This window comes from Beta vulgaris, chromosome 2, assembly GCF_026745355.1.
Source record: "Beta vulgaris subsp. vulgaris cultivar EL10 chromosome 2, EL10.2, whole genome shotgun sequence".
NCBI lineage: Eukaryota > Viridiplantae > Streptophyta > Magnoliopsida > Caryophyllales > Amaranthaceae > Beta > Beta vulgaris.
Window position 1 is genome coordinate 41,929,057 of NC_079203.1, and position 72,089 is coordinate 42,001,145.

A 72,089-nucleotide genomic window follows, 5' to 3' on the forward strand; every position below is an offset into this window, starting at 1 on the left:
AAAAAGAAAAGTCAAATTAAACTCTAACAACAAACTCTAAATTCTAACAGCTAAACTCTAAACTCTATTTACTAAAAAGGGCCATATATGTTGAGAATAACTTGAAGAAAGAGAATATATGAAACAGAATGGAGAACTAGATAGAGAAACATGAACCATTTTACATGCTCTAACGAAAGATAAAAGATACATACAAAACAAGATCAAGGTAGCTCATCATGCATGATGCGAGAGAGAACCTCCTGAGGCTGCTAGCTAATGACTACCAAGGGCCAACTGGAAGACTAAATATTAAAAGCACTCAATGCAACTCATGCAAGAAGCACAATCAACAATCACACTATCATTAGATATCGGTAGGACTCAAGGAATATTCCATTGTGCTATTATTGGCTCCATAGTTGGTTTTACTTTGTTTATTTAACTAATTTTCTCTATAGAAGGTTTTACATTTCTAGCACACAACACATATTTATTTCATTTCTCTCAAAAAAATATTTAATTCATTAAATTTAAGAGTGCAATATATCGATAAAGATAATATGCAATATTAAAAAATGTAACCTACCAAATATCAAAAGCCACCTATTATTTAATGAGGTTATTACGACACATTGCCATGTATTAAATGATGGAGAAATTATATACTTTGTATATAGGGTTAGGTTTTGTAACAACCTTTTTTATGATGAGAATCATTAAAAATAAGCAAAAACGTCGTAAAATGAGCAGAAAAAAAGAAGCAAAAGCATAAATAAGTAGCAAACATTAAATGAGCAAAAACTTAAAATGTGCAAAAATGTAAAATGAAAAAAAACGTAAAATAAGCATAAAAAGTTTAATGAGCAAAAATATAAAATGAGCGGAACATAAAATGAGCATAAACATTGCGAAATGAGCATAAGAATATTAAATGAACAAAATCATAAAATAAGCAAAACATAAAATTTTAATATGAAGTTAATTCTAGAACAGCCAATCGAGACGTTCTTACATATATGGTGTATAATTTATACCATATTATTTTGAACTCTACTTTTAACTCCAAAATGTATAATTACAAATTTAAAGAAGTCAATATTGAAAGTTGAGGGATGTTTTTCTCTCAATTCATTCTTCTTTCTTAGCAATTGACATGGTATCAGAGCATGTTTCGATCCAATTCCTGCTATATTTCTTCGAAAATTATTCTTTTTCAATCTCAAAATTCTGATAAGTTTGTTCTTCACAAGCGTCAATTTGACCAAAAATGGTGGAGATTTCTCAGAATTCTGGCGAATAAAGTAATGGAGATCAGAATAATTCTTCTACTGGATTCAACAATGTTAGATTTGCTTATGATGATCCTCTTTTCATTTCAACCTCTAATTACTCCCTTCGTCACAAAATAGTCTAAAAATTATCTTTTTATATTTGTCTCAAATTGCTTTGAACACTTACATTTTTTACATGATTCCACTATTAATATATTATTTCTTTTACAGTTTTTAGATCCACACTCTGTCTTTATCAATAAAAAATTACCCAACATTTTCTCCTCTCCAATAAAGAAAATATCTCACCAACTTTTATCACATCTACTTTTTTTTAATAAAATAACACTTGATAACATACCACGACTTATCACCTCAAATTACATATCCCAAAAAGTATTACGATCATATTGGGACGGTCGGATGGAGTGTTAAGTTTCTATGACTTGTTATTCAAAACAAATTAAAAAGTGGTGAGACTATTTCGTAAATCACCATCACAGTTTACTCATCAATGCTTTAGGGATTAGAGGGTAAATCCTTTTAATCTTCCAACGATCTGAAATTGTTATAACACACACACATACAATGATACAACTAAAGCTAGTTCCCTATTTAGGAAAAGAAAGATGTCATGGAAGAGAGGTAGGAACATGATGGCCTTAGTCCCCACCTTCCATATTATCTTTGGGATGAAAAAGATACAAAATAGTGGTTAAGTGATGACAATATGATCATCAAAAAACAAATAATTCCCCCACAAAAGTGGTCCATACAACCCACAAACTTTGTGTGCATCTTCCTATAATTTTATTTAAATGCATAGAGTTCCACACTTTGAACGTCATGTAAAGGAGACATTTGCGAGCTACAATCGATGGTACCCACTTTTAGAATCTTTTTAGTTGCTAAAAGAATCTCCTATTTGAATCTTTTGTACATAGATCTACCTACATCACAATATTATTTGTTTTTATATTTTTTTTAGACTAATGAGATTAAAACCTAACTTATGTGTCCCACCAAAAGAGTTTATTTTCCTTGCATCACTCAAAGTCCAAAAGTTTTGGTAAAGTCTCTTTATTTATTTTTCTTTGTTAATAATTCCTCTCTTTTTATCATAGTATGAAGTCATCCGATTCTTTGGCTTCTTTATTGGAGGTTTCCACTTTGCATTTTTGCACTTTGCTTACAATAATTCCCTCCTCATCCTTCTCCTCCTCTCCTTTCTTCCTTTCTTTCTAAACCAAGTCTTATATCAAATGATGTATGGTTAAATTGATCGACTGTAATGATATTTTGGCTCATATTTGGTTTCACATGCAGCACAACTTTTTAGTGAAATGGTTTCACTGCAAGATTTAGAGGGGCACTATGTTGAGCGATTTTTCTGTCGATATCTAGCATATTTTGATCGATATGATCAAGCGAATAAATTTACGTCCGTGTCTCCATAAAATTTTGTGTCAAACAATGATATGAAATCGATTGTGCAACAGTATTAGATCTCATGAATAATCGAGATTTTTTCATTAGAGACTCTCCATTCTATAAAGAACTACTCACTTGCCTTTTACCCAATTTCCAATATACGACTTTAGCGATTAATATCTTTAATCATACGATATTTTTATAAACTATAAAAAAAATGGTAATTTAAAAATATACATCGAGAAATTCTAACTTCTGACATGCATTATGTTTATCATTTGTATAAATTACAACACATGATTAAAGTTTTGTAACTTTGACCACATAACTAGTAAATTAGTACCCATCTATTTTTTATCCTTCTCACTTTACTCTACGCGTCTCCCAATGCACATCTTTGAACTTAAATATCTTTCATTATATATTAGTTAAAATTATAACGTTTGAATATTAATAAAATACTAATTGAGACGAATCAAACAAGACCTCACATGACTATATTTTTTTTCTTATAAATTGAAAAATATTGAAAATATTCTCTCTAAGTATCAATAGTGTCAAGATTACAAATGAAAAAGATATAAAAAAAATAGAGGGAGTAGTTTTCACGGAATAGAGGGAATATCAATTCTAGTTTAATAGTATTTGTTAGCATAAAGTTTTATTGTATATTTTCTTATGCCTTTTAATTTTATATTTAAAATAATCTTTGAAACATGTTGTAAAAAATCTCAATACTTCCCTTGTCTGTGATTGATCATCTCAAATCAACTTTGAGTCATCTTTGACGTCAATCTTACTTTGACCATTTAAATATAATCTAATTGTTACAATTACCACAATTATGTTCCCAAAAATTTCTAATAATTTCTATATAAATCTAAAAACCAAAATTACATATATTTAAATTGGCTATCAACAAAAAAAAAATGTATATTTAAATTGGTCTAGTTTATAAATGTAAATTCTTCTTTTCATTTAGGATAAAATAGTATAAATAAATCAAACAACTAAAAGAATACATATTATTGAATCTCTAGTTTTCTAGTTCTTGCATTAGACAATTTAGATGAGTCGGACAACTATTAGCTAAAAACAAGAAAACTTGAATTGAAGTTACATTGAGTATCCCTTAAAATTAAAGCAAAATATGCAAAACATCGATGAATGATGTAATTACTAATTAGATCAAATGGCTCAACATGGGTTTGGCTTCCTTAAAGTAAAGAGAAGGTATTGGGTCAAACGTGTCCGACCATAATATTTGGTCGGACGATTTTCAGTTGGTTTCAAAAAAAATTCATTTGGTTTCAATTTTTGTTCAGAAGACCAAATGAAAGAAAAACAACACAAGCTGAAAGAATTTACACATCAACTGAAAGAACATAGAAGACCAAATGAAAGAAAAACAACACAACCTGAAAGAATTTACACACCAACTGAAAGAATACAATAATCAACTGAAAAAAAAACACACCAATCTCATTCGCTGTTGAGTTTATTCCATTTTCAACAATGAATAATTCCTGAGTTTATTCCATCTTCCTCACTAGAAACCTGCAAAAAAAGAATCCTCATAAACCCCATCATCATCTACTTTCTCGCTGTTATCTTCCAAATCACTATCTTTTCTCTCCATCAGTATATATGCGATATATTTGGATGAAAATCAAGTGCCCAATCGAGCTTTATTACTAAAAGGAACATAAATTTGAGTTGAGTTTCATTTAGTAGACTATCGTTCGAAGTTGTTGCTGCAGTTTGTCGGTCGTTGTCGCTGCGCCGTTCTCGCAGCTTCCCCCGACGAACATATTGGGTCAGACGGTCTGACCCAATACTTTCACTAAAGTAAATTAGTATAGTAACCGTACATACCGCAAGAAACATAGAAAATCTCCTCCTTTTTTTTAGTGTTTTTGCTCTACGAAAGAGTTTTTTTGTCAGAAATAATATTTCAAAAGTTTCATTTTGTGATAAACAACCTTATAATTTTTTTTTGTGAGAAGCGACCTTTTAATGCGATTTTCTTGTCAGATCAGACCCTTCGACCATTTTTTGGCATTGACTTGATTTTTCCGGCGAAAACTTGAATTTTCCGGCGAAGACTTTTTTTTTACCCTCCTTTTTCCCCCTCCAATTTCTTCCTCCCAACCCCACCCCAACCTCCAGCCTCACCCCCATTCTCCATCCTCACCCTCTTGCCTTCTCCTTCGCACAAGAAGCCACTACACCGGCAATGGCTGGAAGCCTAGGGCAGAGCCCCCTATTTCAAACCTAAAGAAACCATTCTCTCTCTCCTCTCTTTCAAAATGTCATCCCCCATTTAAATATCCTGTGAACTTGTCATTTCATCTCTTTCTCTAATCTCACCATGGTTGCACAAAAAATTCTACTTGTTGCCATTAATCAGTAAGGAACCATGGCCCTCCAATATTGTTAACCTAAGAAAGCTGCTCCCCTTCTCCCAAGCTTGTTGCCATTAACAGTAAGAATGGAGACATAAAATAGAGGCGACAAATTTGGAAGAGAAGGAAAGAGGATGAGCATCAGTGGCAGTGTTAATTGGCCGTGTTTAGTGGCAGCGTTCAGGTTGGGTGGAGGAGAGAGAGAAGAGAAGGCGAGAGATGATGCGTGAGAGAATGAGGGGTAAGGGAAGGAAGTGAAAGAGAGGAGAGAGAATGGTTTGAAATAAGACATTGGAGGAGAGAGGGAAGGGGGTAAAAAAATCTTTGCCTAAAAAATTAAATCAAGTCAATGCCGAAAAATGGTCGAAGTTTGATCTGACAAGAAAATCACATTTAAAGGTTGTTTGTCAAAAAAAAATATAATAAGGTTGTTTCTCACAAAATGATACTTTTAAAAGATTGTTTCTGACAAAAAACTCTTTATGAACATACCCTTTTAGTTTGTTTATGACTTTCGAAATGAAACTACCTTGAATTCCAACATGCAAGTAAAATAGTGATGGCAATTGTCGCTTGATACCAATACGAACAGACAAACATTTTACATGGCATATCTTCCTTTTCCATGGAGATCGATGAAGTAGCTTTACTTGAAGACTTGCGACGGTGTTTGTAAATTTTTTCCTTTGGTGTCATAGTTTGTAATTTGAAGTTTAATTTATGCAAATTCCCCCAATTGTAAGAAAAAAAAGAAACTACTTTATATATTAGTAAAACTTGTGACCTTAATGTAGACAAGGCTTGGTTCTCTTGAATTGAAATAGTGGAAGTTCAGTTCACTTCATACAAAATCAGTTTAATTATTTTGCTCTCACAGTTTTTATTTAGTTTAGTTTAGCAATTCAGACAAATTAAATTATGTTCAGTCCAAGAGAACATAGGCTTATTGACGTTCACCCACAATAACTTCCGAGTAATATCGAGATATTGTAGCAATCAAAACGAAAGATAACATACAGTCTATAAACGTATACTCTTCACTTTACAAAATAAATTCAGTACAGATCAAGTCCAACTAAAAGTAAAAATAAAGTAAAATCAAAATCGATCAGATCCAATTAATTTATTATCGTAGTTGTTACATACATAATTGGAAATTTAAGATATGTATACTTTGTTATACTTTGTTAATGTAAAAGATTAATCGGGCAGTCCCCTCCTCCCACTAAACCAACCCACTATTGTCTATTGATGATCCCTTTCCTTTCTCGATTAAGTTATAAATCCTTAAACCTAGTTTCTTTCTACCGGCCACACATCGCGCGCAGATAATTATTAACAATGAGCTACGGCCAATGGTTTTCCAAATCATGCGCTCCTTTTTTTGCTAATTAAGTAGGGCGATATGTTATACACGATGTTGCCATTAACTGGAATAAGGAATCATATTGCATCACCATCAAGATTCTGCATATGCAACTCTTAATATTATTTAGTAATAAATTTCAGTATATGGTAATAATATAGTACAACACCCATGACAAATTATCAAAGTTGATGACATAATACACGTCAAAAATTTACATGTTATGTCATATTATTTATAAAAATTATTAAAAAAGACGGTCTAATTTTAATATTAAAGTAGACCTAGTTACTAAATGAATAAAATTAGTCACTGAAAGAAATTAACCAAGTTACTATTGGAAAAATTCTATTTTTAATATTGGATCCACCATTTCCTAATTTTAATTTAAAAGTAGAGCGGTCTCTTACAAGACAAACTCTATTATTTAATGCATTTTAAAAAAATTGAAAGTTAGTATTGAGAGGTGAAGAAAATTTATTGGAAAAAAACATATATTTGAAAATTGAGTTGTGCTTCACTATTTTTATAGACATTGAGATGAGGCATTTTTTACAAAATTATATAAATTCTTTGTTTATTATTACTATCATATATTATCACCTATCATATCTATCATCAAAGTGGAATTTTAACTCAAAGCAAAAAGAATGCTTAAAAACCATTTAGAATCAAACAGAATTTAATCTCCACCAACCTAAAAAGGTCCACTTCTGCACTATTTTTCCATCAACTTGGGACGTAGTTGCTGACTTCATTCTAATTTTTATAAAGAGGGATAGGAAGCCAGTTCATGTGCACATATGTAATCATTACAGATTTAGATTGCTATCGTATTTTAGAGAGTTTAAATGCTAGTATTTTTTTTTTTGGGCAGAAGAATAGATATTTTAAATGCTACTTGATTCACATACTCTTTAGCATAATGTTGTACGGATAATTGGAGATATATAGTGCTATATGTCTAATGTTTTTAGGTATAATACATTGATAGAATAAAAAAAGTTATATGTTAACATAAATATCTTTTGTTTAAAAGTTTTTCGTCCACTTCGCATGAAGATTAAAATAACAAAGTAATAATTAGGGTAATTATTCAATATATACTTTTAAGAGGTGACTTACATTTAACGAAATTCTTCTAACGTTATATGCGGGTGACTGTTTTGATAACAAACTTGTTAACGCTTATAATATAAGGGTGACTGTTTTTTAATCATTATGACTAGTTGTCAAAGTTGCTAGGTCAAATTTGTGTTATCATCTCATTACTTTGTGTGAACAATTGACGTGGGACGGTTGGCAGAAAAGTTCGATAAGGAAGCGCGACGAAAAGCCTGAACTGATTTGCGCTAATTGGGCCGACGGAGTCCGATTGCCTATTGTGATACTTTTTCGGAAGCGGAACGGCCCAACGAGTCAAACTCACAGCGCTGTGACCTATAAGCTTTTTAGGCCATCCGAGTTCGTTTAAGGTCCGAAATCAGCTTTTTAATTATTTTCGAATTTCATTATTTCATTAATTACGTATTAGGGTTTTGTTTTACGTATTTAAACATTATTAGGTCAATGTTTGGAGGCAATTTTTTGGACTTTTAATAATATCACAGAGTTTATACTCTTTTCTGGTGGATTCCGGAGTTTTACAGATTTATCGCTTGTAAATCTGTGTGTTCTTGATTCGAGATTAGCGATTGCTTTTCTCCATTAATTCCGACTGCGTCAACAATATATAGTCCCTACAACACCGAGGCGCCTGTTTAAGACCATAAAGAGATTTGCGAAGACGACAGACCATGTTAGGATGAGAGGATTCAAAACCAGGAGGGAGTTTCATGTAGACTTCCTAATCTAAGTCGCCATGAAAAAAGCGTTGTGAACATCCATTTGGTGAAGCTCTCAATTTTTAGCAGCTGCAATAGCAAGAAAGGCCCGAACAGTTATCATTTTGGCAACGGGAGCAAAGGTCTCAGTATAATCAATGCCCTCCTTTTGATGATTGCCAAGAACCACCAAACGGGATTTCTGACGATCAAGATTACTGGCAGAGTCAAACTTGTTCCGATACACCCACTAACTCCCTAGAGCACGCTTGCCCGGAGGCAAGACTTCCATAGTCCAAGTACCATTCTCCTCTAAAGCACGAATTTCATCATTCATAGATTTGCACCAACCTGCATCATGCATAGCCTCTTTGAAAGACTTGGGCTCCGAGAGAGAAGTAAGAGTAGCAATAAACTTTCTATATATCACAGAAAAACTTTGACAGTTAATGTAATGTGCAATAGGATAGGATTTACCTGAGGAATGTAGTGGAGCAGATGTAGAAGGAGAAGGACTGTCTACCTGAATGGTGTTTGTTACATAATCACGCAAGAGAATGGAGGGGATTTTGGTGCGCTGACCACGACCCAAATCAGAGGGGACAGTGGACGGGCCATCAGCGGATGAAGGAGGGGAGTCCGTGGCTGGAAGTGAAATGGGCTAAGAGGAAGAAGAGGCCAAGTCAGCGGACTGGATAGAGGAAGAGAGAGGACCGGAAGAAATATCCGGGTGGGCCTGGGCGTCGGTAGAGGCTGTTTGGGACGGGTTTGAGAAAGAAGGAGATGCGAGTGTAGTGGAGAGGAAGTGACGTCCAGTAATAGCAGATGGAATTTGGGCTGGGTTAGTGGAGATAGGTGGTCCAGTAGGTGAGGAAATTAAAGGGACGTGAGGTCCAGGAGAGGCGGGGGATTGGGTACGGTGATGCTGGGCCTGAGGTGAAGGGACACGGGGTCCAGGAGTATTTGAGAGAGGGAGGTTTGAGGGAGAAGGCGCGGGTTGGGCCTGATTTTGGGGGACGTGAGGTCTAGTGGAAGAGGATGGCATAGCATACTCAGCAAAGTCAAAGTGAATATCGTCATAGTGAGGAACAATGGTGGAAGGATCAATATTGGTGTCTTCGGGATCACAAAAGGGAAAAGTTTCCTCAAAAAATTTAACATCACGAGAGACAAAAAAAAATTCTTTAGAGTCAAGATCAAATAACTTCCAACCCTTTTATCATTATGAGCAAAACATAAGGAACCAAAGACTTTGATGGCAGCATAGGAGGGTGTGTGACCAAAGAGAAGTTCATAGGGAGTTTTGTTATTGAGTAAGGGAGTGGGAGTGCGATTAACAAGATGAGCAGCAGTAAGAACACTTTCACTCCAAAAATATATAGGAAGATTAGCATGAAAGCGAAGAGCTCTACCCACATTCATAATATGTTGATGTTTACGCTCAACCCTCCCATTTTGTTGTGGAGTAACAACACAAGATGTTTGAAAAAGAATCCCAATGGCAGTAAAATAATCATGAAGACAATGGAATTCAATGCCGTTATCACTTTGCACAATTTTAATGGATTGAGAAAACTGACGATCAATCATAGCAATGAAGGCCATAAACATGGAAAAAAGCTCAGTTTTGTCAATTAATAAATAAACCCAAACAGCACGAGAAAAATCATCCACCAAAGTTAAGAAATAACGAGTACCACAAGAGAAAACGTGTTTATAAGGTCCCCACAAATCACAATGTACTTTTTCAAAAATTCTACTAGCCTTATGATCACTAATGGGAAATTTAGAGCGAGGATGTTTAGCACGAAAGCACACCTCAGAACCCTTATTCAGACTACCCTGCATATGAAGAACAGGAGGAAGCAATTTTCAAACTTTCTCGGAGGGGTGACCCATGCGATGATGCCATAAAGCCAAGGTAGGAGTAGCTTCTCCAACCGAAACATGATGTACAGAAGTCCCACCACCAAAGTAGTACAGTGCATCCCGTCTAACAGCCATTCCAATCAAATTCCTCAACTGGTCCTATGAAGCAACACTCATAGATTTAGATTGAGAACATGTAGCAAGGGAAGTGGTAAGTTGTTGAATACGGGGTCCATTAGCCATAGCAAACCGGGATTGAAGAGAATCCCATAGGCGTTTAGCATCACGATATTTAGAAAGTGTACCTTTAATCTCCTGGGAGATAGTATTCATGATCCAAGAGATGAGCATAGCTTGGATGGTACTCCAATCAGAAGAAGTGCATGGAGGCGTGGGAGAAGTAATCGGACCATCAAGGAAAACGTATTTGCGGCGAGCCTCGAGAGCCATTTGCATATCCGACGCCCATTGATCATAATTATCCGTCGTGAGACGAGTTAGAGTAATAAAATCTCCCGGTCGATCTTGAGGACCAAGGAAGAAAGGAGAAGTGGGAGATATGGTGAGAGGCGGCGGTGGTGGTGACTTTTTAGAAGGTTCATCATCACCGGCCATGGTGATGGAAGTTTCGTGTTTAGAGTATGCGGCACTAGCCTGATACCATGTCAAAGTTGCTAGGTCAAATTTGTGTTATCTTCTCATTACTTTGTGTGCATAATATATAGTCCCTAGAGTTTAGGAAACTCAAGGATACCCATTACAAGGAAATTATCAATTCAAATAATTGTTTCCTAAGATATAGATTACATATATCTCAATACTAGTTAACATTTTGTAAAGGTGACACGGTATAATTTATTATATCGTTAAGGGTTAACATATCCGATCCATATCATTCTGAATAACCTTATAATCTTAATATTAATAATCACATATAGTTAAACAAAGCTTTTGTAAAGCAGCCTCCATCAAGTCATAATTTAAGTTCCCTACATTGTCTCTTTATATAACTGAGTAGTTCATTCAAGTTTTGAGCCAATATCTTTTTTAAAAGATTGATGCCTTAGAAACCAAGGTCATCCAATAACCCTTTGATGCTAATATATTACTACACTATATATATGTGTATACATAATAATAATAGTAATACATGAAGATGATAATGTAATTAACCAACTGATTAAAGGAATCAAATGACATCACCTTGAAATCCTGCATATATCACCCAAAGAAAAATGATAACTTAATTGAAAAGAGGAAAGTTTATAAGCATTAGGTACTAAACAGTGTACTTAAATACTAAATGATCAACGTTGATAAATCCACTTTGCTCTCTTTTCCCATCAACTTGGCACGGAACTGCTGACTTCACACTAGTTTTATAACTAGTTAGGAAGCAAAAGAGGAAGCCAGATCATGTACACTGGCATAATCATTACATGTTGACACTATTATAACACATGATTTGGATTTTAAGGAATAGGATTAGTGTATATCTCAGCTAATTTTGTTCATAAAGCCATTGTCGAATTGTGTAAGCATACGCAGTGGAAAACATATATATCACCTCTATCTGTCTATCATGTTATGTGGTTCCTATATATTATACCTCCATTCCCTTGGACAATCTAAAAGTATCGAATCTATTATTTAATCTAATCGGTTGGAAACTGTTAGAAACAAGAGTAATCGCAATGACAGAAAAGATGAATTTCAAGACTGTGCTGTGGTAGGAGACCACTAACTTAAAAGCAATTACGGCCCGACAAAGATGGTTATCGATCTTAGCCGGAATGCTCCCCAAGGTTAACACAGTAGCTGAGTATGCCACCACTAGCAAACTGAGCTTTGGAGAAAAACACGAAAACCCAGGAAGAGAGAAGAGAAGGAAGAAGAGAGTGTTTATTTTGTGTGTGTTTAACTGATCAGAAGGCGCCAATTTTGTAGGGAAAAATCAGGCCAAAAACGGATAGCAATAAATGGGCGGATTATTAGGGATTTGCCATGAATACTGCAACAGTCAAAATGTTACAGAATTCCAACAATCACACACGCGCAGCTCCCAAGTCCAAAACTTTAGTTAAGTTAAGTCCCCAAAGCCCTAGTCGAGTAGCGCGCGCATGTGATAGCAAGCCCAAACCAAACATGACATCCAACCACAAAAGCATCTCTAGAACCAATTCAATAGAAAGAAGGAGGGAATATAAAAACAAGGAGAAATTCCCTCCCACAAGTAATGTGGGACAAACAACAAAATGAGCCAAGGCTTTTCCAAGCCTTAACTCCAACAGAAACCAACCAATAAAATGAATTATCTATGGCACTATGATAGAGTGATAGAGTGATAGAGTGATAGAGTGATAGGTCCAAGTCCAGTCCATAAAACTCTCCAAACAATTATTGTTGCATTCGTAGAGCTCAACTCTGAATCCATTGGTTAAATTGAAACAACAACCCATTCCCCAACTGGTATAATCACTTAAAATGGTAAGTTAACACCAAACTGGATACATTAATACACCTAATAAATAACTCTTCAAAAAATAATCCCTCAGTCCCATAATGTAGTGCTAGTTTGTTTTCACTGTCTCCAAAATATACCTTTAACCTTCAATATCTTCAATTTCGTATTAATAAAAATTATAAGAATTTGATATTATGAAATACACGTTGAGACGAACCTAACAAATTTTTGTACATATTAATGAGAATATTTGGTCAAAAATTTTAAAGCTTGATATCAAGAGAGAAAAATAATTACTTAATAATGGGACGGAGAGAGTAGCGTATAATAGTTATATAAGCCACAATAAGGTCAAAAAGACCTACTAGCAATAAGGCTATGTTCTGTACAACTTATTTTAGAAATAATAAGATAAGATCAAATAAAATCAAATAAGATAAGATCATTTATCTTCACTTGTTTCAAAAAATAAAATAAATCATATAAAATAAGATCAAATAAAATAAACAATATAAGTTGAATCAAACAAACCATAACTCATACCTAATTGCACGATCGATATTATTTTACACATACTCATATTGTTCTCGATTAAAACTAACCTAATTTGACTTGAATTGACAAAACATATGTAACTTGTGTCAACTAACTGATTTCTCAAGAGATACTTAAATAACAAAATATGTCCATCACTCAACTTGACCATGGCCCAACTTAAATTGAGACAGAACCAAATAAGTCATCACCTAAAACAGAAGTTGAACTGACCAGCCCATCTGCCATCTCTAGCTTAAAGTACTTACTATGTTGATTACGTTATTCTCTCATTATAATCATGAGATTACAAGATGATTCCTCCAATCCTACGGCAAGAATTTCTATTCTTTAAATATACAGGGTTGAACACGTTCATTAGCTCTACAAATCCAGAGGTTACTCGTACACCGGCAATTTTATGTAAAAGGCAGAGTTTGGTTTTTTTTGGAGGTGATCGTGGAAAAGTTGACAGACCATGGAATTAGAAGGAAAGTCTAGGAACAAAGAACTCCATCGACCTTTTTAAAGATCATTTGAAAAAAAAAAAGAGGAAAGTGTATTGAGTTTGGAGTTAGCAAACTATACTCTCCAGAATCAACAGCTGAGCAAGTATGCTCACCAGAATCATTTCAACAGCTAAATTACAAAGGCATGTACATAAAAGGAGAACCAAATCAAAAGCTGAAGTCCATTCTCTTTTTTATTGGTTAGCTAAAAAAATCAGTAAGGCTGGCGTTGTCAAAGAAGACAACATCAGCGGACGGATGTTTCGATCTGAATCTGTCATCGAAACACTCATGTTAACTGTATTGAGATTTGTATAACTGAAATACCCCACCCCAAACAAAAAAATTAATTCCTGGTAGAAGTAGTACCACCCCAATGCATGAACTTCTTAACTTCATCATATAAAACAAGAATGGCAGCAGCACCAGTACTTCTGAACATATTCGAAACAGCCCCTCTGTAAAACGAGGTTAGCCCCTCTGTCCTATATATTGTCTTCCAGCAATCAAGGGTCTTTATGTACATTGGCTCCTTGAGGCCAGATTGCATCATCATACGCCTTCGAACAGTATCAAATGGATAAGACAACAACCCAGCAGAGGTGGTCACTGCCTGTGCCGCCAACCAGCGTTTCCACAATGCCAACTCTACAGCTTCTTTAGTAAGAATTTCTTTAGCAGTATCAAATCCACCAAAGTATACGCCACGATGAATGACCATTCCATGTAAAGAAGCAGGGAGTCCCCGGTAAAGTCCCCGAATCCCTTCGGCCCTGCATATCGTACTCAAGAAATGGTAAATTCCCCGAAATTGACGAGCATCTGCTTTCCCAATATCCGCAGCTAATCGTGTGTGAGCAATATCCAGTGGATAAACAATTATCAATGTCGTGCAACCAGCTGCTGCCCCTGCAAAAAAGTTGGCAGCTGCACCAGACATTATGGGTGGGCCATCATCGTCATTTTTTAGTACGTCCCGGTAAAGATCCTGTAACAAGAAACTGACCAGATGAAAATCTGCCCACATAATTTTGTATCCCCCCCGTCCCAGATGACTTGCCACAAGTTTCTTTTTCGGTGGTCCCAATTTATTTGCCATATACCCTACCTACCCACCCACTTCTTTCTCTCTGTTTCTTACACTTCCTAAAGATGGTTTGTGGCATTTAATTTAGGATGGAAGGACTTCAGAAAGTATCTAGGATGAATGACATGATCGTGCTTCTCTCCTATTCCCGACTGATTATAAATAAGATGGCATATTTTTGAACCTCCCCAAACCTTGCCTTTGGTAGAGTCCAAACCGATATTACATAAACATAGATAGTAATACACCTTGTACAAGTAATGCATTCGCTTGAGAACAAGGTCATTGAATATAAGAGGATCCTACAACTACGAATTGCAGTATGTTCCTCCCAAATTAGTCAGCAAGGTGTAATATGTGATTGCTTAAGATACAGCTAGCAGTCAAGGCTGATCATTCGTGTAGATGTAAAAAGAAAAAATTTGAGCAGTTATCATCCAACCAAAGCACATAAGAGAACTCTCCAATTATCCACAGGCCACAGCAAACACCAAAAAGGTTGTTCTGGTCTGGAAATTCAGGTGGAGTCACTTCCACAGTTAATGTTCTATCTTCCCCTACAGCAAATTGATCTCAACATGAGAGCTTGTGAGGCCCGGAGACCATCAACAAGTGAATTCCAAATTCAAAGAGGCCAGAGTTGCAAATCACAAGCATAGTTCTTAGAGCAACTCCAATCCAGATGCCACCAAATCTAATGCAAATAATAAATTATATGGTCCAGAGGTAACCTTTACCAGCCATCTCCATGTTGGTCTTTAATATATCGTCTAGCACCTTTACAACATCACAATGTTGCTTGGTATTCAATGAAAACTTTGGAACAATCAGCATAGAATCCTAGGTTAGAATCTAGAAACAGCAGATATTCCTAAACAAGTTAATGTTGTGATGCCAAATAGAAAGACAACAAGTATAAATTAATACTAATAATTTTCTTTCATTCGTTAGTCAGGACGTCCTCTTTTCCAGACAAAGTCATGGTTTTCCTGCACCTTAATCATGCATACAACCTGGAAATTATTGAGCGATGATGAATCCATGTCATACCTTCTTTGCTTGGACTGAAAACCCACTCTTACAAACATACTCAGCACAAGTAGAACTAAAAGTCACTGATGGGGAGGAAATCACAATTGCAAGGTAAAAAACCTTCTCGACCTCTATCCACCTTAAAGGTAAGGCTTGTATCTTATGCTGACAGTTAAGAGCTATGAGTTCCTCGAGCAATTAGGTAGTAGCTAACAAAGAGACGAGTTCCCAGATCCCAATAATACCAACTGCAGGTGTCAATGGTTCAGAAAATGGGTAACCATTTCACGCAAATTAACAATATCCCAAAAAAGGATCAAGACAGAAACCCCAGCCTCCCATCTCCAAATATCTATTACTGACAGCGATCCTCCATTCCATCTCACCTTTTTATTCACAAAGTAAGAAAGCCCACTTTGAAGGCATTAGAATCAAGCCTAAAACTAGAGGCAAGCTATGAGGTACTAAAAATCACCCCCCCCCCCCAATCTCACTATGATTGTTCTGATTGAACCTTCTGTCAAATATATTAAAAACATTTACCGTAATATATGTCTAGTGTTAAAATCAGCTAGATCCCAAATGACACATATGACCTCCTCAAATAATACTCTCCGAAAACTATTTTTAAGATAACAGTTTATTTCCAATCACCTTTATCTCATAACCTTGCTCTTGACTATGTAGTTTTATGTCTTGAATCTGTTATGAAGTATAATTGAAGCATTAATAACAAGATTGACAGTAACAAATAGAGCTATCAAGAAGGTACCACACCAAATTGAATTCAAATGCTCCTTGACAACATTACATCAAAGACAACTAACCAGAAAATGAGATCGGTTGCATAAACCAAGAAATGATCTCTTGTGGTCATCTACAAACGCCCTCTTGCTCCACTTATTTCAATATATTGTTAAATGCTTCTGCAAATCAATTTTCTTCATATCACACCCAAGTCATCTTTGGTTTCCCTTGCCTTCTTCTAAAACCCCCATGATGCAACTCTCTCAATTTCTTACCAGTATTCTAGTCGATGTTGCACATGTCCACTACAATGTAAATTGTTCTCCCTTATCTCATCCTTAATATTTGCAACTCCAACCTTACCTCACAATATCTTCATTCTAAATTATATCCTTTAAAGTATTATCAGTTTACAACACATCCATCTCAGCTACACCGATTGTCTTAATATCATCCTTCCTAAATGCCCAACATTCCAACCTAACGCTTCTGTAATAATTATCCTTTGCAACTTACAATCATATTAGAATGGAATAACAATTTTTAATGCTTTGGATATCGTAGCTCGAAAATGCGGTAACGGTAATTGTAGCCTCTCGGGAGAATCACTAACTGCATCTTTGATGCACTACTAGTACATCCGAGAATTCTTAATTGGCTAGTTGTAAATAGCCCCGGATGTACACCAAGGTATTAACAGAGATTTGAAAATAGTGCAGAACATAATAAGAATGTGATACACACGAGATAGAAAAAATGACAGTGAAGGGGTCACCCACTTACCTACTCATAACGGTCAAAGCGAGCCCCTTCATTTGATTCTGAATTAAAGAATTAATCCAATCCCCTAAGAAGGATTCGAACCTACGTCCAATGAGTTAACAGCCGACCGCTCTACCAATGAGCTACTGATACCGCCAAATATCGACTCAGACAATGAATAACCCTTAACTCACATAAAACTCGTTTTATACACCTTTACAATGCGGGTATATCAATTCGGTAGATTTGAAAACCTTTACAATGAGGGTGAAATGATACGATGCGGTCTTGTTTTGACACCATGCTACAAATGAGCTAAAAGGCCGCATAAACTTTAAGCAACATGGCTCAAACTAAAACGGTTTACATGAATGTAAATTCAATTGAAATAAACCTATTAGGACAAAAAAGAGCATGTAGGTCAAAATGGGCCAAATTAGGACCTTTGAGCTAAAATTTTATTTAGATCAAAGTGGTAGTCCACCTGTCAAACATTCATTTCAATTTTCTAACTCATTCTCTCTTTAGCTCATTAACCCTCAAAATCCTTGCTAGCTCATCCATACTCTCTAGGAAAACACTAGTAGCCTTACTAATAGGAAGTGTCAATTGTCAACCCAGGACTATCACAGGGAAAGGTGAGGGAGAGAGAGAGAGAGAGAGAGAGAGAGAGAGAACATTTGGAGATACTAGTAGGTCATTTGCTTTGTCAGTAACAACTTTAGCTTAACTTTTAAGATTATTGCCTTTGTTTATGTATGGGCCGAAAACAAAAGGAGGAGATTTTGAGCATATTAATGTGAAATCATTGAAAATAACCAAACTTTAGTCAATAGTGCAAGTTGTGGCCTTTCTAATTTGTCGTTGGCTGAGAAAGTGAGGTGATAAATGGGCTGGAAAAGTGAGGCTGTCAGAGAGGGACTTCTTGAGTGGAAAATGATAAGCATTAAGCAAAGGTGGACAGTGAGGAATTTTGATAGCTAAGGTAGCATGAGGTCAGGAGGCTTTGAGTTAAAGTCCTTAGGAAGAAGACTTTGATTAAGAAAGCAGGGAAATTCAGATACCTTTTAGCAAATCTTTACTATCCCAGTATCCTTTGATTTGGTTTCATTCCATTTCTAAAACAATGCTTAAATCTACACATTATTAAAGTCTAGTGAGAGCATGAGACCTAACCACAGCAAATATGGCACTTGCATATGCTTCCTGCTATTATCAGCATTTGCTCCACATAAAGCATTGTACACAACATCAATGCAAAAGCTGGGTTTGTTGCTAAAATGGTATCACATCAAATATTTTACCAAAGATCTCCTACTTAAATGTTCTAAACCTTATGGATCAAACTTAACTCAAACCTACCTGACCCAACAATTGCAAGTTGTTTGAGTTCAATTGACATCAGATTTTGGTTGAATTATGTTGCTCATAACCCACTCTTGTCATAGTGATGTTGGTCTGTTTCCAAATAAGGTCAATTTCAGCATGTCTAGAAAAACCCTTGAGATGTTCCTGACTACACAACTTCATCTCTTGCGAAAAAACAGCAATATATTAGTATACTTTTGATGGCATACGCCAAAGCTTGATTTAAAGGGATATATATTGTTCTGCTCAAACTCTCTAGCCTGAACTATCATTTTGTTAATCCACCTTTAAATACTTTTCCAATTTCAAAGGCTTTTAGAACCTGCTTCAAACATAAAACTATTTTGTCTACCATATGTCTTCTTCACCCAAACAAACCATACAGCAAAACTTTCACACCAGTAAACAATAGCGATTTCTTCATGTGCATAATTATGAGGTTCAATAGGTTTTAAGGACAAGGAAACTGAGATTGTTGACGACTGAAACTAAAAGAACAAGAGGGACATATGTCCCTTCGTAATCTCTTTATCTTCCTTTCATGAATTGGGCTGACTGGGGGCAGGAATCTATAGTCAAAACCAAATGCATATTTACCTTTCTCAGATCACTTGTGAGCTGTAAATGCACTTTCATCAGTCAAATGCCAACCCCAGGGCACTTTCAATAGCCAAACGATATGTATTCCTTGAAATTCTGGAAACGTATCTTCCCCCTTTTCAAAAGCAGGTATGGAAGATAAAATGAAAAAAAATCAAATCGCAGTTTTCACTTTTCAGCCACTTAAATGACATAATTTAAAAACAAAACTCAAAATGCACAAGATAGTGTGCACAGTCACCTCTGTGTCAAATGTTGTAAGAACATTTGACACCCAATAATGAACTCTCTCAAACGATTAGGCTATAGTGCGTCAAAGACTGCTAGCCTCGTATGCTCCACAAGCAAATTAAATCCAAAAGCATAAGAAAACCGCACAAAAGGCTTCATAGATTAACGTACAAATTTCATAGTTGTTGATGTGGATGGTGCAAATGCAAATATTTGTTTCAGAAAAAAGGTATGAAAATAATACATATAAAATGAGGACAAAGAGTCCTTGTATAGCTAGAGAAAGACATATAAAGATAATTTCCAAAAGGTCTCTAAGGCATGAAACATGACTACATGAGTGATGCAAATATATATATATATATACACACACATATATATATCGCACAATGGCAGCAGCTGGATACACTTTTCGGATCTTAAAACCATGACATTTGAAATAAACCAGGCTCTATTACTACTACATGGGAATGTCTTTTTCCCAGAATAGTTGTACAACTCCTCTGACACAAGTGGAAGCAAACAGCACTTCAGGATATATCACTCTTAACTACTACAGAAACTAATGAGATTGACACCAAGGGAATTAATATATATAGCTTTACCACAATATTTCTAGTTATAAACTTCCACATCTCCACAAGTTCAAATGAAGTCCTTCATGATGATTGTCAAGATAATAATTATAAATAGAAATCTCTCTTCCCCCCCCCCCCCCCCCAAACAAACTGATTTGAGTACCACTTATTCCCTTGATTTATCCAGCAACAACCATATTAGCTCTGAAGCAGAATTCATCGAATAATCCAGAAAAAAACAGAAGGCAATCTATAAATATACTAAAGACCAAACTTTTCGATCTCCAATGGATAAGCACACAACCAAACATCCCACCAGTTGCTCTATATGGACTATATTCAAGGAGAATCTAACCTATGTACCTTTGAATTGAGAAAAAAACCAAAACATACTTCTATCCTTCCGAGAAAGAGAAAGACAGGAGAAACGGATAGATTCTTTCCAGAGTGGGAAGTCACTTAGCCTATGGAATTAACCATATGAACATGGAGAGAGAAGAGCAAGGAAAAGGATTCTACAACAGAACAGCTCCAGTGTTATAACTATTATACTTATGGCTTCAATTACTAAAATCCAGAAAGCTTACACATCTCAATGTATAACTCCAAATCAATAAGGTCGTCTCAAACGCAATCTCAATCATATTGGCCACTAACATTATCAACTCCCAAACAAAAGTAGCTCCTATCTCAAACTTAAGCAAGCAAAAGCACATGTCTTCAATCTTTCATTTCTATGCAGCAAGCACAAAAGCATCAAAAGGTCTATCTATTATTTCTCAACATTATAGTGACACTATAAACCAGTATAAACACGTCCATTATCCAAACGAAGTTAAAACTCAGAAACTACCATCTTTCAGCAAAATCTACATCCATATCTCAAAACTCAATATCATGTTCCTCATCAAATTCTGCACTATAAAGTACCTATATCATCCCAATTCCCCAACCAGTAATCTTGCATAGTTCATCCTTCTTTACTACAAAAATCTCCATAACCCAAAAAACCAAATAACATACTTCACTAAATAAAATAACACAAAATAAAAAATCACAATAAATCCTTCATATCAAACCCAAAAATATAAAAAGGAATAATAATAATAATAATAACAATAATACCTTAAGAGAGAAATTGAGAGCAACAGAAGGGTAATACCGGAGAACACTGCTGCCATTGCCTCTCCAAAGACATAAAAAACCTTCCTCTTTCACTGTACTAGCAATGCAATCAAACATTCCCTTAAATTTACGGTGTTTTCCAGCAACAATAGCAACGTTGCTATCTTGAGTTTGCAACAAAAGCTTAGCTCTTTCAATGGGTGCAACAATGGTGTGGACAACACCACCCATAACTGCACCCGCCATTAAATCCCTTTGAAAACTCGTCGCATATCTCCATGACCCACTTTCTGTTTTTGACTTTAATGATTCTTGGGTTGAATTTGAATTTGAATTTGAATTTGATGGGTCTTCATCTTCAACCATCCTCACCCAACCCTCTCTTTCTCTCTCTAAAATCTCTATTTCTCTCTCCTCTGATTCATACCCATTATAAGAAAAAAGAACACATTTTTATTTTTACATGAACAATTTTGTTTCTTCTTTAGTTTGCAAAATTTGGTGTTGTTAATTGTTGATGAAGGATAATGTTGTTAGTCTGTTTGTTGTATTTTTCTGGGTTTTGGATTGAAAGAAGGGATTTTGAAGTGTTGCTGCGGAATTTGTATAATGGAGAAAGTTTAGAAGAAGAGATTGGACTGGATTGGAATTTGTGGGTTTGGATAAAAAGGGTTTTCGTGTATGAAGAGTCTACACGAGGAAGAAAGGGATAGGAACAATTAAAGTTTATGCAAAATTCTTTACTTTGGGTCAAGCACTTCTAGCACACGTGGCAAAGATAGTTTATCCAATGTAATTCTTGAAAAAAAAAACATTTATCCAAACTTACTTCTTCAAAAGATCAACTTTGGAAGATTTGGGCAGGTCAATCAACAGGTTGAGTCTTAAATATTCTATTAAGATAATTTGATTATTGTGCTTCTTCAAAGTTCCAACTAAGGCTATGTTCAGTTCACCTTATTTTTGCTTATTTCAGATCTAATCAGATCAGATCAGATCAGATCAGATCAAAAAAACTAAGTTCAGATCAGATCAGTTCATATCATGCTTATATTTTAAAATCATTATATCTTTCATTACATATTAGTAAAAATTATAATAATTGAATATTAATAAAGTACTCATTGAGACGAATCAAACAAGACCCCACATGACTATATTTTTTCTTATATATTGAGAAAAATCTAAAAGATAAAATATTGTAATCAGAAAAAATAAGTTCAGATCAGATCAGATTAGAAAAAATAAGTTCAGATCAGAAAATTTCAGGTGAACTAAACATAGCCTAATACTATTTGGTACATATATGTATTTTTCAATTACTACTGAAATGATACTACTTGAGTACTACTCGATATTGAAATAGTATTATCTGAATAACAGTTGAAGGAGACGTAATTATATAGGTGTGAAAATACTAAAATTATTTTTGGTGGAGTTTTTTTGAGACTTCAACAGTTTACCAACCATTACTTTGTCTTCTTTTGACAAGATTTGAAATCGGATTCTTTTTAAGTAAAAAGGTTAATTTCAAATTGTTCTTTGCCAAACAGATTTGGATGTGCATACATAAATTATAGGTGTACAAGAATACTATTATACTATGTACATATTCTTTGCCAATTGTTAGGTAAAAAGAAAAAATAAATAATTGAAAACTTAATCTATACTGAATAGTTCGAAATCTAGTTGGATTATTTTGAGGTTGGCAATTTTTTTGGAAAAAATAGTTGTCAGGGAGCAATTGTAAGTTGTTGTATTCGTTATTAGCTAGTTTTACAATTGGGAAAAAAAATTGAGGTAAGTTGAGGGTGGTGTTAAAAATGTTGCTCAAACGGTCTAACCCTAGCCTTTGATCATATGAATCGAGTGTTGGATAAAGACATGTGACGTTGTTGAGATATAATACGTACATACATTTAAATTACAATATAATGGGTTGGAGAGTGTATAATTTGGGGTATGAAAAAACTAGGCAAGAGCAAAAGAATTATTTTTGAAGGGAGAGACAAAAATATTATTAACCAACCTCACCATAGTTCGAAGAAGAATAAGGTTGAGGTAAGTGTTGACGTATAAACAGTGAATTGTGATGTGTAAGGGAAAAGAAGAGAAAAATTGGGTGGGATGAAGTTGGTTCATCATTACGTCTGTTAATTGGACATAAAAGGTGACTTATAACGATACAAATGCCTTTTCTTAAAGAATCAAAAATATAAAAAATGTTTTCATATTAAACATATTGTCCATACTTTCTATATATGGGGATCAATTTTTTAATTACTATTCCATCCGTTTATTTTTAAACTACACACATCTCTTGTCAAATTGTTTCTTTTAATCTGCACACTATTTTAGTTTTTACCGATTTGGGATGTGAGCCACACACCTTTAGTCAAATTTGACACTATTGTTATGTACTCTCTCTATTTTTTTTTATCGTTCTCACTTAGAATCTTGAGATTACTTAGAGAGAATCTTCTCAAATTTTTTAATTTATAAGAAAAAATATAGTCATGTGAGGTCTTGTTTGATTCGTCTCAATGAGTAGATTATTTATATTAAATCGTTATAATAATTTTTACTAATATATAATAATAAAAGATATTTAAATTCAAATATATATGTACATTGAGAGATGTGCACAAGAAAGTGAGAAATATAAAAAAAAAAACAGAGGGAGTACCTTTTTTGGGAGACCATGTGATGTACTCTAATGTCATTTTTTATTCTCCTTCATAATTTTCCACATCATCTTTCATACTTTTTACCCTTTTCTTGGTTATGATGAAATACAAAGACTCGTGAAAAAAGATGGAGATGGTGGGATAAGACTTTGTCCTATAGGACTTATTGAGTAATAGATAAGATTGTATGTTGAGGATAACGTATTTATCCTAGTTGATTGAATAGCATATATTGGTATTATTAGGATAATAGAAGTCGAATATTAGGAGAGGAAAATCCACTTCACAAGATTAAGGATGTTCCACTTTAAAACCATATGTCAATAAGGGGAGTAACCCTTTTGCCGTATAAAGTGAATTCATACATTATCTTTTATCAATGTGGGACACTCAAATGTACTGTGCGCTATACATTATAGCTTCAACACTATATAATATTATAGGTTATTTATTTTAATTCCTTCCTTTGTGATCAATATCAATATCAATATCGATATACTTCAAATTATAAAAATATGTGGAGAATGATTACAAACCGCCACGTGTCCACTCATTGTCTATGTTGACATACAAACCGACTTGCGTGGACTCGGTTCACGTTAACATTAGCATGTACCAGGCCAAAAGCATGTATCATTTCTAAACCATCCACCATATATAGCATTGAGTCTTACTATATCACGTGAATTCTACTATATCATGTGAATTCTACTCTATCATGCAGAAATCCACTATATCATGCAGAAACTCACTATATCACTATAAACATACTATATCATGAAGAAACTACATAATTTCTAAACAATCCACTACATTATGAAGAAACTCATTATATCATTCGAAAACATACTATATACATGCAAAAACTGTATCATTTCAGAACAATCCACTATATCATTCAAACACTGACTATATCATGCATAAACTTACTATATCATGCATAAACTACATATTTCTATATGTTGAAACATGTGTCACAAACTCAAGATATAATGCACAACCTACATCTTACTGCATGTTAAAACATTAAAATTAAATCTTTCACTATATTTTATATAATTTCACTATATATTTTATGTTAATAAAATCCTTTATATTTTATATAAGTTCACTATATCTCTATAAAACTCACTATATGAAATTATTAATTGTTGGTGTTAGATGCTATAAGGGGGATGAATAGCCCTCGCAGGTGCGAGTTGATACTTAACCATTCTGGGTCCGAATCTACAATCTCCTTTTCAATTGTCGATCCGAACCGGAGGTGAAAGCAATCGCTTCGTGCCTAGGACGTGCCATCGAGAGGTAGACTTGGATGATTTTGGACTTGATCAATTCTGCAGGGTTAAGGTGTTGTTGAATATCTTTAAACCTTTGCGAAGGAAGCAACGTATTAAGCACAAGGATGGACAGTTGACTACTATAGAATATAAGTACGAGCGTATTCCACATTTTTGTTTCAGATGTGGTGTGTTGGGACATAGTGATAAGGGTTATAGTGCTGAGAGGCTGGAGGATTGTGATACTGAACTAGGGTGGGGTGCGCGGCTGAAGGCATCCCCGCATAAGGGGCGGTCTAGAAATAAGGAGGAAGTGTCGGCCATTAAAGCAAGAAGGATGGTGATATTTGTGACGAAGGATGAGGATGCGAGTATGATTCAGGGGAAATTAATCTCCAACCAAGATGAAGGGGCCAGGTGTAGTATTCAGGGGGGGGCATGGGTCTATAATGGTTGGTGGTAATGGAGTTGATGTGGGGGTCAAACACGTGCTGCTGAAGCCACATGTGGAGATGGTGGGAAAAAGTGTTGGGGAACATGATGACAAGGGTGGAGGGCGTTGGGGGCTAGGAGAATATTGCCACTGGGCATGCCTATGCTGAGGGTAGTCAAAGAGTGAAGGTTTTTGATTCGAGTACCAAGTTAAATGATGTGGCAATTGGGATAAGTGTTTCCACTATCATTAATGCAACGAATCAAGGCCCTTCTTTTTCAGAACATATGCCTCCTCTTTTTCAGGTTGGTCTCTCCTCAAAATCAACCAAAAAAGTGCTATCACATAAAAAGAGTAATAATGTAAAAGGTAACATTATTAAGGTGCCTGCTTCCTCCTCACATATGGACATTTCTTATATTCATACCCCTGCTGATATCGATTCTTGTTCTAATTTTGAGGAAATGATGGACATTTATGATTCTGGTAAAAGAAAATGTGTTAATATACCACTGCATGATGGGGAAAATATGGATGATGACAGGAGAAAAAAAGCAAAGTTTGATTTCAATTAGAATCAGTCTATGGTTCAAGTAGCGGAGGTTGGTGTTGACCAACCCCGTGAAGAGCAATGAAACTATTGACTTGGAACTGTTATAGTTTTGCTAACCCTTGGACAGTTAGTGCTCTTCACTCTCTTTGTTGGAGTGATAGGCCAAATATCGTCTTTCTTATGGAGACAATGATTGATGCAAAAGTGCTGTAGAAAATTCGGAATCAATGTGGGTTTTAAAATTCCCCCGTTCGCAGTCTTGACCACCACATCTCCCTTCCCCATGGTCATCAATAAGATAGACATTTCCCAACTTCCTTCCTTTGAAGTCATGAAACAACTCCCTCATAGGTGAAGAGTGAATGATGCCCCCGAATCTAGAATCCACGACTCTGTGGGACTATCAACCCCTAGGACCAAAGCTTCCTCAATCTCATTCGATGTAGAATAAATCGATGAGTTATCACTATCTTCCTATTTATCATTATGGTTAGACTTTTCACCCTTCTTCTTGGGATGTGGACACCCCTCTTTGGATCACCCTTCTCACCACAATTCCAACAGGTAATACTAGCCATGCCTTTTGACTTACTCCGACCCCTTGACTTTGATCTTCTCTGAATGTTCTTCCCTTTTCCCTATTGTTTTCCCCTCCCTCTACCCTCACTGTATACTCCAAATGATTCTCCGTTCTACGTCCTTCGAATACTCTCACTCAAAATCAGATCACGGACAACATTATAAACCAATTTTTCTTTACTAGAAGAATTACAAACAACAGTTACTACAGGTTCCCCAACAACAGGTAAAGAGGACAACAAAAATTAGGGCTTTCACTTCATCTTCAAAGATAATATTAACCGAAGATAATTGACTTATTATTGAATTAAATTCATTAATATGTTCAGCAGCAGAATTACCATTATTCATCTCTAAATCAAATAAACGATGCATCATATATACCTTATTCAAAGCCAAGGGCTTTTCATACATATCTGAAAGTGCTTTGATCAATCCTACCGTTGTTTTGATATCCTTGACATTTAAGGCCACAGTCCCAGCCAATGTCAACGCACTACTGCTAATGCTTGCTTATCGAGTACCTTCCACTTTGCCTCTTCAATGCCATCCGACTTCGTCTCAGACAAGGGTTGATACATATTCTTCTCATATAGGAAGTCTTCGATTTGCATCTTCCAATACCCAAAATCTGTGCCATCAAACTTCTGGATTTTGATCTTCGCATCCTCCATTGTTAATCACTTCTAGATCTCGACAATAATCCAACATGGCTCTTGATACCACTTGTAAGTCCTATTGAATATCAATCTAGCAAGTAATATCAAACAATAATAGAACAACGAAACAACAAAAGCAACAAAAGACACAAGAGAACTTTTACGTGAAAATCCAAGAACTTGGAGAAAAACCACGAATATGCACTAGGAATCGATGAATGTTCAAAAAAAGATTACAAAAGTTCTCTAAGATCTCTCTGTAGCTTTTTCTCTCTTGAATATGAGAATAATAATGAATAATAATCCTTATAAACGCATTAAGTTAAATCTATTTATAACCCAACTCGAAAAAACGCGTTTCTACGTCAAAATTAACCATCGCCCGATCGGGCGCCAATTCGCCAAACATATTTCAGTCTCGGGCCCGATCAGGCACGACCTCGCTATCACGCCCGATTGGACGACCTTGCCCGATGCGATCGGACGCTCCTGCTTCTGCTCTGCTGTACACTTCGTCTCAGGCCCGGTCGGGCGACACTTGCCCGACCCGATCAGGCGAGGTCTACGAAACGACATTTTGACGAGCTTTTCCCTTCCCGCAACCTCATCTCCATATCCATAGTCCCATATAGTATATGCCCACTTGTTGTATTATATATATAGCCGAACTAACCCAAATAGATTTGTATTCCCCTGTTGGTGAGATGTCCCTTTCATCATTTATCATATAGTCTTCCCCATTAAAAGAGCGATTCCATCAAATGAAGAAAATTCTTGTGGTTTTGCAGAATGTTATTGTTTAGACTGTCCTTTTTTTTTTTGTTCTGTCCAATACATGTTTGATAATTGATAATATGCCTCAATGGAATACCCTCTTGTTTAAGCAATTTGTTCTTTCTCACCTTCCTAACATTAAGATAAATGGGCATGTGAACATTGCTTCTTGGATGAGAAAAACTGCTTAAATTACTCCAATAATAGCATTAAGTTCTCAATACGTTCTATTTTTTCAAGAAGGAATAATTTAATCAATTCTGACATTGATGTTATCCATACGTTTTTGTATGGAGTATGTGTGTAATGTGCATTAAAAACAAATCTTAGCCTTATAAAGTTTCAATCTGATATTTGTTTGTTTAGCAGACTTTGCCAAATTGCTAATTTATATGTTTTATGTATCTGAATATTCCTGCTATGAACTTGTCCATTTTGATATGACTCTTCATCTGAATATATGAAATTGTCCATTTTTTTATGCAACATTTTAGTTCCTCTTGCTTTTTTCTCGAGTCTCAACAAAGTGTAATAGTTCTAACTAGTTATTAGATTCGGGTTATGTCCTGAGTAAGAAAAATTTTCATTTATTAATATTGTATCTTAAAATGATAACACTAAATACCATTTGGTTGAGTGATTAAGACTTTAGTATATAATCTCGGTCATGAGATCAAAGCCCATACTATGCAATCTCTAATTTTTTTATTGTACATGAAGTAAAACTCACTTAAGAGAGTGCCATGTGACCCCGTTTTTTGTTTAGTATCGTCTTTCAAGAGTTTTATATTGATTTTAATGAACAAGTTGTTTATGTTTATATTACAAAGTTACCTACGTAATAAGAATAAATCCATTATGTGAGGGAAGTTTAATGTGCTTATTTGCGCAAAACTCGCCAATGTATAGCAAACAATGCTGTCAAAGAAATATTATATCCATAAATGCATAATAAACTCAACAAGTTGACTAGTCATTTTTTTTTTCCTGAGAGATGGGCATATAGTATATGGTTAGCTGTTAATATTAGCTGTAAAATCTAGATATGCATACCATGGAAAAACCTGTTGTTTGGGCTTTATTATTATGTTTTGTTGCAGTTGTCAATGGAGTTCAGACTACAGACCTCGGTCAGAATGGAGCGTCTGCAGGTACCACGCAGCCTTACAGGACTGCTTACCACTTCCAGCCTCTCAAGAACTGGATGAATGGTGAGTTGAACTCAAACTGAAAGTTTTTTTTGTTAGAAGTGTCTATATATGATGCTGACTATTTCTGTCTACTACATATATGTGGATGTAATTAATGGCGGTGTTGTTGAATCGGGACAATGGACTCACAGATCCTAATGGTATGTCCTATCTTGGTAGTTCATTCATTGAAAAGTTGTGAAGTTGAGATATATCTTGAATGTTAAGCACCCATATAAATTGTGTAAATTTTGCTTACTTCCACAGGACCATTGTATTATAAGGGTGTTTACCATCTGTTCTATCAGTATAATCCTTATTCTGCAATATGGGGGAACATGACATGGGGTCATTCAATATCAAATGATCTTGTAAACTGGGTTCACCTCGAGCATGCCCTTAATCCAATCGAGCCTTATGAATTGGGTGGTTGCTTCAGTGGGTCAATCACAATGCTTCCAGGGGGAAGACCTGTCATATTCTACACTGGAGCAGATACTAATAATTTCCAGTCACAGAATTTGGCATTTCCAAAGGATCCCTCTGATCCCCTTCTCAGGGAATGGGTGAAATCACCTCATAATCCTGTAATTACTGCAGAAGATGATATTGAGCCTAGTGATTTCAGAGACCCAACAACAGCTTGGCAAGCTGTTGATGGCACATGGCAAGTGCTTATTGGTGGAAAGATAGATGGTCGAGGAATGGCGTATCTGTACCAAAGTAATGATTTTATCAATTGGACTAGAAGTGAGAAGATTTTTCACTCCTCAGTTAAAACTGGAATGTGGGAGTGTCCGGATTTCTATCCTGTAAGCATTAATGGAAAAGATGGAGTAGACAACTACCTTGAGAAGGGAAATACCAAATTTGTTCTCAAGGCAAGCTTTCTTGATCATGATCATTATATACTAGGCTATTATAAGGCTGAAACAGATGGGTTTCAGGTAGAAGCAACTGACTTCATGGAAGCTAATACTGATTGGAGGTATGACTATGGAGGTAAATTTTATGCTTCAAAGACATTTTTTGATGGTGGGAAAAAAAGACGAATATTATGGGCATGGATAATGGAGGCTGACAGTAGAGCAAACGACATAAAGAAAGGATGGTCAGGGCTTCAGGTAATTGTCATTAGAACATTTGAAGTTATAGTTTGATAATACTTCACTGATAAAACACTGAATGCATATTCCTCTTTGAGTTGATGTTAAGATTTTTTTAACTGCTTACTCGGAACAACTGCTGAAATTGGAGCTGGAATTTGTGAACATCAGCACCTTATGTATCATTTTTGTATATTTTGGTTCTTGATTTCACTTCAAATTTTGCCTTAATGCAGTCGATTCCTCGAGCAGTGTGGCTTAGTGCTAGTGGAAATCAATTAATGCAGTGGCCAGTCGAAGAGATTGAAAGTCTTCGCAAGGATGAAGTAGAAATCCAAGACAAGGAGCTCAAGAAAGGGTCATTGGTTGAGGTAGTTGGCATCACAGCAGCACAGGTACTGATTCCGAATTACCAAATCAGTTTTGTCTGTTTTTTCATCTGCATCTTCTATATTATCTACGCAGTGTGAGTGATTACTTTTTCTTTTCAATGGAAGGCTGATGTGGAAATCTCCTTTGAATTGCCGAATTTAGAAGATGCTGAGCAGATGGAACCTAGTTGGACTGATCCTCAATTGCTCTGTGCTCAGAAGAATGCAGCAGTTGAAGGCAGATTGGGACCATTTGGCTTGCTGGTTTTGGCTTTCAGTAACTTAACAGAGGAAACTGCAATTTTCTTCCGGGTGTTCAAAAATCATAGTAGGCATATAGTTTTGTTGTGTAATGATTTGAGCAGGTCATATTCCATGACCCAACACCTTTAGTTCCTTGCATCTTCTTTTGAAATACCCCTCTTTTTCATCATCTTTTCTTGTTTTACAGATCCTCATTAAGTAGAGATGTTCGTAAAACTACTTTCGGAGCTTTTCTTGACATCAATCCCCTTCAGGAGAGCATTTCACTTAGAACCTTGGTGAGTAGGGATTGTAATTCGAAGTTTTTCTGACATAACCAATTAAGTGACACTCCATGGGTGTAACCTTAATGTCATTCTATTTATATCTGTTTTGCAGATCGATCATTCCATTGTTGAAAGTTTTGGTGGGGGAGGAAAGGCATGCATCACAGCTAGAGTTTACCCAGTTTTAGCAGTTGACAAGGAAGCAAAATTGTTTGCATTTAACAAAGGTAGCCATAATATTAAGATCTCGAAGCTCAATGCTTGGAGCATGAAAGAAGCCAAAATTCTTCCTATTATGAAAAGAAGAAAGCCCCCTGTCTAACATTGAAGATTTGAAGTCCTGCAGAAGTAGAAAACAAGGCATTAAAGCATGAAAGAAGCCAAAATTCTTCCTATTTGTCTTGTTCCAAAATTGATGGATTATAGGCCTCGACTTTCATACATAAGATTCTTTTATGATCATTAGTTGTTTCAGTCATCTTAGTTTTCTATTAAAAATATTTCTCGTGTCGAGTAGTATTTCATGATCTTCCTAGCATTGATGCATTGCACACCGAGTTATAAGAAACCACAGATCTTATAAGTATGCTTGTCCTTGCCAAGTTTAGTAGTTTGGTTAAAATTGTAAAAATACTGATTTTCTCGTTTTCTGCCCTTATCATATAGCCCTAAGTTGTAGACAGAGAAAGATAATAGTACAATCTCCAATACTCCTGGATTTTCCTGCCACTCTATGCTGTTGGAAGTATAAATTTCTACTATACTGGGTGCTGCTTGCTCAGAGAGCTTGCAGACGGTAACAAGGCAAACACTATTTCATAGATACCTCTGTAAAGATCCTAAGAGTTCTATCAAGAAAGGAGAAGATTTCTAAGAGGTTTGTCACCCTGTTTCTAACAGTAAGCTCAGATTAAGCTTACTGAAACTCAAGATCAGCTGATCAGAAATAGAGTAGAGAGATTACAGAGAGAGACAAAATGTGAATAAGGGATAGAGAAGTGAAGAGTGTTTTAATATATTTCTGAATCAATGCGAATGTTATTACAAGTAGCTATCTATAGAAAACTAGCTAATTGACCATACAAGGAAAATGATTAACCACTTTTTCCGCCATAACTTGCTTAACAGAAGTCCTAACAGAATTCCAGAATAGTTGATTAACTGTAACCACTATTACATCATTTTCCATACCTCTCAACTCAGAGATTTGTATTTCTCAAGGTACCCGATTGATTTTAGATAGATTTTGGATGGCAGTTTTTCTCCCAAGAAAGGATTGCTTATCCTATGGATTGCTGAGCAGAACGACTTCTTCCGGAATTCTGATTTGGTGTTCTTTGAGCCAAGGACCAAAATGTAGCAGCTCATAATTCCCTTTTCTCTGTGCTGATGTATTGTTTTAAAGGCCTGCCAGAAGTTCAGGAAACAGGTTATAGTATCAAAGTTATACGCAAGACATGAGAACATCCTTGTTTTTGTTTTGTTGCTATTATGCATCAGTGTGTTAAAATGTCTGTTTGGTGTATATAAATGTTACCTTGAGCATTCTGTTCTGCTTCTATTTGTTGATTCAAGCGTATTTGCATATATGCGTTGGATCCAAGATGAAGAGAAGTTAGGATAAGAGATCATTTCATATTTAGTGCATTACCACTCTAGTTATGTGTTATGTTATTCAACTTAGAATCAGGATAGGAATATTCTGGGTAGTACTAATGCAATATGGCACCATCCTTGTGCTAGTTCCGACGTTAAAACTCATGGCCTTCCCTTCTGCTGGTTATTATTCTCAGATTGGCTTGGTGTAGTTATTTGCCAAAATTTTGGGACTTCTTATATCTTCTTCTTCATGTACCTTTATAGTTTCTCTGTTATTGGTAATATAATATTTTTTACCTTTTACTTTCACAAATACCATCTAAAAACTTGCCGTAACTTACAAACTACAAGATGATTGAATTTATGCTGGCTTTTTTGCAGTATTTGGTCTCTTTTGTACAAATATCATATTGTTGATGAGTGGTTTGCAAGGCGAAATCATTAGTCTATATCTGGAAGGTTTACTGATTATTATGTTTAAAATGTTCTCTTTCTTCATACAACTTCTTAGCATGCGCCAAGTATACTCAACATTGTAAGTTATACAGGATTAAAATTCATCTCTGACATAATGTGGTTTCAACTAAAGTCTTAGAAAGATACTTCATATTTGTATCAATTAAAGTATTAAAGTCCAAGTTAGCCTTACTTTCTAAAACAGTTAAGATTAAAGGCTGTATATTGCCTTCGTGATCTGCTACATTGCTCAAGCTTTAAATCTTAATCAGAACGGTACAGTTAGCCAGCACACTGCGAAACACCAGAGACTCAGGCCTGCTTATCACTTCGAGCCTCTTGAAGATTGGATGAATGGTACGCCCTTCAAACCTGAAACTAAGTACAATTCGAGTAGGTGTTAAATGTTTAATCGTTCGTGTAACCCCACTTTCTTTCGTACTCTGAATATGATGTTAATTCTTTTCCTATCATGGCATATGCTTTGAATATGATTTTGGTGAATTCGTGATCAATGAACTTAAAGTCTAATAGTTTTCTTCTTATTATTACTGATTGACAGCCGAAGAGAAAATGCTACTGAAATGACTCACAAGTACAAGGAGTTCATCAGCATAATCGGCATGCTGTGTGTGGGCAACATAATATGGGTCACTCAGTGTCATATAATCTTGTTAAGTTGATTCATCTTGAAAATCTTCATGCTGACAGAAAGAAATGCTCCTGAATTGTCTGTTAATTACAGGGAAAATGTACTACAAGGGAGTTTATCAGCTATTTTATTAGCATAATCTTCATGCTGTAGCGTGTATGTATCTTAGTATTTATTGAGTATGTATCGCAATGGACAACATAATCTTCATTCAGTGTCATATGGAGTTTACTACCTATTTTATCTAGAATGTCATTAACATATATAAATACTATTCAATTTTGTGTATAAGAAACCATGGAAAAACAAGTTTAATCATTAGAAATAAAACAGAGCTAGTACAAACTCTTTAACTCATGTTTGGTTATGAAAATACAAGAGAGGAAAGCAAAGAAACAAAGTCAAACACATTGACTCAAATTTCAGATCCCATCATTTTGAAGGTGGTGAAGGCGTTCACGTCATGTACAATCACATTTTGGTAAGATAGCGTGACGAGGTGCAACCCTTGCTTGAAGTGGAACAATCTTGTGCATGAAAAGGTCAGGCACTTTGTTCATATCCACGAGTTGATCATCGATCCTCTCCCAATCGAAACACTGGATTAGAGAGCCTATAGCAAGGCTAAGAACACGAATTGCCAAGCCTTCTCCAGGACATATCCTTCTTCCTGAACCAAATGGCATCATTTTGAACCCAATACGATAGCCTTCTACGCCATCAAATCTTTCTGGCCTAAAATTTTGTGGATCACCCCAAATATTAGGGTCATTTTGTATTGCCCATATGTTGACATCAAGTGCCGTGCCCTGTGGAATAGGGTACCCTCCGACGATGCAATCCTTTGAAGATTCATGAGGGAAAAGAGTTGGATTAGGTGGGTACATTCGGAGTGTTTCTTTGATGATGCATTGAACATAAGGAAGGCTCTTAAGATCGGATTCTGCAAGCAATCTATCATGTCCTACATGGTTTTCGATTTCTGTATGCGCTTTTTCTAGAACTTCTGGATGGTTAAGTAAGAGTGAGAATGCCCATTCCATTGTTGTGGCTGACGAGTCTGATCCTCCTACTAAGAGATCCTGTTCACCATTTGTAATGACATTCAACACATAATCAGTAAAAAGGTTCTAATAGCTACTAGCTTCCACTCAATCTATAGCTTATTTTAATTTAATTGATATCTTATGTCTTGATTTCAATGGAATTGTATCTAAATGGATTTGTTGATTCAATCAAGAGCATGATTATCTCTATGGGAATAAGTAGGTAGGATTGCTAGGAATTTATTGGTGATACTATGCTTAAAGTCTCTTTTTTGCATGATTTCATAGGAACATGTAAGATTGCTTGTTTAGAGTAGCCGTTGAGACTCGAGAGACTTCTATGGTATTTTTAGGTCGCATTATTCCATTTGGACTATTGATTCATGGGAATAAGGGAATAATTCTATGTGTTACTTATGCTAGTGGGGATGCTTGAGTCTAGGTGCCTTTAAATTTATTACTTCTATTGGTTATTATTAATTAATTACAATAATAATTTAGTGTTAATTTGACGTCCTACTGACGTACTAAAAATAATTATATAACCCAAGTCATTAATTTATAAGAGCACTTATACAATGTTTCACACTTTCCCTTAAAAAAAATATTTCACACTTTCCCTTAAAAAAAATATTTCACACTTGAGAAGTCGACAGACTCAACTCTTTTTTTTTCATATAAAATAACATAAGATATATAAACAACTATGACTTACACAAGAAAGAAATAAATAGTGTGCAACTTCAAATAGCTTGAGAGATTTGGAATTCGGTAGGAAGAGGTATACTGAATCTAAATTTATAATTTGTATCTCGCACTTAGCTTTTTCGAAATGTAATCCGGACTTGGTAGCTTCGTTGTCATGAATTTGAGCTATCATATTTTATATATTTCTTACTTTTGCGTCAATCTTATGTTCTTAACACGTGGTTTTTAATTTTCTATTATTTAATAACAACAAATTAACTAAAAATAATAATAACAATTATATTTATAATGATAACAACAAGATTAATAGTAATTACCAATATTAATAATTAATAAGTACAACAACAACAATAATAATCCTTTTTAACAAATGTACTAGTAAATATTAATACTCCATTTGTATTTTTTTATCTTTCTCACTTAGAATCTTGACAATATTAACAATTAGAGAGAATCGTTTAGATTTTTCTCAATATATAAGAAAAAAATATAGTCATGTGGGGTCTTGTTTGATTCGTCTTAATGAGTACTTTATTAATATTCAATTATTATAATTTTTACTAATATGTAATGAGAGATATTTAATAGTAATAATGAGTTATTAAATATAAGCATGATTTGAACTGATCTGATATGGTCTGATCTGATCTGATCTGAACTTATCTGATCTAATCTGATCTGATCTGATCTGATTAGATCTGAAATAAGCAAAAATAAGGTGAACTAAATATAGCCTTATTTAGTTAAATTGAGTCAAGGTTATCTAGTTCTTGATATCATCTGTCTTTTGTAGAATGGACGAACTTGACTTATCTTGCTATATGATTCAGAGTTTAATTAGCAATTATTTGGTTAGATGTGCTACACTTCTATCACCTTCCACTATGTGCAACTCCGCATTCTCTGGTAATATTCCATACTCATGTAATTATATAACCTCATAATAATGGTCACCAAGGTCATAAAATTAAAGTATCATTATAAAAAATATTCTAATGGATTGAATTCTAATGGACTGAAAAGAAGGTGAAAAAGAATACACACATATTGTTCTCTCATAAATCTAAGTAGAAATGAACTATGATTAATGATAAGAATGTTTCACTAGGTACCTTTGAGGTTTTATGAAATTCATGAGATACTCATGCCGTTTCAAAAATTTATCAGCTATTTCTTAAGTTTACATATAGTATACCAAACACCCTTAGTAACTTTTTGGTGTTGATTCTGTTAACTTAAATGACCAGAAATCACTTAAACGTTACCCCAACCTAATTCGCATGTTAACCTACACTATGCCAAAAATGTCAATTCTTAGTGATATAAAATCACCTTTTTTCTGCCGTTAAAATAGTTTTAATAGTGGCCTAACTACGTCTTAGGCAATTTTATCTGCTTCTATAAGACTTTGTTGGGTATAATGTGAAATATTAAGGGAATTAGGATAGGTCAACTGATTTTGGATCATTTAATATAAGAGAATCAACACCCATAAATTATTAAAGGTATATGGTACATTATATCCAAACCTAAGGAGTAACTAAATGAATTATTAAAACTGAGTGCATATATAGATAGTTAGTGTAGATGCGAATATTCTGTGCAAAAAATTATTGAGTGCATAATTTAAAAGAAAACGAAGTGGGTAACGTAGCGTACCAACAAGATGCTGAAGATGATCTCATCCTTGTAATACTCCGGCTGGGATTGTTGCAGCTCCAACAGCACTTGAAGCATGGGCTTGACTTTTACCGTTGAGTCATCATTGTTTTCACTATGGCAATCTTTTACCTTGATCTCCCTTATGTACTCTTCAATCAAATCTCTCATAAGTGCGTCTCTATCTTGTTTGAACTTTTGTAACCTCCTCTCTTTCCCCCAGTCTAACCACCTGAGATACGGGATAAAATCTCCAATATGAACCACGTTAGCAAACCCAAAAAAAGTTTCAACCATCTTCTCTAGCTTCTTAGCTTGCAACCCTTGGTACCTCTTCCCAAATATCAACCTAGTCATCACGCTCATGGCCAGGTCAAATAACTCAGGCCTCATGTCAACTACCTTTGATTTTGATTCTGTATCTGACCCTGCGATGACTTTACGGTAGAGTCGTTGCACGAGCAAACGGACTTCATCAGCCCGTATATAGATGCCGGAAAGTGACTGAAGGCGGTGAGACGAGAGAAGCTCAACCGCGGCGATCCTGCGTAAGTTCCGCCAGTGGGGGCCGTAAGGTGAAAAATTGATACTAGTAAAGTTGTTGCCTGCGTACTTACCGATTAGAATGCGGTGTGGGCGGTTGCAAAAGGCAACGTCATTTTTACTTAGGCATTCCTCGGCAGCGGAGGCGGAGCAGACAGACAGACTGGGCATCCACCCGAACTCTAGATAAACAACAGGGCCGTATCGTTCTGCTAGTTTGGCTAAGCACTCGGCTAATGGGAATGTTAGCAGCCAAAAATGGCCAATCAGTGGTAAACACAAAAAAGGTCTAGGAGGCCTGTTTTGCAATTTTCGCAAAAAGTGGAATGTCACCATGTACAATACCACAGCGATGGGGAGATAGTACAAGTGCATCTTTCCAATTTTTGTGTGTTTTTTTTTTTTGGGGGGGGGGGGGGGGGTTAATGTTCTAATTAATCCTATGAAAGTGCTAACAATTGGGATGAATGGTGAGTTATTCAAGGAGGAAATAAAAACAGAAATTTTGGAACTCTTAAAATATATGATAGAAAAAGAATTATTTAATCGAAATAATACAAATTTTGACCGGTTTTTCCAAAATAATACAAATTTTAGGTTTTTTTTAAATAATACAAACTTTACACCTAAGTTTTGTGTGTTAGCTCAAAGTTGAATGTAACCTAATAAATAAGTAACACGGGGACACATGTCACTATTTTATTAGTTGTTTTTTATTTTTCCTCCTTTCCTCAAAACCTTTTTTTTTATTATCTTTCACCCTTTTTTCTTACCCCTGCCCACCAAAAAACCACCCCTTTCCCACCCAAGCCCACCGACACTCTACTGTCGCGAGTTATATGGATTGTGGGGGGCTATTTCAGAGTTTAGGGAAAGGGACGGGGTGGCTTCGTGGGTAGGGAAGGGTCTGGGGGTGGTTTCGTGGTGGGGGAGGGGCTCAGGTTGTTTCGGGATAGGAACGAAAGGGGCTATGGTGGTGGTTTCGTGGTGGAGGAAGGGGTAAGATCAGTTTTTTGGGTGGCGGAGGAGAGAGAAAGAAATTTCAGTTTTAAAACTTTCTAAATTTTTTTGCCTGTTTTACAGTTTCAAGTCAGGTTGATATACTTTAGGAAAAGTTAATATAAAAATTGTATTATTAAAAAGTAATCTAAAGGTTATATTGTTTTGAGAGAATCGGCTAAAGTTTTTATTATTCTAGTTAAATTATCCATAGAAAATACCCCTATATTATATTTACAAGTTATGGCTAAAAATACATAGAATTAACATGGAACATAAATCTTGTATCCCATAAATGTTGTACCATAACTGGTTTGTCACTTCTTCTTATCTATGTATCTATATATATATTATTGAAATGTGTAGGCAAGCATTGTACATCGCCACATGGTACCTCACATTAAACGATGACATATGGACGCCTAGTGCTCAACATGACATTGATACGCTAACATTACATTCCTTCATAAAATGATTAGAAAAAGTTTAAGAAGTCTTGAACCCATTACCTTTCAATTTGTAGTTTGTAATTTCATCATCGTACAATTAAAATATGCTTACTTGTGCTTGTGACATAATATTAACCATAAACTATACATCTTTTATTTTATTAAATTTCCCGGAGGATCGCCTAAACCTAAAAACTATTAGTTAATTATTGCATGTTTTGATTATTAATTATCAAATGGTCTGTTAGATTGTTTTGATGATGAATAATAATAACGATAAAAAAGAGTAGCACAAAAGTGGTACATAAATTATAGGACATAGACTTTTTTTTGGGTGTAATGAGCGATTATTAAACTCAAGAGGTAGATGAGATTAGATCCCAAATCTTGGATATCACCTCTATAAGACTTCACCAAGTAAGTTAAATGACATACACTATGGGACAAAGATTTGAATCTGTAGAAGCGAGGGGAAATTCTTCTGATCTATTCATAGCATATTTAATCTACTACTTACCCATTTCTCTCTTCTATTATTGTTTATGCAAAAACCAGATTCTAATAACTTAATAAGTACCCCATAACCAACCAACAAACCATATGCAAAGAATCTACCTCTTTTCCCTTCCTTCCTCAATTTGCATATAAGCTACCAAGGGAGCAAGATTAAAAAAAAACGCATAGGGAGTATGCCATACTAACTTAGAAGAATCAGTATATATGGTACATAATATTACTATATAAAGTATTAAACACCCTCACTATTTATCCATTTTTTAGTTTAAACAAACTTTTGATGTAAATGAAATAGCTTATGTATATACTCAATACAAAATACCTTTTTCGATGTACAAAATATTGCATTTGAACGATGTTCATGATATGACTTGATGTACAGATGAAATTATGCATGTATTAATATAAAGGATGAAAGCTTTTGGATGTACAAACACAGTTTTTAGATATAAAAGTTAGCTATCTTATGTACACATTAACTTTTGGATGCACAAATTAGAAATAGCTTTGGTATGTGCATGGAGATTGCTAGTGACAGGAAAGCTAGGAAACTGTGGTTATCTCAGGAGAAGTATATTGAACGGGTACTTGACAGGTTCAATATGAAGCATGCTAAGCATGTTAGTACACCTCTAGCTACACACTTCAAGCTAATAAGTAAAAAAGCTTGTCCTACAACAAAGAAGGAGAAAAAACTATGTTATCCATTCCTTACTCTTCTGTTGTTGGTTCCTTGATGTATGCTATGGTGTGTATTAGACCTGATATTGTACATGCAGTCGGTTCAGTGAGCCGTTTCTTATCCAATCCGGGTAAGGTCACTGGGAAACAGTGAAGTGGATCTTCATATACTTGCGCGGCACCGCCAAGTTGAGTATATGTTATAGAGGTGGCAAACCTATACTTCAAGGCTATAATGACGCAAACATGGCAGGTGATCTTGATAATAGAAAGTCTATCTCAGGTTATGTGTTCACATTTTCAGAGGGAGCCATATCATTGCAATCCAAGCTACAAAAATGTGTAGCATTTTCCACGACTGAGGCAGAGTTTATTGTAGCAATGGAAGCGAACAAGGATATGCTTTGGCTTATAAGGTTCCTTTGAGAGTTGGGTTTGAAGCAAGGAGAGTATGTAGTGCTTTGTGATAGTCAAAGTGCTATGGATTTGAGCAAGAATACAATGTATCATTCTCGTACCAAGCATATTGATGTTAGATATCATTGCGCTATGAGATGTGATCGAGGAAAAGCAATTGAAACCGAGGAAAGGCAATTCTTGGACGCAAGCTTGATGTTTGCAGCAAGCTTGCGAGAATCAGCTTCAAGTAATGATTGAAGCGTGTTGGTCTTGCCCGTGTTAGGCTGGAGGAAGAGATTGTTGAGGTATCCATCCCAATTTGCAATATTCATATATTGCTTTTGGACACATGCATTGTGGGATTTTATAATGGACATGTTATGTCTTAATTTTGGGTCCATTTTTAGCATGGGCTTTGTGGCTTCATGACTAAGCTTTGGTGGTGACCCTTAGAAGAAAAATAAAGGCAGTAAGTGTGAGAAACAACAATTGAATGGACATACAAAAAATTCAGAAAACACGAACTAGGGAGAGAGGAGAGTGTCTCGGTTCGAAGTTTTCAGGACAACCTTTAGAAAATCGCTCATTGCTGGAAATTCCACAATTGGATCATCTGAAATTTTGACAGCTTATTCCTGACATCAAGGGCTTTGTTTTGGAAGGTTGGATCGTCGTTTTGAGCGTCGATTTCGTCGAAATTGTCTCTGGACAACGATGTTGTTTTTGCATGAATTCTACTCCTTTTGTTCGCTATTTTTTATCTTTTATTGTTCTTGTTGTCGGCGGGTGTATGAATCCTTTGTAACTGATTTGGGATTCTTTTTCCCTCAAATTTATCAATAAAAGAAGTTAGGATGGACTCCTCAATGTTGGTCGCGTGATTTTTATCCTTCACATCGAAAGGGTTTTCCATGTAAAAATATTGTGTGTTGATTGGTATCGTTTCTTCCTATTATTACTAGTATTATTATTGTTTTGCTATTGTATAGTTGCTGATTTTATGTGATAATTTGGTTGTGTGACAATTTTGGGTTGATTGGTTTGAATTGTTGGTTGATTGTCTTATTTGTGTGACATTGCGAGTGTCGTATTGATCCCTTCGGATCCCTACATTTCCTGCTCTGGGTGTTTGAGCACCACACCTCAAGAACCAACCCGGTCTCATTATTAATTTACCTCAAGAGCAATCAAGATCAGTGACCTTTATAGTGCCTCCGGTGCCCAGGATTGCACGAAAGGAAAAAGGTTATGCTGCAGCTGCGAAAAATGTGGCATATAGTTAGTGATGCGAGAAGTTATCTACGCGCAGAAGGGTGTGGATGCACGGAGGTTTGGGGAACGAAGGAGAAATGGTATCAGGCTACGAGACGACGGCTCACATTAGATTTCTACGAGGAACAACTCAAAGAGAAAAAGGAGGAACGAGAGAAAAAAGGGAGGAAATGTAGGTGGGAGGTGGCGGCAGTTTGGACAAGGTGCGAATAATTTCGATTAGATCTCGAGTTTCAGGATTGGAGGAGGGGATAGGGTTGTTTTTGGGGATGGAGAAGGAAAGAAGGTGGTTTCTAGTGGGTTGGGTGGGATGGGGTAGTCTCCGGTGGGTTGGATCGGAGTGGGGGAAGAGGGTGAAAGTGGTTGGGTGGTGGTGGTGGTCTAGCTGGAGGGAGAACAAGAAACAGGAGGAAGAAAAGGAAGGGGGTGAGAGAAAACATAAAAAAAGTTATTTTTTAAAATTAATTAAGGTTACAATTAGCTAGTTGAGGGTTCATTATGAGATTTAAGGAATATCATAATTACCCTTAATAACTAATGGAGTTGATTTTCGTTAGTCATTAAGGGCATTCTAGACAATTTCTCTTAACTCGGGGACATATGGTGATTTTTTAAACAATGATAGTATTTCGTGAAAAATCTGTTATATTTATATGTAATTAGAAATATTAACATTTAAAGAAACATCTTCGCAAATGTGAGAAAAAACGAAATACTGCAATTAAAACAACAAAGGAAACAAATAATAACGACCAAATGCTATGTAATTATTTTTATCTTTGATATAATGAAATCAATAAAATAAATGAATTATATGTACGTATTGCACAATATTGTACATCTTTTTCCAATCATCTATTGACTTTGAAATTGTTATTGAGTGAACCTACTTTTTTAATGGTTTTGTTCTAAGCGTTGAAAGAAATACAGGGAGATTTGTATAAAGTTATAAGCAATCATCCGCAAAAGTTTGATTCCCTACACGAAGTTCAAATGTTTCTTTTAAATTTGCTTCTTGTTATCTTAATCATTTTGTTAAAAAATACACCATTTTTTTTTCTGTTAGTGCTAAAAGAGAGTAAAGAAACCTTGAATGGATTTGATGTAAAATAACTTATTCTTCATTAAGTATTATAAAATATAGTCAGTTTTTATTTGATATATTCAGTTTATATTAGATATGATTAGTTCTTTATATAGTCGATAATTGAATGTGATATAAAATACCCTTTTTATGGTCAGTTTTAGCACGATACAATCAGTTTTTTTAATATATATATGGTTAGCTGTTGTATGATATAGTTTATGCTCTCCGATATAGTCAGTTTTGTGTAATATAGTCAATATGAGTTAATAATAAGATATTGTGAATCCGGTTCACCTAAGACTTTTTAGAGAGACATTTTTTTTGAGTCAATGTTAAATACTTTAATTTTTCGAAAATACTATTTAAAATAAATATATGAATTAATGATTTAAATTTATTAGGGGGATGTACGAAGAAGAAATTCTATAATACTTCTTGTTTCTTGTGAATTCCAAGTTTTTTAAAGTAAAAAAAAGAGACTATTTTTGTCTTTAGTGCTAAAAGAAAGACCATTTGTAGATATGACAAAAGTAATAATCAAGATTATGTTGAAAGCTAGCAATCATCCGCAAAAAAAATTGATTCCCTACAATCGGTACTAATTTGGTAATAATTTAGTGCTAAAAGAACGACCATTTGTAGATATGACAAAAGTAGTAGTCAAACATAAATTGATGTAAGGAGTTAAAACAAATTTGGTTAAATTATGCTTTTAAGTTTTTTCTTTCTTTCTTTTTTCTTTAGGAAAAAAGAAGACTCGTAACATGCTGATAAGTCTTCATTTGTTAAATACACTAACTACCACAAGTCTACAATCAACTAACTAGTATTTATTAAATATACCAACGACTTTGTAATCGATAATATTTTTTTCAAATATAATATTAATTCATTAATAAAAGAGTCGTCATATGAAATTAATCATAGAAATCAATACTAGTAGCTATTTTATTAGTTTTTTAAGGATCTTCCTATACAATGTATCCATAAAATCCAAAGTAATAAAGAAGAAATAGTGTGTCAGTGAGTAGAGCTGGCCATGGGCCGGGCCGACACGAGGGCCGGCATGGCACGGCACGATTTGAGCCCGGCCTAGCACGAGCCCGCTATGAGCACGGCACGGCACGCCGGCACGAGTGGCGGGCCGTGGGCCATGTATGAACAACATTATAAAAGTGTGGCACGAACCCGACACGAGCACGACGGGTCGGCCCACAAGTTGGCACGCTTATTTTGGTTTAAATTTTATAATATAAATTAAAATTTGTATAAGGCATGATGGCACGGCACGAGCCGGCCCGACACGACACGTGGGACGGATCGTGCATGAGCCTTAGATTTTACAACTTGGCACGAGCCCGGTACGACACGAGCATTTCTTGACCCGTTTTGACACGGCATGTTGTGGCACGAGGCACGCGGGCTTGGCACGTAGGCCGTCCCGGCACGGCCCGTGGCCACCTCTATCAGTGAGTTCTTTTTATATATCCAAATAGAAGAGATAGAATTTTGTGAGTCCAATAAATAATGTAAATTAGTGTGAACATGGACCAAAAATCTGCCAATAATTAAGGAATAAAGAAATGAAGGACCATAATAAAAAGTAATGAAAAGGCTTATGTGAGAACGTCTCAATCCAAGACATGACAGACACAAGTATCAGTTTAAGCCTAACATCCATCGATTATGCCCATAAATTGATAGTCCATCAATTGATAACAGGACCTCGTTTCATTCATTCTAAATGATTGAGATGCGTCTTATGCAAGACCTCTTTGATATAGTAAAAGTAGCTAGGAAGACCTTTAAGAAACATATTTAAGTGTGAACTAGGAAGATTCGTAAGAAAACATAAGTAAATTTCTAAATTGGGATAACCACGACCGTTCTAGATGGGATAACACTTTCTCATAGCTATTTCACATCCTTGTTTGATGCAATCTTCCACGAAGGGGTCTAAAATCTTTTATTAATAAATCAGTTTTTTTCACAGCTAAAAAATTTAGCAGACTACTAGTTGCTCGATCAGGACCCTAGCTTTATTGCGAGCCAAAACCTTGAAATGATCATTGAGGTGAGACTCAATGTAGCGAAAGCAAAGTAAACTCCAGTGGTGGACTGTTTTCCAGATTCCAATCCCAAAACACAAAAAGGGATATCATCTTAACTTGATTTTATAATAGTAGATTCGTCTTCACGCTAAAGTGAAAATCAATTTCTATTCATTGGCGGGGCATTAATCGAAACTTCAAGTTGAGTCTATGCTATGGAGGTGGCAAGCCTATACTTGAAGGCTATAATGACGCAAACATGGCAGGTGATCTTGATAATAGAAAGTATACCTCAGTTTATGTGTTCACCTTTTCAGGGGCAGCCATATCATTGCAATCCAAACTACAAAAATGTGTAGCATTGTCTACAACTGAGGCAGAGTTTATTGCAGCAGTGGAAGAGAACAAGGAGATGCTTTGGCTTAAGAGGTTCCTTTGAGAGTTGGGTTTGAAGCAAGGAGAGTATGTAGTGCTTTGTGATAGTCAAAGTGCTATGGATTTGAGCAAGAATGCAATGTATCATGCTCGTACCAAGCATATTGATTTGAAACTGAGGAAAGACAATTCTTCGACGCAAGCTTGATGTTTGCAGCACGCTTGCGGGAATGAGTTTCAAGTAATGATTGAAGTGTGTTGGTCTTCCCCGTGTTGGGTTGGAGGGGGAGATTGTTGAGGTATCCAGCCCAATTTTCAATATTCTTATATTGCTTTTGGACACATGCACTGTGGGATTCTGTAGCGGACATGTTATGTCTTAATTTTGGGTCCATTTTTAGCATGGGCTTTGTGGCTTCTTGAGTAAGCTTTGGTGGTAACCATTAGAAGAAAAATAAGGGGACTAAGTGTGAGAAGCAGCAGTTGAATGGACACACACAAAATTGCGAAAACACTAGAGAGAGAGGAGAGTGTATAGGTTCGAAGTTTTCAGGGATGCCTTCAGAAAATCGCTCATTGCTGGAAATTCCACAGTTGGATCATCTGAAATTTTGACAACTTATTCCTGACATCAAGGGCTTCATTTTGGAAGGTTGGATCGTCGATTTGGTCGAAATTGTCTCTTGACAGCAGGGCTATTTTTGGGTGAATTCTACTCCTTTTGTTCTCTATTTTTGATCTCTTATTGTTCTTGTTGTCGGTGGGTGTATGAATCCTTTGTAAACTAATTTGAGATTCTTTTTGCTTCAATTTTATCAATGAGAGAAGTTAGGGTGGACTCCTCAATGTTAGTCGCGTGGTTTTTATCCTTCACATTGAAGGGATTTTCCATGTAAAAATATTGTGTTTTGATTGTCATCGTTTCTTCCTATTATTACTGGTATTATTGTTGTTTTGTTATTGTATAGTTTCTGATTTTATATGGTAATTTGGTTGTGTGACAATTTGGGTTGATTGGTTTGAATTGTTGGTTGATTGTCTTGTGTTGTGTGACATTGCGAGTGTCGTATTGACCCCTTCAGATCCCTACATTTCATTCTCTGGCTGTTCGAGCACCAACCTCAAGAACCAACCCGGTCTCATTACTAATTCACCTCAAGAGCAATCAAGATCAGTGATCTTTTCGGTGCCTCCGGTGCCTAGGATTTCAGGAAAAGAAAAAGGTTATGCTACAACTGCGAAATATGTGGCATAGTCAGTGATGCGATAGAGGAGTTATCTGTGTGCAGAAGGGTGTGGATGCACGAAGGTTTGGGGAAGGAGAAATGGTGTCAAGCTATGTGACGACGGCTCACATTAGGTTTCTACGAGGAACAACTCAAAGAGAAACAGGAGGAAAGAGGGAAAAAGGGAGGAGTTGTAGGTGGGAGGTGGCGGCAGTTGGGGCAAGGTGCCGAAGAATTTTTATTAGATCTCGGGTTTCAGGATTGGAGGAGGAGGATGAGGTTGTTTTTGGGGCTAATGAAGGAAAGAAGTTGGTTTCCAGTGGGTTGGAGTGGGGGAAGAGGGAGAAAGTGGTTGGGTGGTGGTGGTCGTCTAGGTGGAGGGAGAAAAAGAAACAGGAGGAAGAAAAAGGAGGGGGGGGGGGTTTGAGAGAAAACATAAAAAAAGTTATTTTTTAAAATTAATTAAGGTTACATATGTTAATCAGCTAGTTAAGGGTTCATTATGAGATTTAAGGGATATAACAGAATTACCCCTTAATGACTAATGGAGTTGATTTTTGTTAGTCATTAAGGCATTCTGGACAATTTCTCTTAATTCGGTGGTACATGGTGCTTTTTTAGATAATGGGGATATTTCGTGAAAAATATGTTATATTTATATGCAATTAGAGATATTAATATTCATAGAAATATTTTCGCAAATGTAAGAAAAAACGAAATAATGCAATTAAAACAACAAAGGAAACATATAATAACGAAAAACGAAATAATGCAATTAAAACAACAAAGGAAACATATAATAACGACCCAAAGCTATGTAATTTTTTATCTTTGATATAATGAAATCAATACAATAAATGAATTATATGTACGTGTTGCACAATATTGTATATCTTTTTCCAATCATCTATTGACTGTGAAATTGTTATTATGTGAACCTACTTTTTTTCAAATGGTTTTGTTCTAAGCGTTGAAAGAAGTATAGGGAGATTTGTATGAAGTTATAAGCAATCATCCGCAAAAGTTTGATTCCCTACACGAGTACGTTCAAAGGTTTCTTTTAAAATTGCTTCTTGTTATCTTAATTATTTTGTTAAAAATTACACCATTGTTTTATTTTTTTCGTTAATGTTAAAAGAGAGTAAAGAAACCTTGAATGGAGTTGTTGCAAAATAACTTATTGTGCATTAAGTATTATAAAATATAGTGAGTTTTTATTTGATATAGTCAATTTATAGATATGGTTAGTTTTTTATATAGTCAATAATTGAATGTGATATAAAACACCCTTTTTTTATAATAGTCAGTTATTTTCGCACGATACGATCAGTTCTTTTAATATATATAGTTAGCTGTTGTATGATATAGTTTATGTTTTCCGATATAATCAGTTTTGTGTAATATAGTCAATATGAGTTAATAATAAGATATTGTGAATCCGGTCACCTAAGACTTTCTGGAGAGACCTTTTGTTTGAGTCAATTCTAAATACTTTAATTTTTCAAAAATACTATTGAAAACAATTATATGAATTATGATTTAAATTTATTAGGGGGCTGTACGAAGAAGTAATTCTATAATACTCCTTGTTTCTTGTGAATTCCAAGTTTTTTAAAGGAAAAAACAAGACTATTTTTCTGTTTAGTGCTAAAAGAAAGACCATTTGTAGATATGACAAAAGTAATAATCAAGATTATGTTGAAAGCTAGCTATCATCCGCAAAAAAAATTGATTCCCTACAGTGGGTACTAATTTGGTAATAATTTAGTGGTAAAAGAAAGACCATTTGTAGGTATGACAAAAGTAATAGTCAGACATAAATTGATGTAAGGAGTTAAAACAAACTTGGTGTTGTTAAATTATGCTTTTAAGTTTTTGTTCTTCCTTTTTTCTTTAGGAAAAAAGAAGACTCGTAACATGCTGATAAGTCTTCATTTGTTAAATAGACTAACTACTACAAGTCTACAATCAACTAACTAGTATTTATTAAATATACCAACTACTTTGTAATCGACAGTAGTTTTTTTAAATATAATATCAATTAATGAAAGAGTCATACAAAATTAATCATAGAAATCAATACTAGTAGCTATTTCATCCATTTTTTAAAGATTGTCCTATGTAATGTATCGATAAATCCAAAGTAATAAAGAAGAAAGAGTGTGTAGGTGGGTTTTTTTTTATTTATCTAAATAGAAGAGATAGAGTCATACCCTAGTCCGCTCCGATCCGAATGAAAAAATTCGAGTCGACTCCGACAAAAAAGTAATCCGACTCCGACTCCGTTTAAAAAATCCGACTCCGAGTCGGAGGAGGGTCGGAGTCGGATCTCATAAAATAATCCGACATCCGAATCTGACTCCGACTCCGACTTTGAGTCAATCAATCCTTTTTTCTTTTTTATGTTAATGTATTATTTATGTATAAACTGACTTCGACTTCAGCCAATTATATTATATATGATTTTCCCATTGAAGAAATGATTATTAAAAATAATAGTAATATTTAGATTATTTGTACTATATAAAATTTTCATATGATTATTAGAATAAATTGTAATGATTAGATTATTGTATTATAAAAGACTTTTCTATTACAAAAAATAATGGGCAAAAAATAAGTCGGATCAGATTCGGAGCTGGATGTTCGGATTTTAAGTTAGATGATCGAATTTTAAGTCGGATCGGATTCAGAGAGTCGGATGTTCGGATTTTAAGTCGGGTCAGAGTCGGATTTTCGGAGTCGGGTGTCGGAGTCAGAGTCGGACTCAGCTTTAAAATCCGGCTTCTCATAGGGTCGCAGTCGGATTATGTATAATCCGGTCCAAATCCGACCCATTGCCATCCCGAACGACAAGTCTACAACCAACTGACTAGTATTATTTAAATATACCAACTACTTTGTAATAGACAAATAGTTTTTTAAAATATAATATTAGTTCATTAATGAAAGAGTCATACGAAATTGATCATAGAAATCAATACTTGTAGCTACATTTTAAGGATCTTTCTATATAATGTATCCATAAAATTCAAAGTAATAAGGAAGAAAGAGTGTGTAAGTGGGTTCTTTTTATTTATCCAAATAGAAGAGATAGAATTTTGTGAGTCCAATAAATAAGGTAAATTAGTGTGAACATGGATCAAAACTTTGCCAATAATAAGGAATAAAGTAATGAAGGACCACAAAGAACAATGATGAAAAGGCTTATGTGAGAACGTCTCAATCCAAGACATGACAGACACATGTATCAGTTTAAGCCTAACATCCATCAATTATGCCCATAAATTGATAGTCCGTCAACTGATAATAGGGGCTCGTTTCATTCATTCTAAATGACTGAGATGCGTCTCACGCAAGACCGCTTTGATATAGTAGAAGTAGCTAGGAAGACCTTTAAGAAACATATTTAAGTGTGAACTAGGAAGATCCGTAAGAAAACATAAGTGAATTTCTAAATTGGGAAAACCACGACCGTTGTAGATGAGATAACACTTTCGCATAGCTATTTCACATCCTTGTTTGATACAATCTTCCACGAAGGGGTCTAAAATCTTTTATTAATAAATAAATTTTTTTCGAAGCTAAAAAATTTAGCAAACTACTTGTTACTCGATCAAAACTCTAGCTTTATTAGGAGCCAAAACCTTGAAATGATCGTAGAGGTGAGACTCAATGTAGCGAAAGCAAAGTGAACTCCAGTGGTGGACTGTTTTCCTAATCTCAATCCCAAACACAAAAATGGATATCATCTTAGCTTGATTCTATAATAGCAGATTCGTCTTCACGCTAAAATGAAAATCAATTCCTATTCATTGGCAAGGCATGAACCAAACACTACTACAAAATCAATGATTTGCGTCAGACCTGGGACCCCCATTTGCGTCGTACTTTGGTCCGACGCCACATGTCTCGACGCAAATATAGGAGACATAATCTGCGTTGGATGAGGACACGACGCACATTTTCTGCTATTTGCGTCTGTGCGTCGGTACGACGCCACATGTCTCGACACAAATATAGGAGACATAATCTGCGTTGGATGAGGACACGTCGCACATTTTGCGCTATTTGCGTCGGATATTACTCCACGTCCGACACACATGTTATTTCGCCAACACCATCCAACAGTCATTTGCGGTGCCATTTGCGCCGTACATTGGAAGTTTGGTACCTAATATTGCATTTTTGCGTAAACAACAAAATAGATCCAGAAATTCAGAAATCAGATTGTGCTATAAACAACAACATGCATTTTTGCTAGTAAGGTAATTAAACAAATTTATATTGATAATAGATCCAAACCAGTATCATAAATTTACAATGAGAAAAAAATAGGAAGTGGTGTTTTTACAATACTAATTACAAAAAAATACAAAATACAAAAAGTAAAAAAGAGAAAATTACAGAAAATAATATAGAGAACATTATAGAAAATAAAACAGAAAAATTTATAGAATTTCCATATTGAATTTTTACATTTTACGAGTGATAAGATGAAAAATTGAAAAATTCTAAAACTTAGACATAATTCTTCAAATTTCAACACTTACATGAACAAAGAATAAAAACAATAAGAAAACCCCCAATTCGAGCAAATCTAAATTTGAAAAATCTCCCTCGCAAGTCTTTGGTGGAGAATGAAATTGGAACAAACAAACGATGATGGCTTCTTGGTGGTGCTTCGAGTGGGTTGAGAAATTCATGCCCCATACTCCTTCTCTGTAGGCACGAAAAATTCAACCTACAATTCCATAGCAAGGTAACAACAAAAATATCTAATAACTTATGAATCTTTTCATTCAAAAGATTTTAAGTTACTAGATTTCTATTAAATGTGCCATATTGTAAAATCATGTGTGTATATAATATTTTGACAATGTTAAGGCTCAATAATATTGTATTCACAAGATAAAATATAAATTAATAAAATAATATTTTTGGTTTATTTTTTTCAAAATAAAACTATACAAACACCCAAATATTTGGTATTATAAAAAAATAGAATACAACAATAGAAAAACCTAATGATCACACCATATTAATATGCAAGTAAAATAATCTAATAATATATTTAGAGCAAGTAAAATAACGAGTTTTGTTTAAATACACATGGTACGGTTCATTCAATGGGGTAACTCATATATTCTTGAAATTTTTGCTTAGCTTGCAACGACACTCCTACAACAACAGATCCATCATCTTTATAGGGAGTAATCATAAAATCACCATCACCAGCACAGACTATATAGGAGGACCCATGTGAATCTCCTTTCCCGATCCAAAATCAATGCTACGCCCCATGAGATTTAACCAACTCATAACAAGTACATTTTGTTCACCATATGAAGGGCCACGTATTTTTCCTCGATCATCAATGTATTGATACTTGCTTACACTTTTTTGATTTTTATAGAACTCAATAGTTTCCAATACATACTCTTTGTTCACCTTAGTCGTTGCTTCTCTTATTTTACTACAAGCATAGCTTAAAGGTTTTGAGATGAGCTCCCCTACACAACTTGATATCTCAATATCAATAATAGCATTGCCAAAGTACCTGCATTTTTATATTGTATGTATGTGAGAAAGTTTACATATAAATTACTATAAATAATAATTTTTACAAATTTGTTTCAATGTATATTTTTAATATACTGACTTCTTTTATCTTCTACTAATAAATTGTTAAAGATATTGTTTGGGCCCCTGATCTGGCCCAATGAAATATCAAAAAGGACCTCTCCTAAGACATAGGTTTCACATACCAAGGAAGATTCACCAGCTTTTTGGGGGACAAAAGCTTATTACCTTAAAAAGGTGGAGGCTTCCCTAGGTCTTGGGATGCTCCCCTAAAGGGTTTCTTGTCTGGGAAATCCCCAACAACTATATATACCAACAGTCTCATCAATGAACAGGTATTCAATTCTCACCTAACAAAAACCAGAGCATCTCTCTCTAGACTGGATTACTTTCTCTCTCTACCTCAATCTCAACTGACTTGAGCGTCGGAGGGGCTTTCCCGAAAACACCCCCGTGCCAGTTTTTCCTTGTTTTGCAGGATTGGAGACTACGAGACTCGGGATTCTAACCTAACTCGGTATTTGACTCTCACCTTAAACATTATTCTTTTGACTAGTTTCTAGGCAGAAACAGTTTAGCGCCGTCTGTGGGGATACTACTTCTCAAAGTCACGTACCGAGAGCAACATGGCATCCTGAAGGAAAACCACCCGAGGCTCACTGTCTCGTCAACCCACACCTCTCCAGTCTCACCAACCCAATGTCTTGGTCGAATCCCTGGCCATAGACGACGAGGGGTCGACCCCCCGTAACGATGAGCATTCTGCTCCCCGAGATGATCCTATGCCGGTCACGATGGCGGACATTGAACGGATTGCCCGACAGTTGAACGAAAACATGCAGAGGAGTTTGCAGGAGCTCATATCCGGGATCCCCCAGCTCAATCAAGGGGAGCCCCGAGAGCTGACCAGGGCAGAACCTCGTGGCAGGGATAATCCTCAAACTACGTTCCAACTAGCGAGCAACGAGGGTAGGAGAGAGATCCCGACAGGCTCACTCTCAGAGGACACAGAACTCGGATGCTAGGCGTATCATTGAGGAGAATCGGAGGCGCAGAGCGGAGCAGGACGCTCGCATCCTCTTAAACAAGAAGAGAGAAGAAAGGGAAAGGACGCACCGTGAGGAGCAGGCTCACTCTCAGACCCCGAGGAGGGAACGGGAGAAGTCTCCTGTCCGGTCCAAGAGGACGAGGCAGGAGGACGAAGCGGACTCAGGGCCCCCTCGGAACAAGGCCAACACCTTGATCAATCGGGGAGTCCTCAACTTCATGACCCCTTCAGTCGGGAGATCATGGAGGTACCTAACCCGGGAAAGGTGAAGGTCCCCACCATTGAGCAGTACTCGGGCAGTAGTGATCCCGAGGATCATATGGCCGCATACAAGGCTCAGATGAGTGTACAGACGGGATGTGAGGCCACCTGGTGCCGTTACTTCCCGACGACCCTCAAAGGGTTGGCGCTCAGTTGGTTCTCGGGCTTATCACCTGGCATCATTACCAACTTCTCGGTTCTAGAGGCATTGTTTCACCAACACTTCATTGCTGGACGTAGGCACAAGAAAACCAGCATCCACCTAATGTCCATCAAGCAGCAAGAGCACGAGAGCCTTGCAGATTATATTAAGCGATTCAATGAGGAGTCGCTGAAGATTTCAGATCTTCAGGACGGGGTTGCATTCACCGCCCTAATGTCCGGACACTGGCCTGGAAAATTCAGATGGCCCCTCGCTGAGAACGAGGTCACCACTTTCACCGAGGCCATGAGTCGGGCTCAGAAATTCATCTAAGCCTCGGATATTTGTAAGCCTGTCGGGGAAAAGGCTAAGAAGAAGAAGGAAGAACTCCCTTACCGGGAACCAAACAAAAGCATGAGGAATCACCAACAGTTGCTCCCGAGAGCAGTAGATAACGGGAATGATCCACGTTTCAACAGAAATAGGCGGGAAATCTATTTGGATCTTAAGCACAATCGGTATTGCCCATTCCCCCACCTATCAGAACTTCCAAAGATAGGCGGGATCAGAGATTATGGTGTGAATACCATCGGGAGTGTGGTCACACTACGAAAGACTGTCGGGAGTTAAAGAAGGCCTTGGATCACTTGGCTGATCAAGGAAAGTTGAATAGATACATCAAGCATCCCCGAGAAGAGAAGGGGAAGGAGAAAGAAGCAAGAAACGATAGCGACAACACCGACGGGTATGTTGGTGTCATAGCGGGGGGCCATGCCTCGGGAGGATCATCTGGCCGCGCTCGCAAGGCCCACCTTCAAGCAATGACACATCGGGTGTTGGAAGTGGAGCCCGTAAAGGCGGGGTGCCCGGTAATGACATTCGGGGAGCCTGACCGGCACTTACACACCCCACCACGATGACCCACTGGTCATTGAAATGAAAATAGCAAACTCCCGGGTGAAGAGGATCCTCGTTGACAGTGGATCCTCAGCCGACATCATCACGCTTGATTGCCTACTCAAACTAAAGTATACCGAGAAGGATGTGATCCCCACCAACCAGCCGTTAATCGGTTTCGGAGGCGGGTCGGTCTACCTCTTGGTCATGTTAAACTGGCTGTAAGGCTCGGGGAGAGGGAAAAGGTAGGAGTCTACCAGTAGACTTCCTAGTTGTTGACACCCCGCTGCCTTACAACGTCATTATGGGTAGGCCCACCATGAACAAATAAAAGCCGCCATCTCGGTATATCAGTTGCTGCTCCAGTATGAAACCGATGATGGGCAAGTCGGAAGATTTATGGTGACCAGCAAACAGCCCGGGAATGTTATGTCAACAGCTTTCGAGCTAAGGCACCCAAGGAGAAGAAGGAAAAGAAGAGAAAGAGAGAGGAACCAACAGAAGCCCCCGCGGGACTCGGGGTTTATATATCCGAGAACCCCAAGTACTATGAACGCCCCCGACCTGTGGAGGAGGTCGAAGAGGTCGTGATAGATCCAGAAGTCGGGCATACATTGAGGATTGGCTCAAACCTCAATCCCGAGATCAGGGATCAGCTGGTTGACCTTGAAAGAATTCAAGGATGTATTCGCTTATTCAGCTGCGGACATGCAAGGGCTGAACCCCGACTTTGCTTCCCATGAGCTAAACATCAAGGAAGGGTTCCGCCCTATCAAACAAAAGCTCAGGCATCAGGGTCCCGAGAGGAATGCCGCAGCTGCTGAAGAAGTAAAGAAGCTACTAGAGGCGGGAATCATCGAGTGTGGTCTTGGTGAAGAAGGCCAGCGGAGCTTGGCGTATGTGCGTCGACTTCACCGACCTTAACAAAGCATGCCCCAAAGACAACCATCCTCTCCCGAAAATTGACAGATTGGTTGACTCCACAGTCACGAGTTGCTCAGCTTCATGGATGCCAATGCGGGATACCATCAGATCCCCATGGCTGAAAAAGACCGAGTCCATACTGCCTTTGTCACGGCCCAAGGCGTGTACTGCTACAAGATGATGCCCTTTGGGCTAAAGAACGCAGGGGCCACATATCAAAGAACCATAAACAAGGTCTTTGCAGAGCAACTCGGGAGGAACATAGAAGTTTACGTGGATGACATGATTGCAAAGAGCAAGAAGAAGAAAGATCATGTAGAAGATCTGAGGGAGACCTTAGCGACACTTAGGCGCCATGGTATGAAATTAAACCCAAGAAGTGTGTGTTCGGGGTAACTGGCGGTAAGTGTCTGGGATTTCTGGTAGACGAGAGGGGGATAGAAGCAAACCCCGACAAGATTAATGCAGTGCTGAACATGTTTTCCCCAAGAAATGTTCGGGAAGTGCAAAGGTTGACGGGGTGCCTCGCTGCTCTGGGGCGCTTCCTGTCCCGATCAGCCGACAAAAGCCTGTTGTTTTTCAGAGTCTTGAAAAGAAAAGAGTTCGATTAGGACAAAGAGGCTGAACAGGCGTTCCAACAACTGAAACAACACTTGGCAACGCTGCCTAAACTCATATCTCCTTTGCCGGGAGAGACTCTCTATATATACCTCTCGGTATCAGAGCATGCACTCAGTGCGGTGTTGGTTGCAGAAAGGGAAACATCCAACACCCCGTCTATTTTATCAGCCATGCGTACCGAGGGGCAGAGTCGAGATACATCGAGGCTGAGAAAATGGTGTTCGCCTTGGTGATGGCAAGTAGGAAGTTGAAGCCGTATTTTCAAGCGCATCAAATCATCGTCCTAACCGGACAACCTATCAGGAAGCTAATTGAGAACAGGAATCATTCGACCGAATGACCGAGTGGGCGGACCAGCTGGCCGACTACGGGTTGGAATATGAGCCACGTCGGGCAATCAAGGCCCAAGCCCTAGCAGATTCATCAGCGAATGCTGCTCCCGCCGGAGGACATCGAAGTAAGGGAGTCGTGGGAACTACAGTAGATGGTTCTGCGACCAAGTCGGGAAGTGGAGCTGGACTGGTCATCATACCCTCTTCGGGGACAAAATGGATATGCGTGTGAATTTGACTTCCTGCCTCAAACAACGAGGCCGAGTATGAAGCACTGATTCTGGGCCTACAAATTTGTATCACTCGGGAGCCAGAACACACTAGGCAAAATCCGACTCCCAACTAATAGTGGGCAGGTCTCGGGGGAGTATAAGCTAAGGAGAAATATGAAGATGTACCTTAACAAGACCCGACAGCTAATTCAGAAGCTAACTTCGTTCAAAATCCAGCATTTCCCACGGTCCGAGAACCAACAAGCTGATGCCCTTGCTCGTATGGCTAGCTCAGCTGAGGGTTAGCCCCCCGCAGCATAATTTGGGAAGTCCTTGAGCAACCAAGCATCAACTCTTTGGAAGTGCACACTTTGAACCGCACCGACACCTGGATGGCAGAAATCATAGGGTATCTTCGGGACGGATTCTTGCCCATAGATGAGAAAGAGGCTGAGCCCTTAAGAGAAGGCGGGATGGTTTCTCTGGCATGAAGGCAACTTGTGCAAAAAATCTTACACGCACCCGTTGCTAAAATGCGTCACTCCATTTGAAGGGAACTATATTCTAAGGGAAATCCATGAAGGGGCTTGCAGCAGCCATCAGGGGGCCAGGACAATAGCTGGGAAAGCTCTAAGGGCGGTACTATTGGCCCACCCTAAAAATGATGCAGAGGTCCTGGTCAGGAAGTGCCCTAATTCCAACTTCATGGAGATATACCTCGGGCCCCACCAATCAACTACCACTATCCAAGCTGTTCTTCCATTTGACAAGTGGGGAATGGACCTCATAGGCCCTTTCCAGCGCCTCGGGGCAAAGGAGGTTTCTCTTGGTAGCCATCGACTATTTCACAAATGGGTCGAGGCGGAACCACTGGCCTCCAAAGATAAGCAAGTGCAGAACTTCATATGGAGAAACATCATCACCCGTTCGGGGTTCCCAAGACTCTCATCTCAGATATGGAAGGCAATTTAACAGTGGGCCAACTCGGGAATACTGCTCCACGTTCGGCATTAGAACAAGGTTCTCCGCAGTGTCCCGACCCCAGACAAATGGTCAAGCAGAGGCTGCAAACAAAGTTGTGTTGAATGGGATAAAAAAGTCTCTAGAAGGAGCTAAGGGAAGCTGGATCGACGACCTCCCGGGAGTGTTATGGTCGGAAGGAACGAGGTGAAAAAGCAACTGGCCATTCACCCTTCAACCTGGTTTATGGAAGCGATGCTGTCCTTCCTGTAGAAGTCAGGATACCATCCCCGAGAATGGACATTCTACGATTACGAGCAGAACGAAGAAGAAAAACCAGTCAATCTCGACTTACTTCCCGAGACAAGAGGCAATGCTCTACTGAAATCCATTCGCAACAAGCTACGAGTAGCAAGACAGTTCAATCAAAGGGTCAGGGCTCGCCCTATCTTAGTCGGGGATTGGGTGGTGAGAAAGGTGGAAGCTACTGGCCTCACCCACCTCAAAGGCAAGCTCGGGCCAAAGTGGGATGGACCTTACAAGGTTGTCGCCGAGGTCAAGCCCGGGACATACCGACTTGAGTCACCAGAAGGCACCCCCCTTGCCCGACCCTGGAATGCAGACAATTTGAAGAAGTTTTTATCTAAGTTACTTGTAACATGGCCACACTTGAGCCATTTCTGTAATCAAAATGCAAGCCAACTCGGGGTATTCGCCAGTCCCCTTTTGAGTTAACATTGACTAAAGCGGCCTTGACAACAGTTAAGCCGTCGGTTTTATCATTCGTTACAACTCGGGGCCATTAGCAATACCTTATTAGAGCTCAGTATTATTGCAACAGTAATGAAAAGATTGACATTTATCTTATAATTGCAACGAATGATGCACATTTATGGCATAACACGGGAAAAGGCAAAAGAAGAATCAAGAAAATACTTCCATTCATAAGAAAATAAGTTAACAGCCTAAAGGTTTCAAGAACAGACTCTCAGAAACCGCAAAATAATACCCGGGAACAAACTCTCGGGGCAGGAAAAACAGAGTTCAAATGAAAAACCAACAAAACATAAATCTAAACAGCAGCAGTCTTGGTAGGGGAGCTGTCGGTACTGCCGGTACCATCCTCATCATTGGAACTCTCCGACAGTGGATCTTCTGGTTCAACGTCTACCTCGGGGTTTGGAGCCGGAGCCTCGGGAGATGTGGAAGGAAGAGCAGTCGGGTCCTCAGAAACCTTTGAAACCGAAGGCTGAGGCGCCTTGGAAGCAGATGACTGGGGAGGATCCTTCCTTGCAGCCTTCTCTGCGTTCGCCCGCTGCTCCTCAGCTATGCGGGCATCAAACTCAGCCTCGACCCTCGACCAATCCAGGGAGGAGTCGGGACCAACTAAGATACCCTTCAATCGCTCCTTCGTTTCCCTGACCGCCATCCGGTATGAACGGGAAGCCATCTCTCCCAAGAAATCCAAACCCTCGGGAGACCTCTTCCATCCCTCCAAGAACTCAGATTGCCCAGCCTTCGCCTCTTTGGAGGCCTTCTTTAACTTGTGCGCGGAGCGCTTGGCCTTCTTCTCGGCGGCTGAGAGCTTGACGCGTAGCTCGTCCAACTCTGCCTGAAGGGTGTTCCTCGCAAGGGTAACAGTGTTAAGGTCATCGGTCAGCACCTTCTGATTATCCTTCAGTGCTTTATGGTCCTTAACAGCAGCGGAGGCTTCTTCGAAGGTATCCTTCTGAGAATTCAACTCGGTAGTGAGCCGAGTAACTTCAGCATCCTTCTCCTGAATCTGCTTCTTAAGGGCGTCAATCTCCCCTTTCAGTTCAACGACGCCCTCCTCAAATTGGGAACGAAGATTTATCACAGAGGCCATACGAATGGATGTCTGCAAGATAAAGCAGAACATTAAGAAATACCCGAAATAGAAAAATAAGAGAAGTCGGGACAGGTACTCACCTCGAGCAAGGACTCGTACAAAGCATTAATCTCGCCCATGCCCAAGTCCAATAGAGCCTTATCATCGGCATCGGTATAAAGGGTATGAAAAGCAGACCTCACTCTAGCCATCTTCTGCGCCGGAGAAATAGAAGTAAAGGGAGTATCAATCCCGAACTTCTCAACTCGGGTACGCTTTTGTAGAGGCTCCTCAGAGCCTATCAAAGCATCTCGGGAAAGCTCGGAGCCTTCCGCTTGCTTCCCGAGGAGACCCCTGACGAGGCCTTGTCGGAAACCTTCGAGACCACAAGCGAAGGTGCCTTAGCAGCCATCTCCGCCTCTGCTTTTTCAGCAGCTTGAGCCTTCTCCACATCTGACTTCACCTTGCGGGAGCGGACGTGAGGCTTCTTAGCCCTCTTGGACTCGGTATCCTGAAATAAAAAGGAGTTAGCAAAACAGAAGGATCAACTCGGTATCGGGTTTAGGCTGAAATTAAAATTCACCTTTGGAGCCGGGGGTACAGACATAGTCTCTGCGTCCAGTTCCGCCAAGAGCTTAGCTGCCAAGTCGTGGCTACTGATGAATCGCTCGGCCTACAGGATCGAGTCGGTGTCGGGCTAGAACTGAAACAAACAAAATGTCAAAATTTAGCGTAAACAAGATAAATTGCACATTTGGATAAGGAGTTTACCCTTATCACAGCTAGCTCAAGCCTACAGCCGCCAGGAACATCTCGTTCCGGATATCATGGCGAGTGGGCAACCAATTCGAAGGCACATAAGCCAAATCCCCCGAATGTATTCTCGGGGTAGTAGAAAGGTATATCCCAACAACCGCCTCCTCCCGAGACATCTCAGGGACCGTCTGATTCAATCTAAATCTGGGACCTTCCTCGGGGGGTAGTATGGGGATCCCCCAATCGCCGCTGGTATAGACGTGGTAGAAGGTTCTTCTGAATCCTTTTTGGTTAGAAGTAGGGGTGTTCATTGTCGGATATCGGATCGGATCCGATCCGAAAATTCGGATATCCGAAAATTTCGGATCGGGGAAATTGCGATCCGAATCCGATCCGAAATTTTTCGGATCGATCGCGAACCGGTTTTCGGATCGGATCACCGAATTTTCGGATCGGGTCCGTTGAAATTTTTGAAAAATCCCGATCCGTATCCGATCCGAAAACCCGAATTTTTTCCGGATACCCGATCCGAAATATCCGAAATCTTAAAATCGGATTGGATATCCGAAATTTCGGATCGGATCGGCGGATTTTCGGAACGGATATTTCGGATCGGATATTTTTGCACACCCCTAGTTAGAAGGGGGATCACGAACCACTTTGTAACCTGGGCGACACTGAAAACGGAACCACCCCGGACCGTGGCACTCAGCCGGGCCAAGCATCAATGTAAAAACATTGCGCCACAGGCGCAATCTCGGGGCCACCCCGAGAAGATCACAAACAGCAATGAATCCATTTATAGTTAACCAGCTGTTTGGAAGTAAGTTGGTCAGAGTAAGCTGGTAACCATTTAGTAGGTCCTTGATAAATGGGTGCAAGGGAAACCTAAGGCCCATCTGCATGCTATGATGGTACACTGAAACACACCCAGCAGGAGGAGTCAATACCGACTCCGCACTCTTGGCCCTAACGACAAAGTAAGGGTCTTGGATCCAAAACTTAGTCCCAATATACTTCGCATTTCTCTCCATATAAGTCATGAAGCTGGCCTCGGGAAAGAATGTATGAGGGCCGCCCTCGGGAACTAAGGAAGGGACCTCTTGTCCGGATGTGGTCGGGGCTTCATCTTCGGGTTCCTCGGAAACCGTCACCACCTTGTCCGACAATAACCTATACAGATAACTCGAACTACAGGGTTTATGGGCCAAGGAAACATCAAAAGGTCCTGGGACAACCCCTTCATCTTCCTCGCTTAGGGAATCCGATGGAGTGGTGTGAGGAATGGCCTCGGGAACGGTGGAAGGGTCCTCACAGGGAACCCGAGTACTAACCAAGAATCCATCTACCCCCCGTATCTCCTCAGAAAGTCTAATGGTAGAAGAAGAAGACTCACTAGGATCCGACTCAGGATCCATCCTAAACACCTAACAACAAAAGTAAGAAAAGGAAAGGGACACGTAGGCCTGTTTATTGGGGCAGGGGCCCAATAATAACCCTCAACGAGCCCTTCTAAATTACACATGACCCGACCCTTAGTATAAATGGGGCGGGTCCTTAAAGGGTCAGGGAATAAAAGGGTTGGAATGGGCTGGGGCGGGTTCTTGAAGGGTCTTTAAAAAATTTTCTTTTTTGAAACAAAAAAGCTTTTCTAAATGGTACCATTCTAAACAAAAAGATTTTTCCCCCAAATTTTTTTCTCTCTCCTAGGGTTTTTTCTCTCTCCTCCTCATTGATCTGGAAAATTCGCACATCTTTTGGGATTTTTTTTCTCTCTCCTCTTCGTCAGTCTGACAGTCGCACATCTTCTCTTCGTCGAACAAGTAATTCGCAACTCCATATGCTACTGAAGGTAAAGTTTCACTAAAACCCTAATTTCGCTCTATTTTCTGTTTGTGGAATTCGTGACATTTGATTTGATTTCCTTTTATTTGTTTGAGTATGATTTTTTGAGATTTGAGCAATTTCAACTTATTGATTTTGTAGAATTTGCGATTTATGTTATGTAATTATCACTGATTTGCTGTACGAAATTGGGTGTGCTTTTATTACCTAATTTTCGGTTATTCTTTCTGGATCTTGTTTCTCACATAAACTGGGTTTTCTTAGGTGAAATAAACCCATTGAATATCAGTTCTAATTGTTGGGTGTAGCTTCGAATTGTAAATTTTATTAGTGAAATTCATGTTTTGGAATTGTATCCCAGGTTGCAACTGCACACAAGTGGTCGTTCAGACAAGATCTCTTGCATTGTTCTTCACTGATACCATGAAACGTTCCATCACATTTGCTAAACCGAGTGTTTTCAAGTGGTACTAGATTATATTCAAAATCAGTACCCTGTCCATCTTCTTCCCATAGCACGAAATCTGGTTTGCAGCTTGCATACTTCTCATTAGGATCTATCAGAGAATAATTGGGTGGGCAATTACATCTGACACTTTGATCCTCATCATCATAGCTGCAAATACTGTTATACCCACACCCTACAGAACATATGTTTCCTAGTTGTAAAATTTCGTGGGTGATAATACCATGTAAGAACTCCATTAGAATTCAGAGTTGCTCTGTGGTAATTATTGTTGATTTTCTACCTCTTTGGTAGTAAGACCCAGCAATAGATTATTGGAATATTAATTTTGTTCTTTTCAAAAGTAAACATGCTTGATCAGTGAGTTAAACTACAAAAGTACAGTGAATGTGAAACTAGTAATTTTCGACTACATGTTACCTACAAAACTGATTTGCTGGATTAATTAATCTCGTACAAAAGTAGGTAACAGAATAATTATCATTGTGCAATTGGCTTATAAAATTGTATGAGTGTTAGATTAGAGTTGAAGAATGCATTATGCTCACCTAAATGTCCAGTTCAGACTATTGCAATTTGGCAGCACATATAGTATTAGACAATTAGTTTTAACTTGTGGTTTTGTATGAATGATTGATGTATGAAGCTGTTTTAGTTTATTTTGTAATACATGTTGGGTGATATAACTATATAAGAGGGAGTTAATAGAAACTTTATAGTAAATTCTACTATGATTTGTTTATGATGTTAATTCTTTGTGTTCTTTTTTTTGTTAAAATAGCTCCATGGAAAGTGATGCGACAACGTCATCTATGACAGTGGAGGATGGTTACAATGAATATGTTGCTCCCAAGCGTAAGAGGAAGAAGAAATCCTTGGTGTGGCGTGAGCTACTAGAAGGAAAGAATGAAAAAGGTGAAGTAATTGCTACTTGTACTCATTGTGGGATTGATTTAGTTTCCGGGTCAACTAGTGGCACATCTCATTTAAAACGTCATTTGTTAGAGAGATGTCCAAAAAAGGCCTAATGGAGTTCACTAGGGGAGGCGAGCATGACGATGAGGGTAGAGAATTTATTTTTGACATGAAAGAACTAAGGAAGGAAATTTTACTCTATGTTGTAGAAGGTTCTCGTCCATTTTCTACGGTTGAGGATAAGGCTTTTAGGCGGATGATGTTTAAAGCTACTCCACATTTTAAGCCCTTTAGTAGGACTACACTTACTAGTGACCTTTTTTCTATGTATTATTCTGATAGAGAAAAGTTGAAGACCATATTATTGAGTGCACCCGGTTTAATTTGTTTGACAACTGATAATTATTGGAAATCATCTCATACATGGCAACATTATATTTGTATAACCGTCCATTTTGTTGATAATGATTGGAAACTACATAAGAGAATCCTCAGGTTTAAGGCATTGTCTCCTCCTTATGATGGAGAAAGTATTTCCGAAGAAATTTATATGTTTCTTAACCATTGGAGAATAGATGATAAGGTGTTAAGTGTGACGGTTGACAATGCCTCTTATAATGATGCTATGATTACTCACTTGAGGAGTCGTTTGGTAGCAAGAGGAGTGTTGAGACATGGTGGTTGTTTTTTCCACATTAGGTGTTGTGCTCACATAATTAATTTGATAGTTCAATCCGGATTAGGTCTTATTCAAAGCATCTTGGATAGTGTTAGGAACATGGTGAAAATGATTACGAGGTCTTCATCTAGAAGTAAAGACTTTTACGATGTTGCACAAAAGAATTTTCATTTAGATGTTAAAAGAAAACTTCACTTGGACATGCAAATTCATTGGAATTCGACTTATAAAATGCTTGATAATGTATTATACTACAAAGTTGTGTTTCTTCATTTGGGATCGGTGCATGTAGCTTTTAAGTATATTGTGCCTACGGATGATGAATGGGAAAAATTGATTGTGGTTCACAAATTTTTGAAACTTTTTTATGATGTCACATGCATATTCTCGGCCAATAAGTCTCCAACATCTAATATTTATTTCAAGGGTGCTTGGATGGTTCATCGTCGTTTGGTTGAAACATCTAAGGGGCCACATGTTTTCTTAAGAGATATGGTGAAGCCTATGCTGAAAAAATTTGACAAATATTGGTCGGATTATAATGTGTACTTATCTTGTGCGGCCATACTTGATCCAAGGTTCAAAGTTAAGTTTGTTGAGTATTGTTTTGATAAGTTGTTTGGTCCGGATGAAGCTATGGTAAAAGTTGGAGAAGTGTTAACTACCTTGAGGTCTTTATATGATGAGTATAAGTTAAGATCTTCAACATCACCTATTGTTGTCCCTACTCCTACGAGTTGGATAGATGATGACTTGTTTGATGATTATCATAGTTATAGTTCAAGAAGTATTAGAACTCAAATCACAAAGTCACAACTTGACTCATATTTGGAGGATCCGGAGCGTGACTTGAATTCGGAGTTGAATATTCTAGAATTTTGGCAACAAAATGTAGTGAGATTTCCGGATCTTGCTTCTTTGGCCCGAGATTTACTAACTATTCCGGTTAGTACGGTGGCTTCGGAGTCGGCTTTTAGTCTTGGTGGGAAGATTATTTCTCCTAATCGTAGCTCATTGAAACCAAAGACGGTACAAGCATTAGTGTGCATTCAAGATTGGCGCCGTGATGAACACAATGTTCCCTTGGACTTTGATCTTGATCCTAGCTCGGGCGATGATATGGATGAAGTCGAGGATGATGAGGATGATGAAGATGTTGATAGTAACTTCTTATACTAGGTATGTTTTTATTTCCTTATAGTTACATTGTATTTTTTAATATATTTTGTTTTGAGAACTAAAGATGATCCATGGTACTTAAGATGATCCATGGTACTTAAGGAATTTTTTTATTTAATTAAGAATTCTGGCTTCTGATAATTGCAAAATACTCACATCACATTGTGTGTACATTGCACAGGTCGGTGATAATTACTACAGGCCTGACTTGAAGCAAGCAGCCCTAGCTAGGTTGAGCATCGTGAACAGGAGTCTCCAAGTTGCCAAATCTGGTGTGAAGAAGAGGAACAGGCAGCCACCTAAGTTCCGTGGCAGGAAGTGAATTAGGTTTTGAAATTTTGTCATACTCTCCAGTAGTAGTGTCTTCTGGACGACTCTTTTGTCTGAATTTATAATCTACTCTTTTTGTAGTTTTTGTTGGATTTGAGACAGTATTATTTTCAGTTTATGGGAAATAGACGGCTTGGTTTCTACTATTGTTACTGAAGTTTGTAACTTGTGGTCTTGTGGAATGGAGGTATCTATGAAAGTTATGTTTTTATGTAATAGATTGCTACTCTACTTTTCATATGAATGGTTATGGATGATGAAGTTGAAATTTTGAATCAGTTTTAGTATGGCAGTAACTCTAGTTATTTATCAACTGGGTTGCACTATAATTCGTTATTAAAGAGATGTCTAATGGAAAAAAATGTAGGTGTAACTTAAACGGGCAGGGCCGGGCCGGATTGTAATGGGTCTGACCCGGCCCGGCCCGTTTATCAACACCCTTGACCCGGCCCGGCCCGGCCCGCTAACACATTGACCCGGCCCGGCCCGGACCCGGCCCAATGAACAGGCCTAGGGACACGAGGGGGCGTACCTTCTCAAACAACAGTCGGGAGCGGAAACTGAGACGCGCGCTAGGAGGACTCGGGATCAGACGAAATTCTAGAGAGAAATTATAGAGAGAGATTCTAGAGAGAGAGTGAAAGTGATTGCAAATGATTTGGAATACGGACAAACTCTCTCTCCATATCTATATATAACCTCAAATCTCCCCTCCGCGTCGCGACAACCTCTGGACCCTCAATGGGCCCTCAAAAGATTGGGCCAAAATTGAAGAAGCCCAATTCAAGTTCAGGCCCCCAAAAGTCCAAATGGCCAAAAGTCAGAAAGTCAACGGTCAAAAGGGTCAACCCTATTCTCAAAAACCATGACTCCCTCCAATCACCCCCGAGTTGGGTACCCCTACTTGGCAATCCAAGGGCCCAATACTTAGCCAAATAATGAGCTAAGTTCCTCATAACCAACTCGGATTACATGGGAAGCTATTGCCCCCGAGTTGGTACCCTACTTGGTCAATCCAAGGGGCTCCATACTTAGCCAAAGAATGAGCTAAGTTCCCTCATAACCAACACGGGATTACATGGGAAGGCCTATTGGCCCCCGAGTTGGGTACCCCTACTTGGTCAATCCAAGGGGCTCCCAATACTTAGCCAAATAATGAGCTAAGTTCCATCATAACCAACTCGGGATTACATGGGAAGGCCTATTGGCCCCGAGTTGGGTACCCTACTTGGTCAATCCAAGGGCTCCATACTTAGCCAAAGAATGAGCTAAGTTCCCTCATAACCAACTCGGGATTACATGGGAAGGCCTATTGGCCCCCGAGTTGGGTACCCCTACTTGGTCAATCCAAGGGGATCCCAATACTTAGCCAAATAATGAGCTAAGTTCTATCATAACCAACTCGGGATTACATGGGAAGGCCTATTGGCCCCCGAGTTGGGTACCCCTACTTGGTCAATCCAAGGGGCTCTATACTTAGCCAAAGAATGAGCTAAGTTCCATCATAACCAACTCGGGATTACATGGGAAGGCCTATTGGCCCCCGAGTTGGTACCCCTACTTGGTCAATCCAAGGGGCTCCATACTTAGCCAAAGAATGAGCTAAATTCCCTCATAACCAACTCGGGATTACATGGGAAGGCCTATTGGCCCCCGAGTTAGGTACCCCTACTTGGTCAATCCAAGGGGCTCCCAATACTTAGCCAAATAATGAGCTAAGTTCCATCATAACCAACTCGGGATTACATGGGAAGGCCTATTGGCCCCCGAGTTGGGTACCCCTACTTGGTCAATCCAAGGGGCTCCATACTTATTAGCCAAAGAATGAGCTAAGTTCCCTCATAACCAACTCGGGATTACATGGGAAGGCCTATTGGCCCCCGAGTTGGGTACCCCTACTTGGTCAATCCAAGGGGCTCCCAATACTTAGCCAAATAATGAGCTAAGTTCCATCATAACCAACTCGGGATTACATGGGAAGGCCTATTGGCCCCCGAGTTGGGTACCCCTACTTGGTCAATCCAAGGGGCTCCATACTTAGCCAAAGAATGAGCTAAGTTCCCTCATAACCAACTCGGGATTACATGGGAAGGCCTATTGGCCCCCGAGTTGGGTACCCCTACTTGGTCAATCCAAGGGCTCCCAATACTTAGCCAAATAATGAGCTAAGTTCCCTCATAACTAACTCGGGATTACATGGGAAGGCCTATTGGCCCCCGAGTTGGGTACCCCTACTTGGTCAATCCAAGGGGCTCCCAATACTTAGCCAAATAATGAGCTAAGTTCCATCATAACCAACTCGGGATTACATGGGAAGGCCTATTGGCCCCCGAGTTGGGTACCCCTACTTGTCAATCCAAGGGCTCCATACTTAGCCAAATAATGAGCTAAGTTCCCTCATAACCAACTCGGGATTACATGGGAAGGCCTATTGACCCCCGAGTTGGGTACCCCTACTTGGTCAATCCAAGGGGCTCCATACTTAGCCAAATAATGAGCTAAGTTCCCTCATAACCAACTCGGATAGCATATGGAGGCTCATTAGCCCCGAGTTGGGTACCCCTACTTGGTCAATCCAAGGCCCCATACTTAGCCAAATAATGAGCTAAGTTCCATCATAACCAACTCGGGATTACATGGGAAGGCCTATTGGCCCCCGAGTTGGGTACCCCTACTTGGTCAATCCAAGGGGCTCCATACTTAGCCAAATAATGAGCTAAGTTCCCTCATAACCAACTCGGGATTACATGGGAAGGCCTATTGACCCCCGAGTTGGGTACCCCTACTTGGTCAATCCAAGGGGCTCCATACTTAGCCAAATAATGAGCTAAGTTCCGTCATAACCAACTCGGGATAGCATATGGAGGCTCATTAGCCCCCGAGTTGGGTACCCCTACTTGGTCAATCCAAGGGGCTCCCATACTTAGCCAAATAATGAGCTAAGTTCCCTCATGACCAACTCGGGATTGCATCTGGAGGCTCATTAGCCCCCGAGTTGGGTACCTCACTTGGTCAATCCAAGGGGGCTCCCATACTTAGCCAAATAAGGAGCTAAGTACCACCATAACCAACTCGGGATTGCATGAAGGCTCATTGGCCCCCGAGTTGAGTACCCCTATTTGGTCAACCCAAGGGGCTCCCTAAGTTCCATCATAACCAACTCGGGATCACACATGAAGTCTCATTGGCTCCCGAGTTGGATACCCTTGGTCAATCCAAGAGGCAAGACCACCCACATCAATCTAGCATCGGGGTCGGGATAGCGCACACTAGCGCCTCCAGTTGGGGCCCCCACCTGACGCCTGAAGATTTCCCCGAGGGACCGTAGCATTCCCGAGTCGGGATAGCCAAGCCCGGGGTCCACCTCGAGATGGCGCACAAGGGGCTGAACATCCCCACTCGGGATCCCAGCACACCACCTATGTACGTTCGTTCCGAGGCATCTCGACACCCTCGGGTCGGTGTCGACGCTTGCCGCCCAGCGCAACAGCAGTTGCCTCCCTCGGGATCCAAGAGGAGTCCCTAAAAATCCTCCTAAGATCGACCGACTCGGGTCGGGCTCCAGGAATGAGATGAAATCCCGACAATCTCGCCAACCAACCGCATCCGGGATCGCGAATTCGTCCTCGATTATTTGGCGCAGGGCTAATTGTTTGGGCCCCTGATCTGGCCCAATGAAATATCAAAAAGGACCTCTCCTAAGGCCTAGGTTTCACATACCAAGGAAGATTCACCAGCTTTTTGGGGGACAAAAGCTTATTACCTTAAAAAGGTGGAGGCTTCCCTAGGTCTTGGATGCTCCCTAAAGGGTTTCTTGTCTGGGAAATCCCCAACAACTATAAATACCAACAGTCTCATCAATGAACAGGTATTCAATTCTCACCTAACAAAAACCAGAGCATCTCTCTCTAGACTGGATTACTTTCTCTCTCTACCTCAATCTCAACTGACTTGAGCGTCGCGGGCTTTCCCGGAAACATCCCCGGGCCAGTTTTTCCTTGTTTTGCAGGATTGGAGACTACGAGACTCGGGATTCTAACCTAACTCAGGATTTGACTCTCACCTTAAACATTACTCTTTTGACTAGTTTCTAGGCAGAAACAGATATCATTAGTGGTTAAAATTATGGGTTGATTAGATTAAAAAAGGGCAAAATATGACAAACAAGCAAAATTACCTTGGTGGCAATGGTGGCTCCATACGACCTCGTGCGTCAACGCAAGCTATTAAGGTAGTGATGTCCTCATTCTTGAGTTCTCTTGCTTTAGTTACACATCTCCATATATGAGCTGTAATAACTTCAAATCGACTGTAAGGACGAACCCCATTATCATTCATCAGTTCCTTAGTAATATTAGCAACCTCTTTGAGCCGTTCAATTTTATCTTTCGTTAGATAAACGAAAGTTGGAGTGACCTGCTTTCCCCACTCCAAGTTATCCACTTCACCAAAATAACGAAGTTGACTGAAAAAATCCATGTTTTCAGCAGCAATATTTTCTGTCATTCTGGATCCACTCACATGATCTTCAGCTTGTAGAACTCGGCGATCTAGGAAAGGTACGAATTCTAGAGGTTCGCCTCGAGCGAGCCTAGCCCATTCTTCAGTGAAATGGAAGGCACTCTTCCCATCTACAACAACGTGAGACATAGATATCCCAACACTGAGGCCACCACACGCGAACCTAGTGACTTGCACCGCGAGCACAGGAAGGTCTTGGATTGGTTTCTCATAGTATTCGATTCGAGGCAGTAAATGTTGGAAGTTCTCACTAAAAGAGTAAAAATCACCAAAATCGGTGATTTTAATGGTGGAATCAACCTCGATGAGCTCCGCACCCATGGCGTTACACTCGAGCTTGAGCCGTCCTCCATGTATCCAGCTTAACCGGCCAGCTAATGGATAAAATGGGACTAGGACTTGGCTTAAGGAGTGTTTAAGGGTGTTGATGATTTTGTTGTTGAGTGGGTTAAGCCAATCTTCTTGTGTGGGTTTATCATAGAAATACAAATGGGATGAAAGTGTAATAATTGCAATTTGATCAAGTTCTGATAGAGGGAGTGCCATTCCATGTTTGTTCAGCTGGTTTCACTATGTGTTTAGATTTGATTTTCATTGCCATTTGTCTCTTTTTCAATCTTCTATAGTTCTTATTAGCAATGAGTTTTCTGTATGATACCATTGTTTCCTTTTTATATAGTGCCTGTTATGGCTAGAGGTCGATCGACAAAAATTTCGAGTGGGCCGGGTCATGTCGGGTTGCGTGGGTCGGGTCTGGTCACAAACTCAACGCAATGGATCAATTTTAACCCAACCCCATTTACCCTGTTAATTTATTTAAAGCTTTACGGAGTTCATGTTAATGTTAATTTTCAATTGATTTGATCATATTTTGACTTGTATATATGCCATATGGCAAAATATGTAAATAAAGTAACATAAATTTCATATACGACCATCAAATAATTTAATGCAAAAATTTTACAATAGATTTTTGCAACGAGGTTAAGATTTTGCTTTATGCGTTCAGTCACTTATTCACTTGTAGACGTTGTAATATAAGATATTCCTTTTATTCATGTCAAAAATGGTGAACTTTTCCATCTTTTCAAACAAGGTGTAGGGTTCAATTCTTACCTCCAAGCATTTCTTTGGGATTTTAGGGGGTTGGGAGGCTGGTTGGCTTGTAATCTTAGAGCAATTCTTTTTACCAACTTATAAAAAATATATAAAAATAATTCCAATAGGTGAGTTATGTAGTCTTATATTGCCTCCTTAAACTAATAAAGGAGAAGGGAATAATAATCTATATAAATATATTAAAAAGCATGCGTGATAATGTATACATGTCACGTGGCAACTTTGTTACTTCACTTAGAATTGCCCAATGTGTAAATAAGTTATGTTAATGAACAAAATTGAAAGTAGCTTGCAATAAGAATTGAACCCATGACCTGTCACTATTATACATGACATAATTACCATCTCAACCAACTTTTAATCATGCTTTCAATATTCACATTATT

General features: G+C 38.0%; 4 protein-coding genes across 7 annotated transcripts; 1 reads left to right on the forward strand and 3 right to left on the reverse strand.

Annotated features, from left to right (window-relative positions):
* Nucleotides 1-13,109: 13,109 nt before the first annotated feature.
* LOC104886616 (probable ADP,ATP carrier protein At5g56450) lies at nucleotides 13,110-21,891 on the reverse strand. The gene is made up of 2 exons (XM_010671082.4): nucleotides 21,185-21,891; nucleotides 13,110-14,642 (listed from the first exon to the last, which is right to left on the reverse strand). The coding sequence occupies exons 1-2, from the start codon at nucleotides 21,548-21,550 to the stop codon at nucleotides 14,001-14,003; spliced, it is 1,008 nt and encodes a 335-aa protein (XP_010669384.1). The 5' UTR covers nucleotides 21,551-21,891; the 3' UTR covers nucleotides 13,110-14,000.
* A 6,196-nt stretch (nucleotides 21,892-28,087) lies between these two features.
* BIN46 (beta-fructofuranosidase, insoluble isoenzyme CWINV3) lies at nucleotides 28,088-31,865 on the forward strand. Of its 4 annotated transcripts, XM_010671083.4 has the most exons (7): nucleotides 28,088-29,360; nucleotides 29,492-29,500; nucleotides 29,607-30,463; nucleotides 30,682-30,840; nucleotides 30,943-31,181; nucleotides 31,268-31,358; nucleotides 31,459-31,865. In XM_010671083.4, the coding sequence occupies exons 1-7, from the start codon at nucleotides 29,195-29,197 to the stop codon at nucleotides 31,666-31,668; spliced, it is 1,731 nt and encodes a 576-aa protein (XP_010669385.2). In that variant the 5' UTR covers nucleotides 28,088-29,194; the 3' UTR covers nucleotides 31,669-31,865. The 4 variants fall into 4 exon arrangements, 3 of the variants coding, with proteins under 3 accessions (XP_010669385.2, XP_057248633.1, XP_057248635.1); XR_008968148.1 differs by having other exon boundaries at nucleotides 28,088-29,500; nucleotides 30,943-31,144; nucleotides 31,459-31,517; XM_057392650.1 differs by having other exon boundaries at nucleotides 28,088-29,500.
* Nucleotides 31,866-34,341: 2,476 nt separating this feature from the next.
* On the reverse strand, nucleotides 34,342-38,417 carry LOC104886618 (cytochrome P450 81Q32). Its single transcript, XM_010671085.4, has 2 exons — nucleotides 37,467-38,417; nucleotides 34,342-35,135 (listed from the first exon to the last, which is right to left on the reverse strand). Exons 1-2 carry the CDS (start codon nucleotides 38,382-38,384, stop codon nucleotides 34,515-34,517), a joined length of 1,539 nt encoding a protein of 512 aa, XP_010669387.2. The 5' UTR covers nucleotides 38,385-38,417; the 3' UTR covers nucleotides 34,342-34,514.
* A 12,658-nt stretch (nucleotides 38,418-51,075) lies between these two features.
* Nucleotides 51,076-71,145, reverse strand: LOC125494999 (spermidine hydroxycinnamoyl transferase-like). Its single transcript, XM_048639114.2, has 2 exons — nucleotides 70,241-71,145; nucleotides 51,076-52,624 (listed from the first exon to the last, which is right to left on the reverse strand). The coding sequence occupies exons 1-2, from the start codon at nucleotides 71,128-71,130 to the stop codon at nucleotides 52,309-52,311; spliced, it is 1,206 nt and encodes a 401-aa protein (XP_048495071.2). The 5' UTR covers nucleotides 71,131-71,145; the 3' UTR covers nucleotides 51,076-52,308.
* Between the last annotated feature and the right edge of the window lie 944 nt (nucleotides 71,146-72,089).

Bases quoted from the DNA above. Each gene is read 5' to 3' on its own strand.
- LOC104886616 (XM_010671082.4), bottom strand. From the start codon at position 21,550: ATGGTTGAAGATGAAGACCCATCAAATTCAAATTCAAATTCAAATTCA. The intron at 14,643-21,184 runs GTATTATTGTTA...TTCTTGTTACAG, and splicing joins CTCTCAATTTCTCTCTTAAG to GATCTTTACCGGGACGTACT.
- BIN46 (XM_010671083.4), top strand. From the start codon at position 29,195: ATGCATACCATGGAAAAACCTGTTGTTTGGGCTTTATTATTATGTTTT. The intron at 30,841-30,942 runs GTACTGATTCCG...TTTCAATGGAAG, and splicing joins TTGGCATCACAGCAGCACAG to GCTGATGTGGAAATCTCCTT. The intron at 31,359-31,458 runs GTGAGTAGGGAT...TCTGTTTTGCAG, and splicing joins GCATTTCACTTAGAACCTTG to ATCGATCATTCCATTGTTGA.
- LOC104886618 (XM_010671085.4), bottom strand. From the start codon at position 38,384: ATGCACTTGTACTATCTCCCCATCGCTGTGGTATTGTACATGGTGACA. The intron at 35,136-37,466 runs GTACGCTACGTT...AATGGTGAACAG, and splicing joins TCATCTTCAGCATCTTGTTG to GATCTCTTAGTAGGAGGATC.
- LOC125494999 (XM_048639114.2), bottom strand. From the start codon at position 71,130: ATGGCACTCCCTCTATCAGAACTTGATCAAATTGCAATTATTACACTT. The intron at 52,625-70,240 runs GTAATTTTGCTT...ATAAAAATGCAG, and splicing joins GAGCCACCATTGCCACCAAG to GTACTTTGGCAATGCTATTA.